This window comes from Doryrhamphus excisus, chromosome 4, assembly GCF_030265055.1.
Source record: "Doryrhamphus excisus isolate RoL2022-K1 chromosome 4, RoL_Dexc_1.0, whole genome shotgun sequence".
Classification (NCBI taxonomy): Eukaryota; Metazoa; Chordata; class Actinopteri; order Syngnathiformes; family Syngnathidae; genus Doryrhamphus; species Doryrhamphus excisus.
Genome location: NC_080469.1, coordinates 26,894,248 through 26,966,336, shown reverse-complemented (window position 1 = coordinate 26,966,336; position 72,089 = coordinate 26,894,248). Strand labels below are relative to the sequence as shown.

The window sequence follows — 72,089 nt, the reverse complement described above, 5'->3', positions numbered from 1 at the left end:
TAGCTTAAATGCTAACATGCTAACAGTCATCATGCTAGCACCTAGCAAGAGAGTCCCAAGTTTAGAAAGTGCCAAGGTTGTCCTATCACCTCCCTACATCATGCCATGTGTGTATTTGCCTTTAAACATGAGTAAATTAGCTTAAATGCTAACATGCTAACAATCATTATGCTAGCACCTAGCAAGAGAGCCTCAAGTTTAGAAAGTGCCAAGGTTGTCCTATAACCTCCCTACATCATGCCATGTGTGTATTTGCCTTTAGACATGATTAAATTAGCTTAAATGCTAACATGCTAACGGCTACCATGCTAGCACCTAGCAAGAGAGCATCAAGTTGAGAAAGTGCCAAGGTTGTCCTACAACCTCCCCACATCATGTCATGTGTGTATTTGCCTTTAAACATGAGTAAATTAGCTTAAATGCTAACATGCTAACAATCATTATGCTAGCACCTAGCAAGAGAGCCTCAAGTTTAGAAAGTGCCAAGGTTGTCCTATAACCTCCCTACACCATGCCATATGTGTATTTGCCTGAAGACATGAGTAAATTAGCTTCAATGCTAACATGCTAACGGCTACCATGCTAGCACCTAGCAAGAGAGCATCAAGTTGAGAAAGTGCCAAGGTTGTCCTATAACCTCCCTACATCATGCCATGTGTGTATTTGCCTTTAGACATGAGTAAATTAGTTAAAATGCTAACATGCTAACGGCTACCATGCTAGCACCTAGCAAGAGGGTTTCAAGTTTACAAAGTGCCAAGGTTGTCCTATAAGCTCCCTATATCATGCCATGTGTGCATTTGCCTTTAAACGTGAGTAAATTAGCTTAGATGCTAACATGCTAACAGTTATCATGCTAGCACCTAGCAAGAGAGCCTCAAGTTTAGAAAGCGCCAAGTTTGTCCTATAACCTCCCTACACCATGCCATGTGTGTATTTGCTTGAAGACATGAGTAAATTAGCTTAAATGCTAACATGCTAACGGCTACCATGCTAGCACCTAGCAAGAGAGCATCAAGTTTAGAAAGTGCCAAGGTTGTCCTATAACCTCCCTACATCATGCCATGTGTGTATTTGCCTTTAGACATGAGTAAATTACCTTAAATTCTAACATGCTAACGGCTACCATGCTAGCACCTAGCAAGAGGGCCTCAAGTTTAGAAAGTGCCAAGGTTGTCCTATAACCTCCCGACATCATGCCATGTGTGTATTTGCCTTTAGACATGAGTAAATTAGCTTAAATGCTAACATGCTAATGGCTAACATGCTAGCACCTAGCAAGACGGCCTCAAGTTTAGAAACTGCCAAGGTTGTCCTATAACCTCCCTACATCATGCCATGTGTGTATTTGCCTTTAGACCTGAGTAAATTAGCTTAAATGCTAACATGCTAACAGTTATCATGCTAGCACCTAGCAAGAGAGCCTCAAGTTTAGAAAGTGCCAAGGTTGTCCTATAACCTCCCTACATCATGCCATGTGTGTATTTGCCTTTAGACATGAGTAAATTAGCTTAAATGCTAACATGCTAACAGTCATCATGCTAGCACCTAGCAAGAGAGTCCCAAGTTTAGAAAGTGCCAAGGTTGTCCTATAACCTCCCGACATCATGCCATGTGTGTATTTGCCTTTAGACATGAGTAAATTAGCTTAAATGCTAACATGCTAACGGATAACATGCTAGCACCTAGCAAGACAGCCTCAAGTTTAGAAACTGCCAAGGTTGTCCTATAACCTCCCCACATCATGTCATGTGTGTATTTGCCTTTTAACGTGAGTAAATTAGCTTGAATGCTAACATGCTAACAATCATTATGCTAGCACCTAGCAAGAGAGCCTCAAGTTTAGAAAGTGCCAAGGTTGTCCTATAACCTCCCTACATCATGCCATGTGTGTATTTGCCTTTAGATGTGAGTAAATTAGCTTAAATGCTAACATGCTAACATGCTAGCAATTAGCATTTAGCCACAGAGAGACTTCAGAAGTTTATCTCAAAAATTAGCCATCAATCACGTTTCTACGTGGCCGTATGGCTGAGCTACAAGGCTGTGAAAAGTCTGTAAATTCTCATTCTTTTCACTGGCATGAGCTGTTCTAAAAATAGCCCAAATGTCCCTAATTTTTTGAACCATTGATTTTTGCGTTTTTCAAACGCGAATAGCGTCGCCATGGTTACACAAAACGTTCCAAAAAATAAATACCGCTGTAGTCCCGAGTGCCACGTTTCCGGCGGTGTAACATGTGTGGGGATCCTTCCTGCGGTTTTGGCCGCATTACGCGCACAAAAGTGGGAAGATTAAGATATAAGAATAATAATAATAGCTAAACAACAATAACAATATGGGCTGGCTCAGTAGCCAGCCCATAGACTGCTACTGCAAGTAGCAGTCTATGGGCTGGCTACTGGGCCAGTCCATAACTAAACACCACAAGCAATAACAATATGGGCTGGCTCAGTAGCCAGCCCATAGACTGCTACTTGCAGTAGCAGTCTATGGGCTGGCTACTGAGCCAGTCCATAACTAGAAAATTCCCGCGGAAATTTTGATGGACTGGCCACCTGTGCTGTGAACCTCGGGCCCGGTGGGCCAACGGCTACCGCGGTAGCACCTAGCAAGAAAGCCTCAAGTACGGAAAAAGTTGATGCAGTCCCATAGTGTCCCCACATCATGCCAAGTGTGTAATTGCCTTTAAACTTGAGTAAATTAGCTTAAATGCTAACATGCTAACAATCGTTATGCTAGCACCTAACAAGAGAGCCTCAAGTTTAGAAAGTGCCAAGGTTGTCCTATAACCTCCCTACATCATGCCATGTGTGTATTTGCCTTTAAATGTGAGTAAATTAGCTTAAATGCTAACATGCTAACAGTTATCATGCTAGCACCTAGCAAGAGAGCCTCAAGTTTAGAAAGTGCCAAGGTTGTCCTATAACATCCCTACATCATGCCATGTGTGTATTTGCCTTTAGACATGAATAAATTAGCTTAAATGCTAACGTGCTAACGGCTACCATGCTAGCACCTAGCAAGAGGGCCTCAAGTTTAGAAAGTGCCAAGGTTGTCCTATAACCTCCCTACATCATGCCATGTGTGTATTTGCCTTTAAATGTGAGTAAATTAGCTTAAATGCTAACATGCTAACAGTCGTCATGCTAGCACCTAGCAAGAGAGCCTCAAGTTTAGAAAGTGCCAAGGTTGTCCTATAACCTCCCTACATCATGCCATGTGTCTATTTGCCTGTAGACATGAGTAAATTACCTTAAATGCTAACATGCTAACGGCTAGCACCTAGCAAGAGAGCCTCAAGTTTAGAAAGTGCCAAGGATGTCCTATAACGTCCCTGCATCATGCATGTGTGTATTTGCCTTTAAACATGAGCAAATTAGCTTAAATGCTAACATGCTAACAGTCATTATGCTAGCACCTAGCAAGAGAGCCTCAAGTTTAGAAAGTGCCAAGGTTGTCCTATAACCTCCCTACATCATGCCATGTGTGTATTTGCCTTTAGACATGACTAAATTAGCTTAAATGCTAACATGCCAACGGCTACCATGCTAGCACCTAGCAAGAGGGTTTCAAGTTAAGAAAGTGCCAAGGTTGACCTATAACCTCCCTATATCATGCCATGTGTGTATTTGCCTTTAAACGTGAGTAAATTAGCTTAAATGCTAACATGCTAACAGTTATCATGCTAGCACCTAGCAAGAGAGCCTCAAGATTAGAAAGTGCCAAGGTTGTCCTATAACCTCCCGACATCATGCCATGTGTGTATTTGCCGTTAGACATGACTAAATTAGCTTAAATGCTAACATGCTAACGGCTACCATGCTAGCACCTAGCAAGAGGGCCTCAAGTTTAGAAAGTGCCAAGGTTGTCCTATAACCTCCCGACATCATGCCATGTGTGTATTTGCCTTTAGACATGAGTAAATTAGCTTAAATGCTAACATGCTAACGGCTAAAATGCTAGCACCTAGCAAGACGGCCTCAAGTTTAGAAACTGCCAAGGTTGTCCTATAACCTCCCTACATCATGCCATGTGTGTATTTGCCTTTAGACCTGAGTAAATTAGCTTAAATGCTAACATGCTAACAGTTATCATGCTAGCACCTAGCAAGAGAGCCTCAAGTTTAGAAAGTGCCAAGGTTGTCCTATAACCTCCCTACATCATGCCATGTGTGTATTTGCCTTTAGACATGAGTAAATTAGCTTAAATGCTAACATGCTAACAGTCATCATGCTAGCACCTAGCAAGAGAGTCCCAAGTTTAGAAAGTGCCAAGGTTGTCCTATAACCTCCCGACATCATGCCATGTGTGTATTTGCCTTTAGACATGAGTAAATTAGCTTAAATGCTAACATGCTAACGGATAACATGCTAGCACCTAGCAAGACAGCCTCAAGTTTACAAACTGCCAAGGTTGTCCTATAACCTCCCCATATCATGTCATGTGTGTATTTGCCTTTTAACGTGAGTAAATTAGCTTGAATGCTAACATGCTAGCACCTAGCAAGACAGCCTTAAGTTTAGAAACTGCCAAGGATGTCCTATGACGTCCCTGCATCATGCATGTGTGTATTTGCCTTTAAACGTGAGCAAATTAGCTTAAATGCTAACATGCTAACAGTCATCATGCTAGCACCTAGCAAGAGAGTCCCAAGTTTAGAAAGTGCCAAGGTTGTCCTATCACCTCCCTACATCATGCCATGTGTGTATTTGCCTTTAAACGTGAGTAAATTAGCTTAAATGCTAACATGCTAGCAATTATTATGCTAGCACCTAGCAAGAGAGCCTCAAGTTTAGAAAGTGCCAAGGTTGTCCTATAACCTCCCTACACCATGCCATATGTGTATTTGCCTGAAGACATGAGTAAATTAGCTTTAATGCTAACATGCTAACGGCTACCATGCTAGCACCTAGCAAGAGAGCATCAAGTTGAGAAAGTGCCAAGGTTGTCCTATAACCTCCCTACATCATGCCATGTGTGTATTTGCCTTTAGACATGAGTAAATTAGCTTAAATGCTAACATGCTAACGGCTACCATGCTAGCACCTAGCAAGAGGGTTTCAAGTTTACAAAGTGCCAAGGTTGTCCTATAACCTCCCTATATCATGCCATGTGTGTATTTGCCTTTAAACGTGAGTAAATTAGCTTAGATGCTAACATGCTAACAGTTATCATGCTAGCACCTAGCAAGAGAGCCTCAAGTTTAGAAAGCGCCAAGGTTGTCCTATAACCTCCCTACACCATGCCATGTGTGTATTAGCCTGAAGACATGAGTAAATTAGCTTAAATGCTAACATGCTAACGGCTACCATGCTAGCACCTAGCAAGAGAGCATCAAGTTTACAAAGTGCCAAGGTTGTCCTTTAACCTCCCTACATCATGCCATGTGTGTATTTGCCTTTAAACGTGAGTAAATTAGCTTAGATGCTAACATGCTAACAGTTATCATGCTAGCACCTAGCAAGAGAGCCTCAAGTTTAGAAAGTACCAAGGTTGTCCTATAACCTCCCCACATCATGACATGTGCTTAGTAGCCTTTAGGCATGAGTAAATTAGCTTAAATGCTAACATGCTAACAGTCATCATGCTAGCACTTAGCAAGAGATTCTTTCGTTAAAAAAGTGCCTGGGTTGTCCTGTAACCTCCCTAAATCACGCCATGTGTGTATTATCCTTTAGACATGAGTAAATTAGCTTAAATGCTAACATGCTAACGGCTACCCTGCTAGCACCTAGCGAGATGGCCTCAAGTTTAGAAACTACAAAGGTTGTCCTATAACCTCCCTATATCATGTCATGTGTGTATTTGCCATTAAACGTGAGTAAATTAGCTTAAATGCTAACATGCTAACAGTTATCATGCTAGCACCTAGCAAGAGTGCCTCAAGTTTAGAAAGTGCCAAGGTTGTCCGATAACCTCCCGACATCATGCCATGTGTGTATTTGCCTTTAGACATGAGTATATTAGCTTAAATGCTAACGTGCTAACGGCTACCATGCTAGCACCTAGCAAGAGGGCCTCAAGTTTAGAAAGTGCCAAGGGTGTCCTATAACCTCCCTACATCATGCCATGTGTGTATTTGCCTTTAGACATGAGTAAATTAGCTTAATTGCTAACATGCTAGCACCTAGCAAGACAGCCTTAAGTTTAGAAACTGCCAAGGTTGTCCTATAACCTCCCCACATCATATCATGTGTATATTTGCCTTTAAACGTGAGTAAATTAGCTTAAATGCTAACATGCTAACAGTCATTATGCTAGCACCTAGCAAGAGAGCCTCAAGTTTAGAAAGTGCCAAGGATGTCCTATAACGTCCCTGCATCATGCATGTGTGTATTTGCCTTTAAACATGAGCAAATTAGCTTAAATGTTAACATGCTAACAGTCATCATGCTAGCACCTAGCAAGAAAGTGCCAAGGTTGTCCTATAACCTCCCTACTTCATGCCATGTGTGTATTTGCCTTTAGACATGAGTAAATTAGCTTAAATGCTAACATGCTAACGGCGAACATGCTAGCACCTAGCAAGAGAGTCCCAAGTTTAGAAAGTGCCAAGGATGTCCTATAACCTCCCTACATCATGCCATGTGTGTATTTGCCTGTAGACATGAGCAAATTAGCTTAAATGCTAACATGCTAACAGTCATCATGCTAGCACCTAGCAAGAGAGTCCCAAGTTTAGAAAGTGCCAAGGTTGTCCTATAACCTCCCTACATCATGCCATGTGTGTATTTGCCTTTAGACATGAGTAAATTAGCTTAAATGCTAACATGCTAACGGCTAAAATGCTAGCACCTAATAAGACAGCCTCAAGTTTAGAAACTACCAAGGTTGTCCTATAGCCTCCCCACATCTAGTCATGTGTGTATTTGCCCTTAAACGTGAGTAAATTAGCTTAAATGCTAACATGCTAACAATCATTATGCTAGCACCTAGCAAGAGAGCCTCAAGTTTAGAAAGTGCCAAGGTTGTCCTACAACCTCCCTACACCATGCCATATGTGTATTTGCCTGAAGACATGAGTAAATTAGCTTTAATGCTAACATGCTAACGGCTACCATGCTAGCACCTAGCAAGAGAGCATCAAGTTGAGAAAGTGCCAAGGTTGTCCTACAACCTCCCTATATCATGCCATGTGTGTATTTGCCTTTAAATGTGAGTAAATTAGCTTAAATGTTAACATGCTAACTGTTATCATGCTAGCACCTAGCAAGAGAGCCTCAAGTTTAGAAAGTGCCAAGGTTGTCCTAAAACCTCCCTACATCATGTCATGTGTGCATTTGCCTGTAGACATGAGTAAATTAGCTTAAATGCTAACATGCTAACGGCTACCATGCTAGCACCTAGCAAGAGGGCCTGAAGTTTAGAAACTGCCAAGGTTGTCCTATAACCTCCCCACATCATGCCATGTGTGTATTTGCCTTTAAACGTGAGTAAATTAGCTTATATGCTAACACGCTAACAGTCATTATGCTAGCACCTAGCAAGAGAGCCTCAAGTTTAGAAAGTGCCAAGGATGTCCTATAACGTCCCTGCATCATGCATGTGTGTATTTGCCTTTAAACATGAGCAAATTAGCTTAAATGTTAACATGCTAACAGTCATCATGCTAGCACCTAGCAAGAGACCCTCAAGTTTAGAAAGTGCTAAGGTTGTCCTATAACCTCCCTACATCATGTCATGTGTGTATTTGCCTTTAGACATGAGTAAATTAGCTTAAATGCTAACATGCTAACGGCTAACATGCTAGCACCTAGCAAGAGAGTTTCAAGTTTACAAAGTGCCAAGGTTGTCCTTCAACCTCCCTATATCATGCCATGTGTGTATTTGCCTTTAAACGTGGGTAAATTAGCTTAAATGCTAACATGCTAACAGTTATCATGCTAGCACCTAGCAAGAGACCCTCAAGTTTAAAAAGTGCCAAGGTTGTCCTATAACCTCCCTATATCATGCCATGTGTGTATTTGCCTTTAGAAATGAGTAAATTAGCTTAAATGCTAACATGCAAACGGCTAACATGCTAGCACCTAGCAAGACAGCCTCAAGTTTAGAAACTGCCAAGGATGTCCTATAACGTCCCTGCATCATGCATGTGTGTATTTGCCTTTAAACATGAGCAAATTAGCTTAAATGCTAACATGCTAACAGTCATCATGCTAGCACCTAGCAAGAGAGTCCCAAGTTTAGAAAGTGCCAAGGTTGTCCTATAACATCCCTACATCATGCCATGTGTGTATTTGCCTTTAGACATGAGTAAATTACCTTAAATGCTAACATGCTAACGGCTAACATGCTAGCACCTAGCAAGACAGCCTTAAGTTTAGAAACTACCAAGGTTGTCCTATAACCTCCCCACATCATGCCATGTGTGTATTTGCCTTTAAACGTGAGTAAATTAGCTTATATGCTAACACGCTAACAGTCATTATGCTAGCACCTAGCAAGAGAGCCTCAAGATTAGAAAGTGCCAAGGATGTCCTATAACGTCCCTGCATCATGCATGTGTGTATTTGCCTTTAAACATGAGCAAATTAGCTTAAATGCTAACATGCTAACAGTCATCATGCTAGCACCTAGCAAGACAGCCTCAAGTTTAGAAACTGCCAAGGTTGTCCTATAACCTCCCTACATCATGCCATGTGTGTATTTGCCTTTAGACATGAGTAAATTAGCTTAAATGCTAACATGCTAACGGCTAACATGCTAGCACCGAGCAAGACAGCCTCAAGTTTAGAAACTGCCAAGGATGTCCTATAACGTCCCTGCATCATGTCATGTGTGTATTTGCCTTTAAACGTGAGTGAATTAGCTTAAATGCTAACATGCTAACAATCATTATGCTAGCACCTAGCACGAGAGCCTCAAGTTTAGAAAGTGCCAAGGTTGTCCTATAACCTCCCTACACCATGCCATATGTGTATTTGCCTTTAGACATGAGTAAATTAGCTTAAATGCTAACATGCTAACGGGTACCATGCTAGCACCTAGCAAGAGAGCCTCAAGTTTAGAAACTGCCAAGGATGTCCTATAACCTCCCTACATCATGTCATGTGTGCAATTGCCTTTAAACGTGAGTAAATTAGCTTAATTGCTAACATGCTAACGGGTCCATGCTAGCACCTAGCAAGAGAGCCTCAAGTTTAGAAACTGCCAAGGTTGTCCTAGAACCTCCCTGCATCATGCCATGGGTGTATTTGCCTTTAAACATGAGTAAATTAGCTTAAATGCTAACATGCTAACATGCTAGCAATTAGCATTTAGCCACAGAGAGAGTTCAGAAGTTTATCTAAAAAATGAGCCATCAATCACGTTTCTACGTGGCCGTATGGCTGAGCTACAAGGCTGTGAAAAGTCTGTAAATTCTCGTTTTCTCTGGAATGCGGCTGTTCTAAAAATAGAATGGTGTACCTAATCTAGTGGCCGATTTTTTTTTCTATCGCAAATAGCGTCGCCATGGTTACACGAAACGTTCCAAAAAATAAATACCGCTGTAGTCCCGAGCGTCACGATTCCGACGGTGTAACATGTGTGGGGGTCCTTCTTGCGGTTTTGGCCGCATTACGCGCACAAAAAGTGGAAGATTAAGATATAAGAATAACTAGAAAATTCCCGCGGAAATTTTGATGGACTGGCCACCTGTGCTGTGAACCTCGGGCCCGGTGGGCCAACGGCTACTGCGGTAGCACCTAGCAAGAACGTCTCAAGTACGGAAAAAGTTGATGCAGTCCCATAGTGTCCCCACATCATGCCAAGTGTGTAATTGCCTTTAAACTTGAGTAAATTAGCTTAAATGCTAACATGCTAACAATCATTATGCTAGCACCTAGCAAAAGAGCCTCAAGTTTAGAAAGTGCCAAGGTTGTCCTATAACCTCCCTACATCATGCCATGTGTGTATTTGCCTTTAGACATGAGTAAATTAGCTTAAATGCTAACATGCTAGCACCTAGCAAGACAGCCTTAAGTTTAGAAACTGCCAAGGATGTCCTATGACGTCCCTGCATCATGCATGTGTGTATTTGCCTTTAAACGTGAGCAAATTAGCTTAAATGCTAACATGCTAACAGTCATCATGCTAGCACCTAGCAAGAGAGTCCCAAGTTTAGAAAGTGTCAAGGTTGTCCTATCACCTCCCTACATCATACCATGTGTGTATTTGCCTTTAAACGTGAGTAAATTAGCTTAAATGCTAACATGCTAACAATCATTATGCTAGCACCTAGCAAGAGAGCCTCAAGTTTAGAAAGTGCCAAGGTTGTCCTATAACCTCCCTACATCATGCCATGTGTGTATTTGCCTTTAGACATGAGTAAATTAGCTTAAATGCTAACATGCTAACGGCTACCATGCTAGCACCTAGCAAGAGAGCATCAAGTTGAGAAAGTGCCAAGGTGGTCCTATAACCTCCCCACATCATGTCATGTGTGTATTTGCATTTAAACATGAGTAAATTAGCTTAAATGCTAACATGCTAACAGTCATTATGCTAGCACCTAGCAAGAGAGCCTCAAGTTTAGAAAGTGCCAAGGTTGTCCTATAACCTCCCTACACCATGCCATATGTGTATTTGCCTGAAGACATGAGTAAATTAGCTTAAATGCTAACATGCTAACGGCTACCATGCTAGCACCTAGCAAGAGAGCATCAAGTTGAGAAAGTGCCAAGGTTGTCCTATAACCTCCCTACATCATGCCATGTGTGTATTTGCCTTTAGACATGAGTAAATTAGCTTAAATCCTAACATGCTAACGGCTACCATGCTAGCACCGAGCAAGAGGGTTTCAAGTTTACAAAGTGCCAAGGTTGTCCTATAACCTCCCTACATCATGCCATGTGTGTATTTGCCTTTAAACGTGAGTAAATTAGCTTAGATGCTAACATGCTAACAGTTATCATGCTAGCACCTAGCAAGAGAGCCTCAAGTTTAGAAAGCGCCAAGGTTGTCCTATAACCTCCAGACATCATGCCATGTGTGTATTTGCCTTTAGACATGAGTAAATTAGCTTAAATGCTAACATGCTAACGGCTACCATGCTAGCACCTAGCAAGAGGGTTTCAAGTTCAGAAAGTGCCAATGTTGTCCTATAACCTCCCTATATCATGCCACGTGTGTATTTGCCTTTAAATGTGAGTAATTTAGCTGAAATGCTAACATGCTACCAGTTATCATGCTAGCACCTAGCAAGAGAGCCTCAAGTTTAGAAAGTGCCAAGGTTGTCCTATAACCTCCCTACATCATGCCATGTGTGTATTTGCCTATAGACATGAGTAAATTAGCGTAAATGCTAACATGCTAACGGATAACATGCTAGCACCTAGCAAGACAGCCTCAAGTTTAGAAACTGCCAAGGTTGTCCTACAACCTCCCCACATCATGTCATGTGTGTATTTGCCTTTTAACGTGAATAAATTAGCTTGAATGCTAACATGCTAACAATCATTATGCTAGCACCTAGCAAGATAGCCTCAAGTTTAGAAAGTGCCAAGGTTGTCCTATAACCTCCCTACATCATGCCATGTGTGTATTTGCCTTTAGATGTGAGTAAATTAGCTTAAATGCTAACATGCTAGCAATTAGCATTTAGCCACAGAGAGACTTCAGAAGTTTATCTCAAAAATTAGCCATCAATCACGTTTCTACGTGGCCGTATGGCTGAGCTACAAGGCTGTGAAAAGTCTGTAAATTCTCATTCTTTTCACTGGCATGAGCTGTTCTAAAAATAGCCCAAATGTCCCTAATTTTTTGAACCATTGATTTTTGCGTTTTTCAAACGCGAATAGCGTCGCCATGGTTACACAAAACGTTCCAAAAAATAAATACCGCTGTAGTCCCGAGTGCCACGTTTCCGGCGGTGTAACATGTGTGGGGATCCTTCCTGCGGTTTTGGCCGCATTACGCGCACAAAAGTGGGAAGATTAAGATATAAGAATAACTAGAAAATTCCCGCGGAAATTTTGATGGACTGGCCACCTGTGCTGTGAACCTCGGGCCCGGTGCGCCAACGGCTACCGCGGTAGCACCTAGCAAGAAAGCCTGAAGTACGGAAAAAGTTGATGCAGTCCCATAGTGTCCCCACATCATGCCAAGTGTGTAATTGCCTTTAAACTTGAGTAAATTAGCTTAAATGCTAACATGCTAACAATCATTATGATAGCACCTAGCAAGAGAGCCTCAAGTTTAGAAAGTGCCAAGGTTGTCCTATAACCTCCCTACATCATGCCATGTGTGTATTTGCCTTTAAACATGAGTAAATTAGCTTAAATGCTAACATGCTAACAGTTATCATGCTAGCACCTAGCAAGAGACCCTCAAGTTTAGAAACTACCAAGGTTGTCCTATAACATCCCTACATCATGCCATGTGTGTATTTGCCTTTAAACGTGAGTAAATTAGCTTAAATGCCAATATGCTAACAGTCGTCATGCTAGCACCTAGCAAGAGAGCCTCAAGTTTAGAAAGTGCCAAGGTTGTCCTATAACCTCCCTACACCATGCCATATGTGTATTTGCCTGAAGACATGAATAAATTAGCTTAAATGCTAACATGCTAACGGCTACCATGCTAGCACCTAGCAAGAGAGCATCAAGTTTAGAAAGTGCCAAGGTTGTCCTATAACCTCCCTACCTCATGCCATGTGTGTATTTGCCTTTAAACGTGAGTAAATTAGCTTAAATGCTAATATGCTAACAGTCGTCATGCTAGCACCTAGCAAGAGAGCCTCAAGTTTAGAAAGTGCCAAGGTTGTCCTATAACCTCCCTACATCATGCCATGTGTGTATTTGCCTTTAAACATGAGTAAATTAGCTTAAATGCTGACATGCTAACGGCTACCATGCTAGCACCTAGCAAGAAAGCCTCAAGTTTAGAATGTGCCAAGGTTGTCCTATAACCTCCCTACATCATGCCATGTGTGTATTTGCCTTTAAATGTGAGTAAATTAGCTTAAATGCTAACATGCTAACAGTCGTCATGCTAGCACCTAGCAAAAGAGCCTCAAGTTTAGAAAGTGCCAAGGTTGTCCTATAACCTCCCTACATCATGCGTTGTGTGTATTTGCCTTTAGACATGAGTAAATTAGCTTAAATGCTAACATGCTAACGGCTACCACGCTAGCACCTAGCAAGAGAGCTTCAAGTTGAGAAAGTGCCAAGGTTGTCCTATAACCTCCCCACATCATGTCATGTGTGTATTTGCCTTTAAACGTGAGTAAATTAGCTTAAATGCTAACATGCTAACAATCATTATGCTAGCACCTAGCAAGAGAGCCTCAAGTTTAGAAAGTGCCAAGGTTGTCCTATAACCTCCCTACACCATGCCATATGTGTATTTGCCTGAAGACATGAGTAAATTAGCTTAAATGCTAACATGCTAACGGCTACCATGCTAGCACCTAGCAAGAGAGCATCAAGTTGAGAAAGTGCCAAGGTTGTCCTATAACCTCCCTACATCATGCCATTTGTGTATTTGCCTTTAGACATGAGTAAATTAGCTTAATTGCTAACATGCTAGCACCTAGCAAGACAGCCTTAAGTTTAGAAACTGCCAAGGATGTTCTATGACGTCCCTGCATCATGCATGTGTGTATTTGCCTTTAAATGTGAATAAATTAGCTTAAATGCTAACATGCTAACAATCATTATGCTAGCACCTAGCAAGAGAGCCTCAAGTTTAGAAAGTGCCAAGGTTGTCCTATAACCTCCCTACATCATGCCATGTGTGTATTTGCCTTTAGACATGAGTAAATTAGCTTAAATGCTAACATGATAACGGCTACCATGCTAGCACCTAGCAAGAGAGCATCAAGTTGAGAAAGTGCCAAGGTTGTCCTATAACCTCCCCACATCATGTCATGTGTGTATTTGCATTTAAACATGAGTAAATTAGCTTAAAAGCTAACATGCTAACAATCATTATGCTAGCACCTAGCAAGAGAGCCTCAAGTTTAGAAAGTGCCAAGGTTGTCCTATAACCTCCCTACACCATGCCATATGTGTATTTGCCTGAAGACATGAGTAAATTAGCTTAAATGCTAACATGCTAACGGCTACCATGCTAGCACCTAGCAAGAGAGCATCAAGTTGAGAAAGTGCCAAGGTTGTCCTATAACCTCCCTACATCATGCCATGTGTGTATTTGCCTTTAGACATGAGTAAATTAGCTTAAATGCTAACATGCTAACGGCTACCATGCTAGCACCGAGCAAGAGGGTTTCAAGTTTACAAAGTGCCAAGGTTGTCCTATAACCTCCCTACATCATGCCATGTGTGTATTTGCATTTAAACGTGAGTAAATTAGCTTAGATGCTAACATGCTAACAGTTATCATGCTAGCACCTAGCAAGAGAGCCTCAAGTTTAGAAAGCGCCAAGGTTGTCCTATAACCTCCCTACACCATGCCATGTGTGTATTTGCCTGAAGACATGAGCAAATTAGCTTAAATGCTAACATGCTAACGGCTACCATGCTAGCACCTAGCAAGAGAGCATCAAGTTTAGAAAGTGCCAAGGTTGTCCTATAACCTCCCTACATCATGCCATGTGTGTATTTTCCTTTAGACATGAGTAAATTAGCTTAAATGCTAACATGCTAACGGCTAACATGCTAGCACCTAGCAAGACAGCCTCAAGTTTAGAAACTACCAAGGTTGTCCTATAACCTCCCCACATCATGTCATGTGTGTATTTGCCTTTAAACGTGAGTAAATTAGCTTAAATGCTAACATGCTAACAATCATTATGCTAGCACCTAGCAAGAGAGCCTCAAGTTTAGAAAGTGCCAAGGTTGTCCTATAACCTCCCTACACCATGCCATATGTGTATTTGCCTTTAGACATGACTAAATTAGCTTAAATGCTAACATGCTAACGGCTACCATGCTAGCACCTAGCAAGAGAGCCTCAAGTTTAGAAACTGCTAAGGTTGTCCTATAACCTCCCTACATCATGCCATGTGTGCAATTGCCTTTAAACGTGAGAAAATTAGCTTAAATGCTAACATGCTAACGGGTCCATGCTAGCACCTAGCAAGAGAGCCTCAAGTTTAGAAACTGCCAAGGTTGTCCTAGAACCTCCCTGCATCATGCCATGGGTGTATTTGCCTTTAAACATGAGTAAATTAGCTTAAATGCTAACATGCTAACATGCTAACAATTAGCATTTAGCCACAGAGAGAGTTCAGAAGTTTATCTAAAAAATGAGCCATCAACCACGTTTCTACGTGGCCGTATGGCTGAGCTACAAGGCTGTGAAATGTCTGTAAATTCTCGTTTTCTCTGGAATGTGGCTGTTCTAAAAATAGAATTCTGTACCTAATCAACTGGCCCATTTTTGAACGTTTCGGTTAATAGCGTCGCCATGGTTACACAAAACGTTCCAAAAAATAAATACCGCTGTAGTCCCGAGCGTCACGATTCCGACGGTGTAACATGTGTGGGGGTCCTTCTTGCGGTTTTGGCCGCATTACGCGCAAAAAAAGTGGAAGATTAAGATATAAGAATAATAACTAGAAAATTCCCGCGGAAATTTTGATGGACTGGCCACCTGTGCTGTGAACCTCGGGCCCGGTGCGCCAACGGCTACCGCGGTAGCACCTAGCAAGAAAGCCTCAAGTACGGAAAAGGTTGATGCAGTCCCCTAGTGTCCCCACATCATGCCAAGTGTGTATTTGCCTTTAAACTTGAGTAAATTAGCTAAAATGCTAACATGCTAACGGCTACCCTGCTAGCACCTAGCAAGATGGCCTCAAGTTTAGAAACTACAAAGGTTGTCCTATAACCTCCCTATATCATGCCATGTGTGTATTTGCCTGTAAACGTGAGTAAATTAGCTTAAATGTTAACATGCTAACAGTTTTCATGCTAGCACCTAGCAAGAGAGCCTCAAGTTTAGAAAGTGCCAAGGTTGTCCTATAACCTCCCTATATCATGCATTGTGTGTATTTGCCTTTAAATGTGAGTAAATTAGCTTAAATGCTAACATGCTAACAGTCGTCATGCTAGCACCTAGCAAGAGAGCCTCAAGTTTAGAAAGTGCCAAGGTTGTCCTATAACCTCCCTACATCATGCCATGTGTGTATTTGCCTTTAGACATGAGTAAATTAGCTTAAATGCTAACGTGCTAACGGCTACCATGCTAGCACCTAGCAAGAGGGCCTCAAGTTTAGAAAGTGCCAAGGTTGTCCTATAACCTCCCTACATCATGTCATGTGTGTATTTGCCTGTAGACATGAGTAAATTAGCTTAAATGCTAACATGCTAACGGCTACCATGCTAGCACCTAGCAAGAGGGCCTTATTTTAGAAACTGGCAAGGTTGTCCTATAACGTCCCTGCATCATGCATGTGGGTATTTGCCTTTAAACATGAGCAAATTAGCTTAAATGCTAACATGCTAACAGTCATCATGCTAGCACCTAGCAAGAGAGTCCCAAGTTTAGAAAGTGCCAAGGTTGTCCTATAACCTCCCTACATCATGCCATGTGTGTATTTGCCCTTAGACATGAGTAAATTAGCTTAAATGCTAACATGCTAACGGCTAACATGCTAGCACCTAGCAAGACAGCCTCAAGTTTAGAAACTACCAAGGTTGTCGTATAGCCTCCCCACATCATGTCATGTGTGTATTTGCCTTTAAACGTGAGTAAATTAGCTTAAATGCTAACATGCTAACAATCATTATGCTAGCACCTAGCAAGAGAGCCTCAAGTTTAGAAAGTGTCAAGGTTGTCCTATAACCTCCCTACACCATGCCATATGTGTATTTGCCTGAAGACATGAGTAAATTAGCTTAAATGCTAACATGCTAACGGCTACCATGCTAGCTAGTTTCAAGTTTAGAAACTGCCAAGGTTGTCCTATAACCTCCCTACATCATGCCATGTGTGTATATACCTTTAGACATGAGTAAATTAGCTTAAATGCTAACATGCTAACGGCTACCATGTTAGCACCTAGCAAGAGCGTTTCAAGTTTAGAAAGTGCCAAGGTTGTCCTATAACCTCTTTATATCATGCCATGTGTGTATTTGCCTTTAAACGTGAGTAAATTAGCTTAAATGCTGACATGCTAACAGTTATCATGCTAGCACCTAGCAAGAGAGCCTCAAGTTTAGAAAGTGCCAAGGTTGTCCTATAACCTCCCTACATCATGCCATGTGTGTATTTGCCTTTAGTCATGAGTAAATTAGCTAAAATGCTAACATGCTAACGGCTAACATGTTAGCACCTAGCAAGAGAGCCTCAAGTACGGAAAAAGTTGATGCAGTCCCATAGTGTCCCCACATCATGCCAAGTGTGTAATTGCCTTTAAACTTGAGTAAATTAGCTTAAATGCTAACATGCTAACAATCATTATGCTAGCACCTAGCAAGAGAGCCTCAAGTTTAGAAAGTGCCAAGGTTGTCCTATAACCTCCCTACACCATGCCATATGTGTATTTGCCTGAAGACATGAGTAAATTAGCTTAAATGCTAACATGCTAACGGCTACCATGCTAGCACCTAGCAAGAGGGTTTCAAGTTTAGAAAGTGCAAAGGTTGTCCTATAACCTCCCTATATCATGCCATGTGTGTATTTGCCTTTAAATGTGAGTAAATTAGCTTAAATGCTAACATGCTAACGGCTACCATGCTAGCACCTAGCAAGAGGGCCTGAAGTTTAGAAACTGCCAAGGTTGTCCTATAACCTCCCCACATCATGCCATGTGTGTATTTGCCTTTAAACGTGAGTAAATTGGCTTATATGCTAACACGCTAACAGTCATTATGCTAGCACCTAGCAAGAGAGCCTCAAGTTTAGAAAGTGCCAAGGATGTCCTATAACGTCCCTGCATCATGCATGTGTGTATTTACCTTTAAACATGAGCAAATTAGCTTAAATGCTAACATGCTAACAGTCATCATGCTAGCACCTAGCAAGAGACCCTCAGGTTTAGAAAGTGCCAAGGTTGTCCTATAACCTCCCTACATCATGTCATGTGTGTATTTGCCTTTAGACATGAGTAAATTAGCTTAAATGCTAACATGCTAACGGCTAACATGCTAGCACCTAGCAAGAGAGTTTCAAGTTTACAAAGTGCCAAGGTTGTCCTTCAACCTCCCTATATCATGCCATGTGTGTATTTGCCTTTAAACGTGGGTAAATTAGCTTAAATGCTAACATGCTAACAGTTATCATGCTAGCACCTAGCAAGAGACCCTCAAGTTTAAAAAGTGCCAAGGTTGTCCTATAACCTCCCTATATCATGCCATGTGTGTATTTGCCTTTAAACGTGTGTAAATTAGCTTAAATGCTAACACGCTAACAGTCATTATGCTAGCACCTAGCAAGACAGCCTCAAGTTTAGAAACTGCCAAGGATGTCCTATAACGTCCCTGCATCATGCATGTGTGTATTTGCCTTTAAACATGAGCAAATTAGCTTAAATGCTAACATGCTAACAGTCATCATGCTAGCACCTAGCAAGAGAGTCCCAAGTTTAGAAAGTGCCAAGGTTGTCCTATAACATCCCTACATCATGCCATGTGTGTATTTGCCTTTAGACATGAGTAAATTAGCTTAAATGCTAACATGCTAACGGCTAACATGCTAGCACCGAGCAAGACAGCCTCAAGTTTAATACTGCCAAGGATGTCCTATAACGTCCCTGCATCATGTCATGTGTGTATTTGCCTTTAAACATGAGCAAATTAGCTTAAATGCTAACATGCTAACAGTCATCATGCTAGCACTTAGCAAGAGAGTCCCAAGTTTAGAAAGTGCCAAGGTTGTCCTATAACCTCCCGACATCATGCCCTGTGTGTATTTGCCTTTAGACATGAGTAAATTAGCTTAAATGCTAACATGCTAACGGATAACATGCTAGCACCTAGCAAGACAGCCTCAAGTTTAGAAACTGCCAAGGTTGTCCTATAACCTCCCCACATCATGTCATGTGTGTATTTGCCTTTTAACGTGAGTAAATTAGCTTGAATGCTAACATGCTAACAATCATTATGCTAGCACCTAGCAAGAGAGCCTCAAGTTTAGAAAGTGCCAAGGTTGTCCTATAACCTCCCTACATCATGCCATGTGTGTATTTGCCTTTAGATGTGAGTAAATTAGCTTAAATGCTAACATGCTAACATGCTAGCAATTAGCATTTAGCCACAGAGAGACTTCAGAAGTTTATCTCAAAAATTAGCCATCAATCACGTTTCTACGTGGCCGTATGGCTGAGCTACAAGGCTGTGAAAAGTCTGTAAATTCTCATTCTTTTCACTGGCATGAGCTGTTCTAAAAATAGCCCAAATGTCCCTAATTTTTTGAACCATTGATTTTTGCGTTTTTCAAACGCGAATAGCGTCGCCATGGTTACACAAAACGTTCCAAAAAATAAATACCGCTGTAGTCCCGAGTGCCACGTTTCTGGCGGTGTAACATGTGTGGGGATCCTTCCTGCGGTTTTGGCCGCATTACGCGCACAAAAGTGGGAAGATTAAGATATAAGAATAATAATAATAGCTAAACAACAATAACAATATGGGCTGGCTCAGTAGCCAGCCCATAGACTGCTACTGCAAGTAGCAGTCTATGGGCTGGCTACTGAGCCAGTCCATAATAACTAGAAAATTCCCGCGGAAATTTTGATGGACTGGCCACCTGTGCTGTGAACCTCGGCTACCGCGGTAGCACCTAGCAAGAAAGCCTCAAGTACTGAAAAAGTTGATGCAGTCCCATAGTGTCCCCACATCATGCCAAGTGTGTAATTGCCTTTAAACTTGAGTAAATTAGCTTAATTGCGAACATGCTAACAATCATTATGCTAGCACCTAGCAAGAGAGCCTCAAGTTTAGAAAGTGCCAAGGTTGTCCTATAACCTCCCTACATCATGCCATGTGTGTATTTGCCTTTAAACGTGAGTAAATTAGCTTAAATGCTAACATGCTAACAGTTATCATGCTAGCACCTAGCAAGAGAGCCTCAAGTTTAGAAAGTGCCAAGGTTGTCCTATAACCTCCCTACATCATGCCATGTGTGTATTTGCCTTTAGACATGAGTAAATTAGCTTAAATGCTAACATGCTAGCACCTAGCAAGACAGCCTTAAGTTTAGAAACTGCCAAGGATGTCCCATGACGTCCCTGCATCATGCATGTGTGTATTTGCCTTTAAACGTGAGCAAATTAGCTTAAATGTTAACATGCTAACAGTCATCATGCTAGCACCTAGCAAGAGAGTCCCAAGTTTAGAAAGTGCCAAGGTTGTCCTATCACCTCCCTACGTCATGCCATGTGTGTATTTGCCTTTAAACGTGAGTAAATTAGCCTAAATGCTTAAATGCTAACAATCATTATGCTAGCACCTAGCAAGAGAGCCTCAAGTTTAGAAAGTGCCAAGGTTGTCCTATAACCTCCCTACACCATGCCATATGTGTATTTTGCCTGAAGACATGAGTAAATTAGTTTAAATGCTAACATGCTAACGGCTACCATGCTAGCACCTAGCAAGAGAGCATCAAGTTGAGAAAGTGCCAAGGTTGTCCTATAACCTCCCTACATCATGCCATGTGTGTATTTGCCTTTAGACATGAGTAAATTAGCTTAAATGCTAACATGCTAACGGCTACCATGCTAGCACCTAGCAAGAGAGCATCAAGTTTAGAAAGTGCCAAGGTTGTCCTATAACCTCCCTACATCATGCCATGTGTGTATTTGCCTTTAAACGTGAGTAAATTAGCTTAGATGCTAACATGCTAACAGTTATCATGCTAGCACCTAGCAAGAGAGCCTCAAGTTTAGAAAGCGCCAAGGTTGTCCTATAACCTCCCGATATCATGCCATGTGTGTATTTGCCTTTAGACATGAGTAAATTAGCTTAATTGCTAACATGCTAACGGCTACCATGCTAGCACCTAGCAAGAGAGCATCAAGTTTAGAAAGTGCCAAGGTTGTCCTATAACCTCCCTACACCATGCCATATGTGTATTTGCCTGAAGACATGAGTAAATTAGCTTAAATGCTAACATGCTAACGGCTACCATGCTGGCACCTAGCAAGAGAGCATCAAGTTGAGAAAGTGCCAAGGTTGTCCTATAACCTCCCTACATCATGCCATGTGTGTATTTGCCTTTAGACATGAGTAAATTAGCTTAAATGCTAACATGCTAACATGCTAGCAATTAGCATTTAGCCACAGAGAGAGTTCAGACGTTTATCTCAAAAATGAGCCATCAATCACGTTTCTACGTGGCCGTATGGCTGAGCTACAAGGCTGTGAAAAGTCTGTAAATTCTCGTTTCCTATGTGCTGTTCTAAAAATAGAACAAGAAATTCCCTAATCAAGTGGCCCATTTTTTAACGTTTTCGTTAATAGCGTCACCATGGTTACACAAAACTTTCCAAAAATTAAATACCGCTGTAGTCCCGAGCGCCACGTTTCCGGCGGTGTAACATGTGTTGGGGTCCTTCTTGCGGTTTTGGCCGCATTACGCGCGCAAAAAGTGGAAGATTAAGATATAAGAATAAAAAAAATAACTAGAAAATTCCCGCGGAAATTTTGATGGACTGGCCACCTGTGCTGTGAACCTCGGGCCCGGTGGGCCAACGGCTACCGCGGTAGCACCTAGCAAGAAAGCCTCAAGTACGGAAAAAGTTGATGCAGTCCCATAGTGTCCCCACATCATGCCAAGTGTGTAATTGCCTTTAAACTTGAGTAAATTAGCTTAAATGCTAACATGCTAACAATCATTATGCTAGCACCTAGCAAGAGAGCCTCAAGTTTAGAAAGTGCCAAGGTTGTCCTATAACCTCCCTACATCATGCCATGTGTGTATTTGCCTTTAAACGTGAGTAAATTGGCTTAAATGCTAACATGCTAACGGCTACCATGCTAGCACCTAGCAAGAGGGCCTGAAGTTTAGAAACTGCCAAGGTTGTCCTATAACCTCCCCACATCATGCCATGTGTGTATTTGCCTTTAAACGTGAGTAAATTAGCTTATATGCTAACACGCTAACAGTCATTATGCTAGCACCTAGCAAGAGAGCCTCAAGTTTAGAAAGTGCCAAGGATGTCCTATAACGTCCCTGCATCATGCATGTGTGTATTTGCCTTTAAACATGAGCAAATTAGCTTAAATGCTAACATGCTAACAGTCATCATGCTAGCACCTAGCAAGAGACCCTCAAGTTTAGAAAGTGCCAAGGTTGTCCTATAACCTCCCTACATCATGTCATGTGTGTATTTGCATTTAGACATGAGTAAATTAGCTTAAATGCTAACACGCTAACGGCTAACATGCTAGCACCTAGCAAGAGAGTTTCAAGTTTACAAAGTGCCAAGGTTGTCCTTCAACCTCCCTATATCATGCCATGTGTGTATTTGCCTTTAAACGTGAGTAAATTAGCTTAAATGCTAACATGCTAACAGTTATCATGCTAGCACCTAGCAAGAGACCCTCAAGTTTAGAAAGTGCCAAGGTTGTCCTATAACCTCCCTACATCATGCCAAGTGTGTATTTGCCTTTAGACGTGAGTAAATTAGCTTAAATGCTAACATGCTAACGGCTAACATGCTAGCACCTAGCAAGACAGCCTCAAGTTTAGAAACTACCAAGGTTGTCCTATAACCTCCCCACATCATGTCATGTGTATATTTGCCTTTAAACGTGAGTAAATTAGCTTAAATGCTAACATGCTAACAATCATTATGCTAGCACCTAGCAAGACAGCCTCAAGTTTAGAAAGTGCCAAGGTTGTCCTATAACCTCCCTACATCATGCCATGTGTGTATTTGCCTTTAAACGTGAGTAAATTAGCTTAAATGCTAACATGCTAACAGTCATCATGCTAGCACCTAACAAGAGAGCCTCAAGTTTAGAAAGTGCCAAGGTTATCCTATAACCTCCCTACATCATGCCATGTGTGTATTTGCCTTTAGACATGAGTAAATTAGCTTAAATGCTAACATGCTAACGGGTCCATGCTAGCACCTAGCAAGAGAGCGTCAAGTTTAGAAACTGCCAAGGTTGTCCTAGAACCTCCCTGCATCATGCCATGGGTGTATTTGCCTTTAAACATGAGTAAATTAGCTTAAATGCTAACATGCTAACATGCTAGCAATTAGCATTTAGCCACAGAGAGAGTTCAGAAGTTTATCTAAAAAATGAGCTATCAACCACGTTTCTACGTGGTCGTATGGCTGAGCTACAAGGCTGTGAAAAGTCTGTAAATTCTCGTTTTCTCTGGAATGCGGCTGTTCTAAAAATAGAATGGTGTACCTAATCTAGTGGCCGATTTTTTTTTCTATCGCGAATAGCGTCGCCATGGTTACACGAAACGTTCCAAAAAATAAATACCGCTGTAGTCCCGAGCGTCACGATTCCGACGGTGTAACATGTGTGGGGGTCCTTCTTGCGGTTTTGGCCGCATTACGCGCACAAAAAGTGGAAGATTAAGATATAAGAATAATAAAAATTGGTAAACACCACAAGGAATAACAATATGGGCTGGCTCAGTAGCCAGCCCATAGACTGCTACTGCAAGTAGCAGTCTATGGGCTGGCTACTGAGCCAGTCCATAACTAGAAAATTCCCGCGGAAATTTTGATGGACTGGCCACCTGTGCTGTGAACCTCGGGCCCGGTGGGCCAACGGCTACCGCGGTAGCACCTAGCAAGAAAGCCTCAAGTACGGAAAAAGTTGATGCAGTCCCATAGTGTCCCCACATCATGCCAAGTGTGTAATTGCCTTTAAACTTGAGTAAATTAGCTTAAATGCTAACATGCTAACAATCATTATGCTAGCACCTAGCAAGAGAGCCTCAAGTTTAGAAAGTGCCAAGGTTGTCCTATAACCTCCCTACATCATGCCATGTGTGTATTTGCCTTTAAACGTGAGTAAATTGGCTTAAATGCTAACATGCTAACGGCTACCATGCTAGCACCTAGCAAGAGGGCCTGAAGTTTAGAAACTGCCAAGGTTGTCCTATAACCTCCCCACATCATGCCATGTGTGTATTTGCCTTTAAACGTGAGTAAATTAGCTTATATGCTAACACGCTAACAGTCATTATGCTAGCACCTAGCAAGAGAGCCTCAAGTTTAGAAAGTGCCAAGGATGTCCTATAACGTCCCTGCATCATGCATGTGTGTATTTGCCTTTAAACATGAGCAAATTAGCTTAAATGCTAACATGCTAACAGTCATCATGCTAGCACCTAGCAAGAGACCCTCAAGTTTAGAAAGTGCCAAGGTTGTCCTATAACCTCCCTACATCATGTCATGTGTGTATTTGCATTTAGACATGAGTAAATTAGCTTAAATGCTAACACGCTAACGGCTAACATGCTAGCACCTAGCAAGAGAGTTTCAAGTTTACAAAGTGCCAAGGTTGTCCTTCAACCTCCCTATATCATGCCATGTGTGTATTTGCCTTTAAACGTGAGTAAATTAGCTTAAATGCTAACATGCTAACAGTTATCATGCTAGCACCTAGCAAGAGACCCTCAAGTTTAGAAAGTGCCAAGGTTGTCCTATAACCTCCCTACATCATGCCAAGTGTGTATTTGCCTTTAGACGTGAGTAAATTAGCTTAAATGCTAACATGCTAACGGCTAACATGCTAGCACCTAGCAAGACAGCCTCAAGTTTAGAAACTACCAAGGTTGTCCTATAACCTCCCCACATCATGTCATGTGTATATTTGCCTTTAAACGTGAGTAAATTAGCTTAAATGCTAACATGCTAACAATCATTATGCTAGCACCTAGCAAGACAGCCTCAAGTTTAGAAAGTGCCAAGGTTGTCCTATAACCTCCCTACATCATGCCATGTGTGTATTTGCCTTTAAACGTGAGTAAATTAGCTTAAATGCTAACATGCTAACAGTCATCATGCTAGCACCTAACAAGAGAGCCTCAAGTTTAGAAAGTGCCAAGGTTATCCTATAACCTCCCTACATCATGCCATGTGTGTATTTGCCTTTAGACATGAGTAAATTAGCTTAAATGCTAACATGCTAACGGGTCCATGCTAGCACCTAGCAAGAGAGCGTCAAGTTTAGAAACTGCCAAGGTTGTCCTAGAACCTCCCTGCATCATGCCATGGGTGTATTTGCCTTTAAACATGAGTAAATTAGCTTAAATGCTAACATGCTAACATGCTAGCAATTAGCATTTAGCCACAGAGAGAGTTCAGAAGTTTATCTAAAAAATGAGCTATCAACCACGTTTCTACGTGGTCGTATGGCTGAGCTACAAGGCTGTGAAAAGTCTGTAAATTCTCGTTTTCTCTGGAATGCGGCTGTTCTAAAAATAGAATGGTGTACCTAATCTAGTGGCCGATTTTTTTTTCTATCGCGAATAGCGTCGCCATGGTTACACGAAACGTTCCAAAAAATAAATACCGCTGTAGTCCCGAGCGTCACGATTCCGACGGTGTAACATGTGTGGGGGTCCTTCTTGCGGTTTTGGCCGCATTACGCGCACAAAAAGTGGAAGATTAAGATATAAGAATAATAAAAATTGGTAAACACCACAAGGAATAACAATATGGGCTGGCTCAGTAGCCAGCCCATAGACTGCTACTGCAAGTAGCAGTCTATGGGCTGGCTACTGAGCCAGTCCATAATAATAACTAAACAGCAATAACAATATGGGCTGGCTCAGTAGCCAGCCCATAGACTGCTACTGCAAGTAGCAGTCTATGGGCTGGCTACTGGGCCAGTCCATAATAAAAATTGGTAAACACCACAAGGAATAACAATATGGGCTGGCTCAGTAGCCAGCCCATAGACTGCTACTGCAAGTAGCAGTCTATGGGCTGGCTACTGAGCCAGTCCATAATAATTATAACTAAACAGCAATAACAATATGGGCTGGCTCAGTAGCCAGCCCATAGACTGCTACTTGCAGTAGCAGTCTATGGGCTGGCTACTGGGCCAGTCCATAACTAGAAAATTCCCGCGGAAATTTTGATGGACTGGCCACCTGTGCTGTGAACCTCGGGCCCATTGTGCCAACGGCTACCGCGGTAGCACCTAGCAAGAAAGCCTCAAGTACGGAAAAGGTTGATGCAGTCCCATAGTGTCCCCACATCATGCCAAGTGTGTATTTGCCTTGAAACTTTAGTAAATTAGCTAAAATGCTAACATGGTAACATGATAACGGCTACCGTGCTAACACGTAGCAAAACAGCCTCAGGTCCTGAAAAGTTTGGGGCAGTCCTACAGTGTCCCCACATCATGCTGTGTGTATTTTCCTTTAGACATGAGTAAATTAGGTAAAATGCTAACATGCTAACAGTCGTCATGCTAGCAACTAGCAAGAGAGCATCAAGTTTAGAAAGTGCCAAAGTTGTCCTATAACCTCCCTACATCATGCCATGTGTGTATTTGCCTTTAAATGTAATTAAATTAGCTTGAATGCTAACATGCTAACAGTTATCATGCTAGAACCTAGCAAGAGACCCTCAAGTTTAGAAAGTGCCAAGGTTGTCCGATAACCTCCCGACATCATGCCATGTGTGTATTTGCCTTTAGACATGAGTAAACTAGCTTAAATGCTAACGTGCTAACGGCTACCAAGCTAGCACCTAGCAAGAGTGCCTCAAGTTTAGAAAGTGCCAAGGTTGTCCTATAACCTCCCTACATCATGTCATGTGTGTATTTGCCTTTAGACATGAGTAAATTAGCTTAAATGCTAACATGCTAACGGCTAACATGCTAGCACCTAACAAGACAGCCTCAAGTTTAGAAACTGCCAAGGATGTCCTATGACGTCCCTGCATCATGCATGTGTGTATTTGCCGTTAAACATGAGCAAATTAGCTTAAATGCTAACGTGCTAACAGTCATCATGCTAGCACCTAGCAAGAGAGTCCCAAGTTTAGAAAGTGCCAAGGTTGTCCGATAACATCCCTACATCATGCCATGTGTGTATTTGCCTTTAGACATGAGTAAATTAGCTTAAATGCTAACATGCTAACGGCTAACATGCTAGCACCTAGCAAGACAGCCTCAAGTTTAGAAACTACCAAGGTTGTCCTATAACCTCCCCACATCATGTCATGTGTATATTTGCCTTTAAACGTGAGTAAATTAGCTTAAATGCTAACATGCTAACAATCATTATGCTAGCACCTAGCAAGACAGCCTCAAGTTTAGAAATTGCCAAGGTTGTCCTATAACCTCCCTACACCGTGCCATATGTGTATTTGCCTGAAGACATGAGTAAATTAGCTTAAATGCTAACATGCTAACGGCTACCATGCTAGCACCTAGCAAGAGAGCATCAAGTTGAGAAAGTGCCAAGGTTGTCCTATAACCTCCCTACATCATGCCATGTGTGTATTTGCCTTTAGACATGAGTAAATTAGCTTAAATGCTAACATGCTAACAGTCATCATGCTAGCACCTAGCAAGAGAGCATCAAGTTGAGAAAGTGCCAAGGTTTTCCTATAACCTCCCTACATCCTGCCATGTGAGTATTTGCCTTTAGACATGAGTAAATTAGCTTAAATGCTAACATGCTAACGGCTACCATGCTAGTTCCTAGCAAGAGGGTTTCAAGTTTACAAAGGGCCAAGGTTGTCCTATAACCTCCCTATATCATGCCATGTGTTTATTTGCCTTTAAACGTGAGTAAATTAGCTTAGATGCTAACATGCTAACAGTTATCATGCTAGCACCTAGCAAGAGAGCCTCAAGTTTAGAAAGCGCCAAGGTTGTCCTATAACCTCCCTACACCATGCCATGTGTGTATTTGCCTGAAGACATGAGTAAATTAGCTTAAATGCTAACATGCTAACGGCTACCATGCTAGCACCTAGCAAGAGAGCATCAAGTTTAGAAATTGCCAAGGTTGTCCTATAACCTCCCTACATCCTGCCCTGTGTGTATTTGCCTTTAGACTTGAGTAAATTAGCTTAAATGCTAACGTGCTAACGGCTACCATGCTAGCACCTAGCAAGAGGGTTTCAAGTTTACAAATTGCCAAGGTTGTCCTATAACCTCCCTATGTCATGCCATGTGTGTATTTGCCTTTAAACGTGAGTAAATTAGCTTAGATGCTAACATGCTAACAGTTATCATGCTAGCACCTAGCAAGAGACCCTCAAGTTTAGAAAGTGCCAAGGTTGTCCGATAACCTCCCGACATCATGCCATGTGTGTATTTGCCTTTACACATGAGTAAATTAGCTTAAATGCTAACATGCTAACGGCTACCATGCTAGCACCTAGCAAGAGAGCATCAAGTTTAGAAAGTGCCAAGGTTGTCCTATAACCTCCCTGCATCATGCCAAGTGTGTATTGCCTTAAGACATGAGTAAATTAGCTTAAATGCTAACATGCTAACGGCTAACATGCTAGCACCTAGAAAGACAGACTCAAGTTTAGAAACTGCCAAGGATGTCCTATAACGTCCCTGCATCATGCATGTGTGTATTTGCCTTTAAACATGAGCAAATTAGCTTAAATGCTAACATGCTAACAGTCATTATGCTAGCACCTAGCAAGAGAGCCTCAAGTTTAGAAAGTGCCAAGGTTGTCCTATAACCTCCCTACATCATGCTATGTGTGTATTTGCCGTTAGACATGACTAAATTAGCTTAAATGCTAACATGCTAACGGCTACCATGCTAGCACCTAGCAAGAGGGCCTCAAGTTTAGAAAGTGCCAAGGTTGTCCTATAACCTCCCTACATCATGCCATGTGTGTATTTGCCTTTAGACATGAGTAAATTAGCTTAAATGCTAACATGCTAACATGCTAGCACCTAGCAAGACAGCCTTAAGTTTAGAAACTGCCAAGGATGTCCTATGACGTCCCTGCATCATGCATGTGTGTATTTGCCTTTAAACGTGAGCAAATTAGCTTAAATGCTAACATGCTAACAGTCATCATGCTAGCACCTAGCAAGAGAGTCCCAAGTTTAGAAAGTGCCAAGGTTGTCCTATAACCTCCCTACATCATGCGTTGTGTGTATTTGCCTTTAGACATGAGTAAATTAGCTTAAATGCTAACATGCTAACGGCTACCACGCTAGCACCTAGCAAGAGAGCATCAAGTTGAGAAAGTGCCAAGGTTGTCCTATAACCTCCCCACATCATGTCATGTGTGTATTTGCCTTTAAACGTGAGTAAATTAGCTTAAATGCTAACATGCTTACAATCATTATGCTAGCACCTAGCAAGAGAGCCTCAAGTTTAGAAAGTGCCAAGGTTGTCCTATAACCTCCCTACACCATGCCATATGTGTATTTGACTGAAGACATGAGTAAATTAGCTTAAATGCTAACATGCTAACGGCTACCATGCTAACACCTAGCAAAACAACCTCAGGTCCTGAAAAGTTTGGGGCAATCCTACAGTGTCCCCACATCATGCCAAGTGTGTATTTGCCTTTAAATGTGATTAAATTAGCTAACATGCCAACGGCTACCATGCTAACACCTAGCAAAACAGCCTCAGGTCCTGAAAAGTTTGGGGCAGTCCTACAGTGTCCCCACATCATGCCAAGTGTGTATTTGCCTTTAAACTTTAGAAAATTAGCGAAAATGCTAACATGCTAACGGCTACCATGCTAACACCTAGCAAAACAGCCTCAGGTCCTGAAAAGTTTGGGGCAGTCCTACAGTGTCCCCACATCATGCCATGTGTGTATTTGCCATTAGACATAAGTAAATTAGCTAAAATGCTAACATGCTAACAGTCATCATGCTAGCACCTAGCAAGAGAGCCTCAAGTTTAGAAAGTGCGAAGGTTGTCCTATAACCTCCCTACATCATGCCATGTGTGTATTTGCCTTTAGACATGAGTAAATTAGCTTAAATGCTAACATGCTAGCACCTAGCGAGACAGCCTTAAGTTTAGAAACTGCCAAGGATGTCCTATGACGTCCCTGCATCATGCATGTGTGTATTTGCCTTTAAACGTGAGCAAATTAGCTTAAATGCTAACATGCTAACAGTCATCATGCTAGCACCTAGCAAGAGAGTCCCAAGTTTAGAAAGTGCCAAGGTTGTCCTATCACCTCCCTACATCATGCCATGTGTGTATTTGCCTTTAAACGTGAGCAAATTAGCTTAAATGCTAACATGCTAACAGTCATCATGCTAGCACCTAGCAAGAGGGTTTCAAGTTTACAAAGTGCCAAGGTTGTCCTATAACCTCCCTACATCATGTCATGTGTATATTTTCCTTTAGACGTGAGTAAATTAGCTTAAATGCTAACATGCTAACGGCTACCATGCTAGCACCTAGCAAGAGGACCTGAAGTTTAGAAAGTGCCAAGGTTGTCCTATAACCTCCCGACATCATGCCATGTGTGTATTTGCCTTTAAATGTGAGTAAATTAGCTTAAATGCTAACATGCTAACAGTCATCATGCTAGCACCTAGCAAGAGAGCCTCAAGTTTAGAAAGTGCCAAGGTTGTCCTATAACCTCCCTATATCATGCCATGTGTGTATTTGCCTTCAAATGTGAGTAAATTAGCTTAAATGCTAACATGCTAACAGTAGTCATGCTAGCACCTAGCAAGAGAGCCTCAAGTTTAGAAAGTGCCAAGGTTGTCCTATAACCTCCCTACATCATGTCATATGTGTATTTGCCTTTAGACATGAGTAAATTAGCTTAAATGCTAACGTGCTAACGGCTACCATGCTAGCACCTAGCATGAGGGCCTCAAGTTTAGAAAGTGCCAAGGTTGTCCTATAACCTCCCTACATCATGTCATGTGTGCATTTGCCTGTTGACATGAGTAAATTAGCTTAAATGCTAACATGCTAACGGCTACCATGCTAGCACCTAGCAAGAGGGCCTTAAGTTTAGAAACTGCCAAGGTTGTCCTATAACCTCCCCACATCATGTCATGTGTGTATTTGCCTTTAAACGTGAGTAAATTAGCTTAAATGCTAACATGCTAACAGCCATTATGCTAGCACCTAGCAAGAGAGCCTCAAGTTTAGAAAGTGCCAAGGTTGTCCTATAACCTCCCTACATCATGCCATGTGTGTATTTGCCTTTAGACATGAGTAAATTAGCTTAAATGTTAACATGCTAACGGCTAACATGCTAGCACCTAACAAGAGAGTCCCAAGTTTATAAAGTGCCAAGGATGTCCTATAACGTCCCTGCATCATGCATGTGTGTATTTGCCTTTAAACATGAGCAAATTAGCTTAAATGCTAACATGCTAACAGTCATCATGCTAGCACCTAGCAAGAGAGTCCCAAGTTTAGAAAGTGCCAAGGTTGTCCTATAACATCCCTACATCATGCCATGTGTGTATTTGCCTTCAGACATGAGTATATTAGCTTAAATGCTAACATGCTAACGGCTAACATGCTAGCACCTAGCAAGACAGCCTCAAGTTTAGAAGCTACCAAGGTTGTCCTATAACCTCCCCACATCATGTCATGTGTATATTTGCCTTTAAACGTGAGTAAATTAGCTTAAATGCTAACATGCTAACAATCATTATGCTAGCACCTAGCAAGCCAGCCTCAAGTTTAGAAAGTGCCAAGGTTGTCCTATAACCTCCCTACACCATACCATATGTGTATTTGCCTGAAGACATGAGTAAATTAGCTTAAATACTAACATGCTAACGGCTACCATGCTAGCACCTAGCAAGAGAGCATAAAGTTGAGAAAGTGCCAAGGTTGTCCTATAACCTCCTTACATCATGCCATGTGTGTATTTGCCTTTAGACATGAGTAAATTAGCTTAAATGCTAACATGCTAACGGCTACCATGTTAGCACCTAGCAAGAGGGTTTCAAGTTTAGAAAGTGCCAAGGTTGTCCTATAACCTCCCTATATCATGCCATGTGTGTATTTGCCTTTAAACGTGAGTAAATTAGCTTAAAGGCTAACATGCTAACAGTTATCATGCTAGCACCTAGCAAGAGAGCCTCAAGTTTAGAAAGTGCCAAGGTTGTCCTATAACCTCCCTACATCATGCCATGTGTGTATTTGCCTTTAGACATGCGTAAATTAGCTTAAATGCTAACATGCTAACATGCTAGCAATTAGCATTTAGCCACAGAGAGAGTTCAGACGTTTATCTCAAAAATGAGCCATCAATCACGTTTCTACGTGGCCGTATGGCTGAGCTAAAAGGCTGTGAAATGTCTGTAAATTCTCGTTTTCTATGTGCTGTTCTAAAAATAGAACAGCGATTCCCTAATCAAGTGGCCCATTTTTTAACGTTTTCGTTAATAGCGTCGCCATGGTTACACAAAACTTTCCAAAAATTAAATACCGCTGTAGTCCCGAGCGCCACGTTTCCGGCGGTGTAACATGTGTGGGGGTCCTTCTTGCGGTTTTGGCCGCATTACGCGCGCAAAAAGTGGAAGATTAAGATATAAGAATAAAAAAAATAATAATAACTAAACAGCAATAACAATATGGGCTGGCTCAGTAGCCAGCCCATAGACTGCTACTGCAAGTAGCAGTCTATGGGCTGGCTACTGGGCCAGTCCATAATAACTAGAAAATTCCCGCGGAAATTTTGATGGACTGGCCACCTGTGCTGTGAACCTCGGGCCCGGTGCGCCAACGGCTACCGCGGTAGCACCTAGCAAGAAAGCCTCAAGTACGGAAAAAGTTGATGCAGTCCCATAGTGTCCCCACATCATGCCAAGTGTGTAATTGCCTTTAAACTTGAGTAAATTAGCTTAAATGCTAACATGCTAACAATCATTATGCTAGCACCTAGCAAGAGAGCCTCAAGTTTAGAAAGTGCCAAGGTTGTCCTATAACCTCCCTACATTATGCCATGTGTGTATTTGCCTTTAAACATGAGTAAATTAGCTTAAATGCTAACATGCTAACAGTTATCATGCTAGCACCTAGCAAGAGAGCCTCAAGTTTAGAAAGTGCCAAGGTTGTCCTATAACCTCCCTACATCATGCCATTTGTGTATTTGCCTTTAGACATGAGTAAATTAGCTTAATTGCTAACATGCTAGCACCTAGCAAGACAGCCTTAAGTTTAGAAACTGCCAAGGATGTCCTATGACGTCCCTGCATCATGCATGTGTGTATTTGCCTTTAAACGTGAATAAATTAGCTTAAATGCTAACATGCTAACAATCATTATGCTAGCACCTAGCAAGAGAGCCTCAAGTTTAGAAAGTGCAAAGGTTGTCCTATAACCTCCCTACATCATGCCATGTGTGTATTTGCCTTTAGACATGAGTAAATTAGCTTAAATGCTAACGTGCTAACGGCTACCATGCTAGCACCTAGCAAGAGGGCCTCAAGTTTAGAAAGTGCCAAGGTTGTCCTATAACCTCCCTACATCATGTCATGTGTGCATTTGCCTGTAGACATGAGTAAAGTAGCTTAAATGCTAACATGCTAACGGCTACCATGCTAGCACCTAGCAAGAGGGCCTTAAGTTTAGAAACTGCCAAGGTTGTCCTATAACCTCCCCACATCATGCCATGTGTGTATTTGCCTTTAAACGTGAGTAAATTAGCTTATATGCTAACACGCTAACAGTCATTATGCTAGCACCTAGCAAGAGAGCCTCAAGTTTAGAAAGTGCCAAGGATGTCCTATAACGTCCCTGCATCATGCATGTGTGTATTTGCCTTTAAACATGAGCAAATTAGCTTAAATGCTAACATGCTAACAGTCATCATGCTAGCACCTAGCAAGAGAGTCCCAAGTTTAGAAAGTGCCAAGGGTGTCCTATAACCTCCCTACATCATGCCATGTGTGTATTTGCCTTTAGACATGAGTAAATTAGCTTAAATGCTAACATGCTAACGGCTAACATGCTATCACCTAGCAAGAGAGTTTCAAGTTTACAAAGTGCCAAGGTTGTCTTTCAACCTCCCTATATCATGCCATGTGTGTATATGCCTTTAAACGTGAGTAAATTAGCTTAAATGCTAACATGCTAACAGTTATCATGCTAGCACCTAGCAAGAGACCCTCAAGTTTAGAAAGTGCCAAGGTTGTCCTATAACCTCCCTACATCATGCCATGTGTGTATTTGCCTTTAGACATGAGTAAATTAGCTTAAATGCTAACATGCTAACGGCTAACATGCTAGCACCTAGCAAGACAGCCTCAATTTTAGAAACTGCCAAGGATGTCCTATAACGTCCCTGCATCATGCATATGTGTATTTGCCTTTAAACATGAGCAAATTAGCTTAAATGCTAACATGCTAACAGTCATCATGCTAGAACCTAGCAAGAGAGTCCCAAGTTTAGAAAGTGCCAAGGTTGTCCTATAACATCCCTACATCATGCCATGTGTGTATTTGCCTTTAGACATGAGTAAATTAGCTTAAATGCTAACATGCTAACGGCTAACATGCTAGCACCTAGCAAGACAGCCTCAAGTTTAGAAACTACCAAGGTTGTCCTATAACCTCCCCACATCATGTCATGTGTATATTTGCCTTTAAACGTGAGTAAATTAGCTTAAATGCTAACATGCTAACAATCATTATGCTAGCACCTAGCAAGACAGCCTCAAGTTTAGAAATTGCCAAGGTTGTCCTATAACCTCCCTACACCGTGCCATATGTGTATTTGCCTGAAGACATGAGTAAATTAGCTTAAATGCTAACATGCTAACGGCTACCATGATAGCACCTAGCAAGAGAGCATCAAGTTGAGAAAGTGCCAAGGTTGTCCTATAACCTCCCTACATCATGCCATGTGTGTATTTGCCTTTAGACATGAGTAAATTAGCTTAAATGCTAACATGCTAACGGCTACCATGTTATCACCTAGCAAGAGGGTTTCAAGTTTAGAAAGTGCCAAGGTTGTCCTGTAACCTCCCTATATCACGCCATGTGTGTATTTGCCTTTAAACGTGAGTAAATTAGCTTAAATGCTAAAATGCTAACAGTTATCATGCTAGCACCTAGCAAGAGAGCCTCAAGTTTAGAAAGTGCCAAGGTTGTCCTATAACCTCCCTACATCATGCCATGTGTGTATTTGCCTTTAGACATGAGTAAATTAGCTTAAATGCTAACATGCTAACGGCTAACATGCTAGCACCTAGCAAGAGAACCTCAAGTTTAGAAAGTGCCAAGGTTGTCCTATAACCTCCCTACATCATGCCATGTGTGTATTTGCCTTTAGACATGAGTAAATTAGCTTAAATGCTAACATGCTAACAGTCATCATGCTAGCACCTAGCAAGAGAGCATCAAGTTGAGAAAGTGCCAAGGTTTTCCTATAACCTCCCTACATCCTGCCATGTGAGTATTTGCCTTTAGACATGAGTAAATTAGCTTAAATGCTAACATGCTAACGGCTAACATGCTAGCACCTAGCAAGACAGCCTCAAGTTTAGAAACTACCAAGGTTGTCCTATAACCTCCCCACATCATGTCATGTGTATATTTGCCTTTAAACGTGAGTAAATTAGCTTAAATGCTAACATGCTAACAATCATTATGCTAGCACCTAGCAAGACAGCCTCAAGTTTAGAAAGTGCCAAGGTTGTCCTATAACCTCCCTACACCGTGCCATATGTGTATTTGCCTGAAGACATGAGTAAATTAGCTTAAATGCTAACATGCTAACGGCTACCATGCTAGCACCTAGCAAGGGAGCATCAAGTTGAGAAAGTGCCAAGGTTGTCCTATAACCTCCTTACATCATGCCATGTGTGTATTTGCCTTTAGACATGAGTAAATTAGCTTAAATGCTAACATGCTAACGGCTACCATGTTAGCACCTAGCAAGAGGGTTTCAAGTTTAGAAAGTGCCAAGGTTGTCCTATAACCTCCCTATATCACGCCATGTGTGTATTTACCTTTAAACGTGAGTAAATTAGCTTAAAGGCTAACATGCTAACAGTTATCATGGTAGCACCTAGCAAGAGAGCCTCAAGTTTAGAAAGTGCCAAGGTTGTCCTATAACCTCCCTACATCATGCCATGTGTGTATTTGCCTTTAGACATGAGTAAATTAGCTTAAATGTTAACATGCTAGCACCTAGCAAGACAGCCTTAAGTTTAGAAACTGCCAAGGATGTCCTATGACGTCCCTGCATCATGCATGTGTGTATTTGCCTTTAAACGTGAGCAAAATAGCTTAAATGCTAACATGCTAACAGTCATCATGCTAGCACCTAGCAAGAGAGTCCCAAGTTTAGAAAGTGCCAAGGTTGTCCTAACACCTCCCTACATCATGCCATGTGTGTATTTGCCTTTAAACGTGAGTAAATTAGCTTAAATGCTAACATGCTAACAGTCATCATGCTAGCACCTAGCAAGAGAGTCCCAAGTTTAGAAAGTGCCAAGGTTGTCCTATAACCTCCCTACATCATGCCATGTGTGTATTTGCCTTTAGACGTGAGTAAATTAGCTTAAATGCTAACATGCTAACGGATAACATGCTAGCACCTTGCAAGACAGCCCCAAGTTTATAAACTACCAAGGTTGTCCTATAACCTCCCCACATCATGTCATGTGTGTATTTGCCTTTAAACATGAATAAATTAGCTTAAATGCTAACATGCTAACAGTCGTCATTCTAGCACCTAGCAAGAGAGCCTCAAGTTTAGAAAGTGCCAAGGTTGTCCAATAACCTCCCTACATCATGCCATGTGTGTATTTGCCTTTAAATGTGAGTAAATTAGCTTACATGCTAACATGCTAACAAATATCATGCTAGCACCTAGCAAGAGGGCCTCAAGTTCAGAAACTGCCAAGGTTGTCCTATAACCTCCCTACATCATGCCATGTGTGCATTTGCCTGTAGACATGAGTAAATTAGCTTAAATGCTAACATGCTAACGGCTACCATGCTAGCACCTAGCAAGAGGGCCTTAAGTTTAGAAACTGCCAAGGTTGTCCTATAACCTCCCCACATCATGCCATGTGTGTATTTGCCTTTAAACGTGAGTAAATTAGCTTATATGCTAACACGCTAACAGTCATTATGCTAGCAGCTAGCAAGAGAGCCTCAAGTTTAGAAAGTGCCAAGGATATCCTATAACGTCCCTGCGTCATGCATGTGTGTATTTGCCTTTAAACATGACCAAATTAGCTTAAATGCTAACATGCTAACAGTCATCATGCTAGCACCTAGCAAGAGAGCCTCAAGTTTAGAAACTGCCAAGGTTGTCCTATGACCTCCCTACATCATGCCATGTGTGTATTTGCCTTTAGACATGAGTAAATTAGCTTAAATGCTAACATGCTAACATGCTAGCAATTAGCATTTAGCCACAGAGAGAGTTCAGACGTTTATCTCAAAAATGAGCCATCAATCACGTTTCTACGTGGCCGTATGGCTGAGCTAAAAGGCTGTGAAAAGTCTGTAAATTCTCGTTTTCTATGTGCTGTTCTAAAAATAGAACAGCGATTCCCTAATCAAGTGGCCCATTTTTTAACGTTTTCGTTAATAGCGTCGCCATGGTTACACAAAACTTTCCAAAAATTAAATACCGCTGTAGTCCCGAGCGCCACGTTTCCGGCGGTGTAACATGTGTGGGGGTCCTTCTTGCGGTTTTGGCCGCATTACGCGCGCAAAAAGTGGAAGATTAAGATATACGGAATAATAACTAAACAGCAATAACAATATGGGCTGGCTCAGTAGCCAGCCCATAGACTGCTACTGCAAGTAGCAGTCTATGGGCTGGCTACTGGGCCAGTCCATAACTAGAAAATTCCCGCAGAAATTTTGATGGACTGGCCACCTGTGCTGTGAACCTCGGGCCCGGTGTCTGCCGTGCCGCCGAACATTATGCATTGCCTATTGCAGGAATTATTTTGTCCAAACTATTTGTAAAGGCATCTAGTGGCATCACATTGGAAGTGAAAGCTTAAATGTGTTCATTCATGTGACCTAACATCAGCAGTTGTTTCCAAAGTTGGGGTTTCTCAACTTACTGTCATAAGCCTCATAAGCCAAAATAGAACCAAACAGTAGATTTCAAGGCATGTGCAGCTGGATGAAGGAGCCAGGAGACTGAAGTCGGGGTTTCCCTGCTGAGGCTGCTGCCCTTGACCCAACCTCGGAAAAGCAGATGGGTGGAATGCAGCGGAATATTAGCACTTTTTTCAGTTTAAAAAGACCATGGAAGCAAAACCTGTACTTAAGTTCATATATAAAACCAGACAATTTCTGAATAAATCATTTGACAGTTTATTTAAAAAGGAACCACAAGATGCAACAAAGCCTTAAATTCTTGAAGTCAAAATGTCAACAATTACACCAGTTATGAACAGTATTGTGATGTATAATATTCTGTAATATAGAAAGATAAAATCAATGACAAACACTTCATGTAGCAAGGCAACATGTCCCGTATGTAACTCAACAGTTTAGGTCAGCGGCCCAAGGCACATCAAATATTTCAGAAAAAAAAACAGCAGTAATTAAAAGAAGCGTTCAATGACATATCGCACCAACTCACAACAAAACAAGTGATCTCGAGGCACTTTGGTTCACATTATTATTATCATCATCATCATTAGTTTGGTCTATCAAGTTTATCATAAATGAACAACAGAAACCCACATGAGCAAGCACCTGGCAACGGAGGCAAGGAAAAACTCCCACTTGGGAAGAAACCTTGGACAGAACCCAGGCTCAGTGGGGCAGCCGTCTGTCTCGACCGTTCAGGTTACAATAGAAAAATGTTTGGTACAGCATGATTATGCATAATAATGGTCTTTATACATAAAGGTGCAAACGCTTGAGAACAAAAAGGCATAGTGAACATATGTATGTGGTAGGTAACTACGTATTAAAACAGGAACAGGAAGTATTAACACGTCCGGGAAATGTTTGTGTAAAGGATTGTCCTTTCCCTAAACAGACACACACACAAAAACCCAGTAAAAATTGTATCAAGACTGAATTATTAATTGTCAATTCATAAAACAAACTGTCAACACACCTTTTCTGTCATGTCCTGCAGTTGGTATCAGAATGCGAGTTGAACCTGTTCTCCTCTGTAGCTGTAAAACACACAAATCACAAATCTGACACTATCAGCTTTTTATCCACACAGGAAGTCAGCTGGGATATTCATATGCTGAGCATCCCCAATATACTGTATAGACTCCACGTGACATATTGCGGAAAAGTACTGCGACTACTACAAATCTATGAGCTTTGCTTTTCACGCAGCAGCGCCTACTACAGGGGAGAGAAAGACAGACAAGTTAGTCAAATGTTATCAGTAACTGTCATATACATATACACTTTATACATGTTATATATTGTGTAAAATGTACTGCCACTAATACAAATCTTTGAGCTTTGCTGTTCTCAGCTCTTTGTGCAGCAGTGCCTACTACAGGGGAGAGAAAGAGAGACAAGTTAGTCAAATAAATTAGTAACTGTCATATAGATACTGTATATACACACACACACCCAAACAGTATATACTTTTATATTATATATTGCGGAAAAAAAAGCGGTCCGATGACTACATATCAGCAACGCTGATACCAATAACTGTTCTCATGTCTTCAATGCAGCAGTGCCTACTACAGGGGAGAGAGAAAGAGAGACAAGTTAGTAACAAGTCAGTACAGTAATTGAAAAAGCTGAAAGTAATACTATGACCGAGTAGAACATAACAGCCTCAAACAGGCTATTCATGCAATAGTGCCTACTACAGGGGAGAGAGAGAGAGAGAGAGAGACAAGTTATTAGAATGTTCCATCATAAGTGACATGAAGTTTCAGGAATAGGGAGAACATTGAGAACATGGAGAACATGACTATGCCAACACTGCCCGTTCAGAGATAATACAGTAATTCTGACTAGCGTATGTATCTACTACATATAATAAAGCAACATCTTCCGGTTGGGGCTAAAGCGTGTGCAGCAGCATTTCTGAAAGGCAGCCCATGAGCAGACGTACAGCATACCTAGCCTTCAGGACACAAGCACGGAGTACTTACGTATGTGAGATGGCGTGGATGGATGGAGGGGAAGAAATGGCCACATGGTCATTGCAAGCAAATGTTCATTGGGGACAAGACAGCATGTGTAGACCAGACCAGGATCTACAAAGATGTTAAGATACAGTACACCGGACTGTGGTAACTGTAGTAAGAATGCAGAACACCTGACTGAATGCAAGACTGTGGTTGAGAAATGTAAATGTGATCAATCAGTGTCTGCTTGCCAGTTGTTGCCTTGCCGATGAGCTGAGTATAGCCTCTGGACTCAAACAACTCCAGTATAGGCTTCTTGCGTTTTGAAAGCAGGTCCTCGTTGAAGTCGCCACAAACAACAATGGGGTGGCTTTCCATCATTGCCAAGGTGTCCAAGAGGCTTGTCAAATTAGGTAGAAATGTGCCCAGACTCAAGTTCGGTGGTCGATAAACAGTAGCCACCACAGCCGGGATCGGCACCGTGACTTTAACCACCAAGAATTCAAGGTCTGGCACATTCTGGACAAACCGAAGGGGCTGGCCTTGAAGTTCCCTCCGACAGTAGGCTGCAACTCCGCCTCCCTCTTTCGCAGCCGTGTCTGGCCTGTTTAAACAGGAAACACGTCTGTTCCGTACAAAAACAGCGTAGCCCTCCAGCTGCAAGTGCGGCGAGATGGAACCAGACAAATGCGTTTCCGTCAAACAAAGCACATCAGCCAGTCTCAGCTCATGATGAGATTTGATGTCCTCCATGTGACACGCGAGGCCCTCTGTGTTATGGTGGACAATCTTCAAAGTCGGAGAAGGCCCTTGTGCAAAGTGCAACAGCGGTCTGACAGACAAGAAAGAAGCGTGCAACATGCTGTCCATTGCCAAAGCAATGGTGGGATCAGCATATATTTTCTTCTCATCCAAGTCCATGATCTTCAGTCCCTGGAGCGAGGTCGTGCGACTTAGAGCGACGTAGGCCATTCCAGGTTCAAACACGCGCTTCAGAGATACGACCGCAGAAGATAGCGTCATGCCTTGCACTTTGTGCGCCGTGCATCCAAAGGCCAGTTTTGCCGGGAATTGCCGCCTCACCAGTCCTTTGATGCTTAAACTTTCCTCTGACTTTTCTATGTAGGCCAAATCATCCCCGGGTCCCTGAAGTTTCTTCCGAAATTTCAGGCCTGCTCCAGGATTGTCCAAAGAAATGCCAAGAAAAGTAACAGCGCCCTGTGGTCCACGGACAATGTTCATGATGGTCCCGAAGGTGCCGTTCACGAGACCATCCTCAATGTCCAAGTTCCGGATGATCATGACTCGTGCTCCTACAGCGGCTTGCAGGTTGTCGGGCAGATCTCTTTTCCTCCCGGTTATCATGTTGGACACGATGACCAATTGTCCGGTCCGGGGGTCTTTTCTGTAGTTTTCTGCCGGAATGTCGACCACATTCAGTTTCAAAGCTGCCACAGTTGCACGGTTGTGTTCGTCAACCTCCTTATTGGTTGCAAAAATGTGGAGCGTACTGGTGTGACACTGATGTTTCGACAGTAGCCTGCTGCAGTAAAGCCCGGTCACTTTCATACAAGGGCTCCTCCTTCCTCTTTTCCCTTACCCTGTTCAAAAGCTGGGCAAAGGTCAGGTCCTCCTTCTGTCGCATGATCTCCGTAAGTCGGACCAACTGAAAGTTGGTCCAGAGGTCAAGGACATTATCCTCATACACACAGAGGGGTTTGGCCCTTCCAAGAGGTGGCAGCTGGTAAAAGTCCCCAACTACAAGCACAGAGATCCCTCCAAAGGTCTTCCGGTTGCCCTTGACTTGCTGGAACCGCCAGTGGACATACGCAAAAAGATCCTTGGAGACCATTGATATTTCATCAATGATTAAAATCTGCACGTTGGAAAGACTCGCCCGCAAGGTGTCCAGCGCGTTGCCGAGTCCTTGATATGGAGGCCTCAAACTTCTTGGGAGCTTCAAGACCGAGTGCAAGGTTTTCCCAGAAATGTTGAGCGCAGCTGTGCCGGTAAATGACGTCAACAGAACCGTGGGTTGAGACAAATCCGCATCGGTACGAATGCCAGGAAGCTGCCGAAAAATCTTGGTGGCCTCCTGGTAAATGCACTTGATGACATGTGACTTGCCACATCCAGCTCCCCCTGAGATGAAATAATGAAAGGGCTCAAGGTCGCGATCAGAAACGCGCTGCAAACACCAGTCGCGTACGGCATAGAAGACGGAAGCCTGCATGATGTTAAGACTGCGGTACATCCTCCTCACAAAGTCCGGACTCAACTGGGGTGCTTCAAAGGCCGGCAGTGCTGGGGCGCCGGAAAGGTCAGCCTGATAGGCAGGAACATCATCCTGCTCATCCCGCTCGTCCGCTGCGTTTGGCATCATGGCCTTCAGCGCAGCAAGACATTCCAGGCGCTCTGCTTCCACCTCTGGCGCAAAAGAGTTCCACGCATTAACAGCTGGACCTTCCTGTTGGAGTCGCTCCAAAGCCTTGTCCAGTTTCTTCGCTTGGCCCTCAAACCGCTTCATTTTCTCATCAACGATGGCCTTTGCAGGACCTAGCCTTGACCATCCGTCCAGGTAGAATGACTCATAGGTTGGGTGGGAGTCGCTGGTCAACTCACGGTCCGTCCTGTGGGGCAAGTAGAGTTTGAGAAGGGCCCTGAAATATTTTTCAGGAACCTTTGTCATGGAAAACCGCGTGTATCTTATGACGGCAGGTTTTCCCCTGGTCCTCTTCTGAATGCAACCCATGTCGTTCAAAAGGGGAATGACATTTGGCCCTTCTCTCTCGTAACCGTAGACCACCCTGTAATCAGACGCAAACTCTGCCAGACACATAGACTCAAACGCCTGCGTACGTGGTCTGTTGGCGTACTTTTCCGGCAAACTTGACATCCACACTTCAGCTGAATCTGGGTGCATGGTCATAAGCCGACTCATGGGCAGACTCATTCGGAAACCGTCCTCGTCGGTTTGGAGGAACACCACATTGCGTGAGGACTTCTTCAGGGGCAAACTGCATGTTCGTGCCACTGCTTCCTGAGCACTTACCTCTCTGTGCTTTGAATACGCCTGCATGATCTTTTGCATCTCCTCCTTCTGGTTGGCGTCAGACTTTTGCACGTCCTTGATGACAGATTTGAGGAACTCTGTCATCTCGTGCTCCGGCTTGGAGATGTAAGACATCATGTACATGATGCAGCTGATATCATCCAGAATATACTGGATGTCCATGTTGGCGTTCCACGCACGCAGCAGATGGGGGTTGTAGGCATTAGTCCAACTTTCTTGCGGTGTACGCTTCAAGTGGACAGCCATCCCAGTACTGAGGTTCTCAACATAGTGCTTATACCGACCCAGGGTCAGCTGGCACGAATTGAGCAGGTCCGTCAAGTCCTCCGGAACCTGTGTGTCCATAAGACGCTCTCTTAGCTGTTTCAGCTTTTCCTTGGACTCCCTCTGTTTCTTCGCCAACTTGGTCCTTTTGGCACGGGCGTCTTCCTCCTTCCGTCTCTTCTTCTTGGGGTCATCGTTTTCCTCTTCGTCATCACTGGTCGGGTCCTCAAAGGGAAAGGTAATTGTGGTGACATCCATGGGCAGTTTAGGGAATCCAAAGCGACAGGAGACATTTCCTTTTCGGCAAGATTTGGTGTGACTGCGGCTGTGAGTTTGAACACTCGTAACCACTTCATGGAGTTCCGGATCCTTGGTTTGATCGGGGATGTGGCAGGTGATATAACGGTCGATGAATTCGACCACTTCGCCACAGTAGATGGGATCTGGTTCCTCGATCACCGGTGCGTCCTTTATCCACACCACCATGTGTATATGAGGACTTCCTCGTGCTTGAAACTCAACACGATAAAAGTAGTCCTCGACTGGGCCGATGGGCTGCGCAGGAGACAGAATAAGCTCTAAGAGAGCATCTACCCTTTTCTCAAACATGCGCATGACCGTGACTGGATTGCTGCGGAGAATCTCGCATTTAGCGTTCCAGTCCAGATCTGAAAAGTGATCCTCCTGTTGGCCTTGCTGCGCTTTTATCACAGCAGTGACTTCAGGCCATCTCATTTCCGCCGCAGAAAAGGTAAGAAAAAATGTTGGCTTCCCCAACTGCCTGGCCATTGCGTGGAGCTCCCGGTGAGCTTTCTCCCAGTATGCTGGTGTTCCTCGGAGTGGCTGCATAAATCTGGTCGCTTCCCTGTTCTGTATGAGCCGCTCCAACGCCTCCTTGTCCTGGATCATCCGGTTCAGAATTTTCCTCCCATCCGCAGTGTGAGGTTTTCCTTTCCGCGACTGAATCGACATGCTGTTATTGGCCATGTACGTTTCAATGACAAATTGGGCAAAGAAAAGGTAGCCCTGATCTTCAGCAAAGCGTGGATCAACTGAAAACAATCTGGTGTTGAAGTAAGAACTCGGTGATACTTTAACGATCCTCTCCTCATCCATTGTGTTCTTTCCCGTTGGGAACAGAACAGGAAAGGCCATGGCCTCCAGCTGCGGCACAGCAAAAAATCCAACAGGCTTGTTTTGTTGGGCAGGAGCAATGCTGAATATCCCATCCCCAAATGAAAGACTTTCCTGTGAAATGTCAAGCGGCTGCATGCATGTATCGAACATGAGGCCCGGCCGAAGTTCCTCCTGATCACGTTCAACATGCTGTGCCTGCGTAACTTGGGCGTTGCTGGCCTCTTGCTGCAAGGATGATGACGGCAGGGCGGATGGCTCCTCTTCCCCTTCAAGGACACTTTCAGCTGCTGCACTCTCATTGATGCACACATCCCTGTACTGTGGATGAGTGTCTATCAGCGTCCTGAGCCCGGCTATAACATTCGCCATATTTACTGTATAAAAATGCTGATGTCCTTTATACCGAAGGCGTCTCTTCAGCTTTACCTGCAGCAGTTGAGCTTCGCTACGTGGCCGAGGTAGTGAGTTCACTGCTGCTTCCATTTCCGACGGTACGCACACTACTGAGCCATGAACAGCTCGTTGCCGTCCTTTGGGCAATGCTACAATTTTTGCAAAAGGTATAATTTTTGCTATCAGCTGTCTCTCGAGTACATTTAAATCGGACAGCTCTTGGGGAATGGGTGCCAGATCCAACTTATTTGCAACTGCCAGAGGTGGCATTGCACATCTCCTGAGGTGGGAGTCACAGGAGTGACATATCCATTCCTGCTTTCTCTCTTGCGGGGCAGTGCATGGGGCAGAACAACTGTTGTTGCAGACGTGAACATATATACCTGTCAAGCTGGCGGCCACTATGTCATGGTTGTCGCTATATTTTCCTCGATTGCATTTCTGTACCTGATTTAGGAAAAGAGCACGGTGGCATACAGTACAAACATATGTGGGCCCATGTGCGACTCTTTCGCGGAACGACGATATTGCTGCTTTCATTACAGCGCTTGCTGGATCCTGCACATTGTTGGCTGAATGTTGAGTTCTAGTCATGTATTTAGTCTTTATTTGAAGCGCGCATTGTAATTTGTGCCGAATACGCTGCCTGGTAAGACGGTTCTTTTCACAATGCTGAACATGTAGCCTTACATTAGAATGTCTATTACTATCTCGCACATATTTGTTATTTTGAAAATAAGGATTGTTTCTATACTTCTGCATCCATGTTTTCATGAAAACAGCCCACCTTTGCTTAAAACCTGGATGGTTGCGATATTTATCTCTTAGATACACCCTATATCTCGCCTGAAAAGCTGGATCCCGATGATACCGCTCCCTCAGATATAACCTTTGTCTCGCCTGAAAAGCTGGATCCCTGTGATACCTCTCTCTCACATATAACTTTTGTCTCGCCTGAAAAGCTGGATCCCGTTGATACCGCTCCCTCAGATATAACTTTTGTCTCGCCTGAAAAGCTGGATCCCTGTGATACCTCTGTCTCACATATAACTTTTGTCTCGCCTGAAAAGCTGGATCCCGTTGATACCGCTCCCTCTGATATAACTTTTTTCTCACCTGAATATCTGAATCCAGGTGATACCCTTCCCTGAAATTCAGCTTCTGTCGTTCAACAAAAGCCAGATCAGATTGATACCTTCTCCTAACATATGCTGACATTAAAGTCTTTTTGGTCGTCGGACTTCTGTGGTATTTTTCAGCTACGTGCGTCTTCTGTTTATTCTTAAAGGCACTATCACACCTGTATCGCGTGGTAAAGCCGTTTAATTTTTGTTGGCGGTAATTAGTGTCTGTTACATACTTGACCTTCATTTGTAGACGTTTTTTTTGACGGGGATCGGGTTTGTTTGAAGCTTCAAACGGTCTACATTGTTGGCACTTTAGTGCCCTTTTCATAGCGGTCCGTCGCCTCGTTTTACTCACTTTGGAAAAATCTATTTGAACATGGACGCATGGTGGTACTATCAGCTCCTCCTGATCTGTCTCAACACATTCTCTTATTGCTGCGTCTGTTTCTTTGGTGGGCTCTGAAGTGATTACGACATCCAACTGTACCTGTCTGTCACTTGCTATCTGTTCTAATCCAAAGGAAACCGGTACCAACTCGTAGTTCGCATCGGGGCTGCGATCCGAAAGGAGCTCATGCACATGGTCGACTAAGTCATCTAAGTGTGAAAATGTCATCATAATCGCAGTTCCGTTTGGGACTGGCAAACCTACTGAAGATCGACTGTGCGAATCAAAAAAACCATAGCATCCTGACCTATCACGAAAAACCGCAAAGCACTCTGGAGCCACAATCAGAAAAGCATGAGTGACATCTTGTGAGAGGCACTCAAGTTGTCTGGCAAGTGGCAACAAATAAGGATCTATTAGGGAATTGCTGCGATCCCTCACCAAACCAAATTTCGGCTCCAACTGTGTAACTGTGTATGCATTGTTGTCGGTGTGAACTATCTTTGGCATTTCCTCTTTGGTTAAATGATTGCTGATTAAACGTAGTCCTAGCCCACATATTGTCCACGCATAGAGTGAGTCTCCATTTTCAAGAACTCTGTCAAGAACGTCTGAATCAAAATGAAACCCCTCAGCATGGTAGGCCAAGAACGTCAGTGCCATACACGTGCACTGATTATTGCGAGTGCAATCGTCATACCTCAAATCCATCTGGGAGTGAGTGGCCCGGACGGTACGAATGCGTCGACCAGCTTCTGTGCCACAATCCTGAAATGTAGTATTTGTCGTGTTAACATACATTTGTGTAATCAGGTTAGTTTTTACCATAGAAAAGCTTACATTAGCCTTGTTTTATCAATGCAACTTTACAGTAGATCTAGTAGGCGTATTCATTTCCTGTGTTAAAATTACCTGGCTGGTTTCATCCAGGACAATGTGCAGTAGTGGCATTGAGGACTTTGCACAAATGTCTCTCTGAACCACTGTCTCTGGACTACAAGGCGGTGATGGTGTTGACGGCAGCTCTACAGTATGCAGTGTCGCCTTCGCCTCAGTCTAAATGAGAAACACAAAACTAACTTAAAAATGGCACACAAATCCAACAGAATACCACCTTTAATATAGTAACAAATATAGCGTGTGTATATGATAAACATAGAAAATGTTTGTTTTACCCAGCTGGTCCCATCCATGACAATGTGCTGTGGTGGTGTGGAGGATGGCGCACACGTCTCCTCTGTGACGACCACTGGCCCGGGACTGCAAGGTGGCGTTGGGGTGGAAGGCAGCTCCACACGATGTGGTGTTTCCTCCATCTACACACACACACACACATTTCTGTCATGCCATTTTTCTACACCAACAAATGTAGGCTGCATATACTATAAAAAGAAAAAAGTGCATTTTACCCAGCTGGCCTCATCCTGTACAATGTGCTGCAGTGGCGTGGAGGAAGGTGGCGATGTTGCCTCCATCTAAAAATGTACACACACCACTTTACTAACAATGCACACACACACTTTTACAACCAGAACAACATTTTATTTTCCTCCTATGACATATTTTGTTCATTCATTCGTTTTCTATCACTTGTCTTCATGAGGATCGTGGAGGTGCTGGAGCCTATCCCAGCTGTCTTCGGGCGAGAGGCGGGGTAAACCCTGGACTGGTGGCCAGCCAATCACAGGGCACATATAGACAAACAACCATTCACACTCACATTCATACCTAGGGACAATTTGGAGTGGCCAATTAACCCAGCATGTTTTTGGAAGGGGGAAGGAAGAAAAAACCCACACATCCATGGGAAGAACATGCAAACTCCACACAGAGACACACTCACCCATCGTGCAGCCACTATGACATAGTTAAATATGCATATGCATAGTTGCATATGCATAGTTGCATAGCATATGCATATTTGCATATGCATAGTTGCATAGCATATGCATAGTTGCATATGCATAGTTGCATAGCATATGCATACTTCTTGCCAAGTTATATTTTCCTAAACAATCTTTGCAGAAAGTTGCTTATCGTGGTCCTGTGTGGAACCATTGAACCAAGATGAAAAAGGGATGACTGTACATGGACTACAAACCTGCAGCTCTCCCACTCTCCTCTTGGAGGCTGGACGACGCGGTTGGCACTCTGCAGTCACCGCCTGACGTGGCACAGGAAAAAAGGAAATATTTCACATGCATAGCTTTTACAAAATAGAAAGTGCTGTACTTACAAGATTTAGATGTATTTGTGAATGACATACTTTCTATGAAGCGGCTAAAGTACCTTCTTGCCCTTGGGGATAACTGTGGAGGTCTCAGGGCTTGGAAGATGCGATGGAGCCAGCTTGTCCATTGCAACCAGCATGGGCGGGCTGAACCACACAGGGTTCACAGGGATGTTGCACTGCAACAGGTCCTCCTGTCAAAAAGTACCAAAATACATATACTGAGACTTGAAACTATCACCATCCTAACATCCATGCTCGTCTCCATCAACTGTGACAAACAAACCTGCTGCTTGCACATCCCTTTGCTGGAGTCACGGGGCACCTTGGACTTGACACGTCGACTCCTCTGTTGCGATAAGTCACATTATGGCTACATACATATTCTTGTCCATTTTTCCATTTTTTTTTTACCCCCTCTGCGCTGCCAATGAGTGTCCAGTCAAAAGGGTTGGAAGGATGCTGCACGGTGACCTCACCCTTCACGACCACTTTTGGCAGGAACACTCGCATCGGTGGGGACGTCTGAAGAGAAGGTGCTGGTGGTGCAGTCGTCTCCAGCTGATGGGGCACAGAAAAGGCAATCATAACGTGGCATCCATTACACAATGAGATGCCTTTTTGAAAGTACCTTCTGGAACAGGGATGACCAAAGACGATGGGGCTGATGGGGAACACAGGCAAAAATTATTTGTGACACATAGGTTGGATAAACCAACACAATGAGTCACATGCATGTGTTTTAGGGCTGGGACAACGCGTCAACATCAATGACGTCGACACAAAATATAAAAATCATAAATAATAGTTTAAGTAGAACTTTAATCCACGTCTGGTGCGATTTACAATTTAAATGTGCAGTTGTTAAACTATAGGAATAGGCCTCTACGCGGAGGCGTTGAGACTTAAAAAAAATAAGAGCCGATTCTCAAACAAAATAGCCTACAGTTTGCCTCTTTTAAACAAAATAAATCATATTATTAACTAATAGTATTTAATCAAAGAACAAAGACTTGTAGCTGACCTTTTGTTCCTTTTTGCCAAAAGGCACGGATGAGAGGGGGAGATCCCACATAACAACAACACAAAAGCTTATAGGTTTATATCAAGGCTACGGTGGTAACTGTCCTGGGCTATAGCTTAACCTTATGGTTTTTGTTGAGAAAAATGAGCATGTTGACATGCTCAGGGGTGAATGCAGCCGAGTGACTGCTTTCTCGAAGCATTGCTACATGAACATGTTTAACACTGTCGAAAAAAAATTATCAATAATCGATCATCTATTAATTGTGCCCATCCCTAATTCAGATTGTGTTAAAAACAATAGTTTTATTTATTTAAAGAAAGTTTATTACTTTTGTTGTTTTCGGATTCCATTGTGCACTTTGTTGTATTGTTCAAAACAATTCATTTTTGAACTTGTTAATAAAAATATATTTGTTTGATTCATGATAAATTTGCTTTAATTGCTATATATGTCAAATTATTAAACGATAGTCTAATCAAAATCGAATCAAATCGGTTTTAAAAATGAATTGTTAGATTAATCGATGCATCGAAAAACTATTTTCTAAATTACATAATTACAAAAATAATCATTTAACCCAGCCCTAATGTGTTTGTGATTAAAATGTAGTGTGAATGAAGGTGCAACCCAAAAGTACCTCGCCCGGCGGTGACATAGGAGGAGCTGGTGGCGGAGGTGGAGGGGGTGGGGTGGGTGCGGTACTCTCCAGCTGACGGCGGGCAGCAACCCACAACAACCTGGCAAGCACAGGCATCCCATCGCTGTCACTGAGGTGTACCTGCCACACATAACCCAAAAAGATTAGTAAACCTGGAAATATTCTACTTGTACATATCCTTGCTATAGGATGTCATCTACTTACGCCATCCCTACACCACATCTCAAGGTGTGACAGCGGGAAGTGGTCAGCTGAGGATAGGTAGGGAATACCTGCGGTACAGAAAGGAAAAAACAAATCCCTTATTAGTTTCTATAAACTTTTGTTTACCAGGTCAAGTCAATGAAATGACACTGGCATTTCACATCGTTGAGGTTTCCTACTTATGTTAAGCGTTGATAACAGTATGCCTTTATTTCAATTTGCATACCCATGCTAGCTGCCACCCGACGGTACTCCCGGCGCAGACGATCCTGCTGGGCCACCACGACGTTCAGACGTGGAGGAAAGTCCACGACGACGACCTGAATAAATGAACATATCATCATAACAATATAAATTCCACTTCATGTAAATCATTATTTGTAACAAGAATATAGATCACAAGGTATTTACGTTAGGCCAGCGGCTGCAGGTGGCGGTCAGGAGCTGCCCGAAGTCAGTGGCTGCCTCGCCAACGGGACGACCCAAGTTGTTGCTGGGTGCCAAAACACAGACCACCTCAGGAGAACGAGACAGAACCGCATTCTGCACCTCAGCCCACAACTGGGCCGCCGTGGCACCCGGTGTGGACATCACACCAAAAGACAAGGGTCCCTCCGGCATCTTCACAAATCCATCTGCAATGGCTCGCAGATGGGAGTCTCCAACGATCAGGACAAACTACAAACATACAAATAAATACGTGAGCGCATATTCTTCATTGGTCTTCATGTACTCTTGTATTCAGACGTTCTACATACCCGCTTGCCCTGAGCCACGGCTGGAATGACCAGCTTGTGGTTCTTCCCAGTCACTGCAGAAACTGGCCATTTCCGCACGGTGTGGCGCCGCCCAGTGCCTCGGACTAATCACAATTACAGACACAATTAAAAAGGTAAATCCTCCAACCTTAAACAAATTAGATACCGTGGCAATGTTTTGCACAGTACGAGACTATAGATAATACATTTGACACAGTGAAAGAAAATAGACATTAAAACGATAAAAAAATGTGTATTCAAGTCACAGGAGGGCTGACCGTGTCTCGGAGGCTGGTGTCTGGCCAGAGACTCCTAAGGAAGTAGCACAAACATTTAAAAAACGTGAGTACGAGTAAAACCAACCAGTACCAATATATCTTTGGCAAAATCAGTCAGCAACTACAGTATGTCTATACAGTAACATACATGTCTTACATGTAAACACCAGCAATTTATCTGTTATATTCACATTTCTCATCAAACAGTCACCAGACCAGTCAGTGAATATCTACAAAACTTTAGGTGCAGCACGAATCACAATTATCCCATACATTTTCCAAAAGGCTGACGAAATTCTTACCTGGGCAACCACAGAAGAAGTGGCGGAGCAGGCATCCACCACACGGGGCTGGTCGGCCAGAGGGGAGGTCTGGAACCTGGCTCTCTGATTACACATTAGAGGATGTTAAGCTTATGACAATGAAGACAAATTCATATTCAAAATGAAAAGTGAAACCAATACCTTCTTCGTGGGAGACTGCAGGGTGGTCCCATCGCTGGTCGTCGAGGGTGGGGACCCAGGCTGTGAACAATGTCAATGTAGTACATATTGGTCCCAAAGGAATATTCTCTTTAATCATTTAGTACAGCTACAACACTGTAGTAAGTAATCAGTCATAAGAGGAAAAGTACCTGCTGGGGTGCGCTGGTCTGGCCCGTCTGTGGATCAGCAAGGTCCAGCTTCCTCCATCGGCGCTTCGCTGCTTCGGAACGCTTCCCCTTCCGTGGCATCCTGTTCACAGCAAAGACAAAAGCACAAAAACACTTCCCAACACTTGAATGTTGAAAATACAGCAGTAGTACACTGCAAAGTACTAGGATAGTACTTTTTCCCAGTGTGTGTGTGCGTGGATGGATGTGTGGATGGATGGATGGATGGATGGTGTGTAGTGTTTTCAGTGACTCTAGTTTAGCAATATATGGTGTGTGTTGTTTATGCACTGGTGTCTTCTCTGGTGTATAGATATGAATGTAGTGATTAGCTAATGGTGGTAGGGCTGATGATGATGATGATGCTTTCAGTCGCCTTCAGCTGCCAACAGATTTCCAAATCTCGCAATGTGCAATGCTCAAGGAGATGCTGGAAAGAACAGAAAATATTTTAATTCATTAAACAAATCAGGATTAATATTTGCTAAACAACCCTGAGACCTCTGCTGATTAGAACAATAGCAAATTTGAAATGAGCTAATTTCCCCACTGAGGGATGAATAATTGCATATCTTATCAATATAGCATCAATGTGTTGCGATACAATTGTAAATAGTTCTCAGAACGTCAATTCCACTTTGAACAAACACATCAGTCTGAGCACATGGGACCACAGCACCTGCAGCTAGCATGCTCCATACTCAACCCACACTACATACACATGCAAAGAACCCCTCTCTTTAGTATACGTTTTCTCATTTTTACCTTTAAAAGGCAACAAAAGCAAGCAGTGTGAGCACATGGTACCACCGAGCACATGCACATAACTTATTTTGCATCCATAAGCAATCCAAAATACAAAAACATGTTAGAAAAAACATATTTTAAACATGTTGTATTATAGTAACGTTTAAAGGTAAAGAGAGCATTATTGCTGTCAAAAAGCATCAATCGTCACATTAATCATGCACACATAGGACCATGGACCAAGCTAGCTTAAACATACACATAGCTTATTTTGCATCCATAAGCAATCCACACTATTAAAACATGCTAGAAAAACATCTTTTAAATATGTTGTATTATTTTAATGTTTAAAGGTAAAGAGAGCATTATTGCTGTTAAAAAGCATCAATCGTCACATTAATCATGCACACATAGGACCATGGACCAAGCTAGCTTAAACATGCACATAGCTTATTTTGCATCCATAAGCAATCCACACTATTAAAACATGCTAGAAAAACATCTTTTAAATATGTTGTATTATTTTAATGTTTAAAAGGTAAAGAGAGCATTATTGCTGGCAAAAAGCATCAATTATCACATTAATCATGTACACATAGGACCGCATGGACCAAACTAGCTTAAAACATGCAGACAACAGCTATCAAACAACAGCTAAAAGAACTTTTAAAACATGATAGAAATATTCTTAAAGTAAATGTATGCACTTTTGTACTTTCACCAAGCGTGTATTTTAGCTGTACAACCAACAGGTCCAATCAACCAATTGCAAGTTGGGTGTGGCACTGAACTTTAGCAAAAGAGATCACCAAGGCAAACAAACATACTTTCTACATCTATCAACGTTCATATCTAACTTCATATTTGTCCATAAACTACAATTGACAAGTAACAAAAACAACAGTACTCTTAATATAAAGGAGCATAATTGGATGCGTCTACTTACCTCAGTCGCAAGGAAGGAGTGAACTCGCTGATTGATCTGGTTGCGCATGCGTTGGTTGATCAGCCAACCAGGAGATCCAGATGGCGATATTGTATATGATGATATTTTATGGATCGATACCAAGTCGAAATTGATATCAGATACTGCTAAGGTATAGGTCCAATTACCGGGATCGGCGCTGTTCATACTGGATCGGCAAAATCCACCCCTCCCCCTTGTCTTTGAAAGCCATTAACACCACACACTCAACCTCAACGAAACGTTCTGTGATAAATGAATTAAAAATAATATACAACCTGTAAAATGATTGTTAGTTTTATTTTTTTAAACGAGATTGAATTTGTGTTAAATAAAAACAACTACAAATACAATAAATACAACAGAGGCAGTTCTGCTTCAATGATGCATTAAGCAACCCACGCTGTGGCCCCTCCCCCACCCCACCGTCATTTCATTACATAGATTTTCACTATTTAAACTACCAATACTATCAGTGATGTGGTATATGTGATCAGATAATGTACTCATAATAATAATAATAATAGTCCAACACAATTAAATCCAAAACAAATAGAGAAATGACAAAAGTATATTTTATTTTAAAATCTTATTTTAATATTATTTACTAGTATATTATTATTTTAATATTAATTTGAAATATATATATTTAAATATATTTTATATTCAGTGTACAACTCCCACCCCCACAACTGTTGTATTTATATCCCTGTTAATACAATTTCAACTGTAAGTCAAGAAAATACGGCAGCGAGTGGTTAGCGCACAGGCCTCACAGCAAGAAGACCCGAGTTCAATTCCACCCTTGGCCATCTCTGTGCATGCGTGCGTGCATGCACGCATGCATTCCGGGTATTCCGGTGTCATCCCACATTTCCCAAAACATGCGTGGTAGCTTCATAGGCTACTCCAAATTGCCCATAGGTATGAATGTGAGTGTGAATGGTTGTTTGTCTATATGTGCCCTGGGATTGGCTGGCCACCAGTCCAGGGTGGACCCCGCCTCTTGCCCTAGACACAACGAGACACAGCATACCCCCATCCGAGTGAAGATAAGCTGCATAGAAAAAGGATGAATGGACGAACAGTTAGCATAGTAGCACCTATAGCATGAACTACCCAATGTGCCAGGGCAGTTCAATAGTAATTTTTTTTACTATTATACTAGTATATACCATGCCATGGGTTTATTTACATTTAAACATGAATCAGCATGCTAGCACCGAATAACATAGCATGAAGTGGTGAAAGTGCCAAGTCACTCCTGTAATGTCTGTACATGATGTCATGCGTGGTTTTACAATTATCCATGCAGTAATGACAGGTGTTGATATGATAGGTGTTGATAATGGGAATACGTATTTCATACTCCAGTCATATGAAGTGACTGCAGTCACTGTGCTTACTTTTAAAGAGACAACTTTTAAAATCTACCAGATACATGAGATATCTAAGATCATGTAAGGAGTTAGCATTGTCGCATCTAGCAAGTAAACACCAAGTCCATAAAGTAGTCAGGCATTCCCATAGTGTCCCTACATCATGCCACATTTGTAATTATATTTAGACATGAGTAAATAACCTAAATGCTAACATATTAACGGCTACCATGCTAGCACCCAGCAACATAGCATCAAGTCTTGAAAGTTGCCAGGCACTGCTGTGGTGTCTCTACATGTCATGTGTTGTTTTCCAATTGAAAGCAGCACTTGCATTGCCATGGAGTACTAAAGAGCAGAGAGTGTGTGACATGCGGGTCGATACTCAACTATCGATTCCTGACATGATGATAACACTTGATAAGTGATGATAAGTTTATTGCTGTATCATGGATTCTATAAAAATGTTGATATTTTGATACTCTGGTCTTTGAGGTGCCTGGAGTCACTGTGCTTAATTAGAAAAATCTAACTTTTAAAATCTACACACATACAATACATGAGCTGTATGGTATCAGCTGGGAAGGAAATCATTGTAATCACACATGTCAACAGAAGGTGGTTTTTGAAGGGAGGGGCTGTGAGGAGGAGGAGGTGGCGGCCATGACAGTAAATCGAGGGTCAGGGCTTTGCATAGATCTGCTCGTTTTGCATATCGGTTGAGAAACGACCGCAAGATGACGAGTTGAAAACACAGAAAATTAAAGATTTGGAGAAAGAAAAGACGGCGTCTTTAACATGGGAGTGAATGGGAGTGAATGGGAGACATGTCGGCGCTCTTCTCGCTTCTGAGGGCCCAGAAGGCAATCCGTCCTCAGACGTAAGAGTGACATTTTTGGAAAGGGGACAAGATTTCCTACGTTTTCACCAAATTAAATCGAGCTGGCTAAAACGGTGTGGCCAGGAAGATGAGTTGTTTGCAAATCCAAAAAGTTTTCTCTTCGTCTCCCCTGCCACAGTGGAGTCAGAGTGGGAGACGCTGGAACTGCGCACACCTCCTTCTGACGAAGATAGAGGGAAAACTAAACATCCTACGATCATGATGTCCCCACATCATACCATGTGTGTATTATCCTTTAAACATGAGTAAATTAGCTAAAATGCTAACATGTTAACGGCGACCACGCTAGCACCTAGCAAGACGGCCTCAAGTTTAGAAACTGCCAAGGTTGTCCTATAACCTCCCTGCATCATGACATATGTGTATTTGCCTTTAAACATGAGTAAATTAGCATAAATGCTAACTTGCTAACGGCTACCATGCTAACACCTAGCAAAACAGCCTCAGGTCCTGAAAAGTTTGGGGCAGTTCTACAGTGTCACCACAACATGCCATGTGTGTATTTGCCCTTAGACATGAGTAAATTAGCTTAAATGCTAACATGCTAACAGTCATCATGCTAGCACCTAGCAAGAGAACCTCAAGTTTAGAAAGTGCCAAGGTTGTCCTATAACCTCCCTACATCATGCCATGTGTGTATTTGCCTTTAGGCATGAGTAAATTAGCTTAAATGCTAACATGCTAGCACCTAGCAAGACAGCCTTAAGTTTAGAAACTGCCAAGGATGTCCTATGACGTCCCTGCATCATGCATGTGTGTATTTGCCTTTAAACGTGAGCAAATTTGCTTAAATGCTAACATGCTAACAGTCATCATGCTAGCACCTAGCAAGAGAGTCTCAAGTTTAGAAAGTGCCAAGGTTGTCCTATCACCTCCCTACATCATGCCATGTGTGTATTTGCCTTTAAACGTGAGTAAATTAGCTTAAATGCTAACATGCTAACAATTATTATGCTAGCACCTAGCAAGAGAGCCTCATGTTTAGAAAGTGCCAAGGTTGTCCTATAACCTCCCTACATCATGCCATGTGTGTATTTGCCTGAAGACATGAGTAAATTAGCTTAAATGCTAACATGCTAACGGCTACCATGCTAGCACCTAGCAAGAGAGCATCAAGTTGAGAAAGTGCCAAGGTTCTCCTATAACCTCCCTACATCATGCCATGTGTGTATTTGCCTTGAGACATGAGTAAATTAGCTAAAATGCTAACATGCTAACGGCTACCATGCTAGCACCTAGCAAGAGGGTTTCAAGTTAACAAAGTGCCAAGGTTGTCCTATAACCTCCCTATATTATGCCATGTGTGTATTTGCCTTTAAACGTGAATAAATTAGCTTAGATGCTAACATGCTAACAGTTATCATGCTAGCACCTAGCAAGAGAGCCTCAAGTTTAGAAAGCGCCAAGGTTGTCCTATAACCTCCCTACACCATGCCATATGTGTATTTGCCTGAAGACATGAGTAAATTAGCTTAAATGCTAACATGCTAACGGCTACCATGCTAGCACCTACCAAGAGAGCATCAAGTTGAGAAAGTGCCAAGGTTGTCCTATAACCTCCCTACATCATGCCATGTGTGTATATACCTTTAGACATGAGTAAATTAGCTTAAATGCTAACATGCTAACGGCTACCATGTTAGCACCTAGCAAGAGGGTTTCAAGTTTACAAAGTGCCAAGGTTGTCTTATAACCTCCCTATATCATGCCATGTGTATATTTGCCTTTAAACGTGAGTAAACTAGCTTAGATGCTAACATGCTAACAGTTATCATGCTAGCACCTAGCAAGAGAGCCTCAAGTTTAGAAAGTGCCAAGGTTGTCCTATAATCTCCTTACATCATGCCATGTGTGTATTTGCCTTTAGTCATGAGTAAATTAGCTTAAATGCTAACATGCTAACGGGTCCATGCTAGCACCTACCAAGAGAGCCTCAAGTTTAGAAACTGCCAAGGTTGTCCTAGAACCTCCCTGCATCATGCCATTGGTGTATTTGCCTTTAAACATGAGTAAATTAGCTTAAATGCTAACATGCTAACAGTCATCATGCTAGCACCTAGCAAGAGGGCCTCAAGTTTAGAAAGTACCAAGGTTGTCCTAAACCCTCCCCACATCATGACATGTGCTTAGTAGCCTTTAGGCATGAGTAAATTGGCTTTAATGCTAACATGCTAACAGTTATCATGCTAGCACCTAGCAAGAGAACCTCAACTTTAGGAAGTGCCAAGGTTGTCCTGTAACATTCCTACACCATGCCATGTGTGTATTTGCCTGTAGACATGAGTAAATTAGCCTAAATGCTAACATGCTAACGGCTACCATGCTAGCACCTAGCAAGAGGGCCTCAAGTTTAGAAACTGCCAAGGTTGTCCTATAACCTCCCCACATCATGCCATGTTTGTATTTGCCTTTAAACGTGAGCAAATTAGCTTAAATGCTAACATGCTAACGGCTAACATGCTAGCAACTAGCAAGAGAGTTTCAAGTTTACAAAGTGCCAAGGTTGTCCTTCAACCTCCCTATATCATGCCATGTGTGTATTTGCCTTTAAACATGAGCAAATTAGCTTAAATGCTAACATGCTAACAGTCATCATGCTAGCACCTAGCAAGAGAGTCCCAAGTTTAGAAAGTGCCAAGGTTGTCCTATAACCTCCCTACATCATGCCATGTGTGTATTTGCCTTTAGACATGAGTAAATTAGCTTAAATGCTAACATGCTAACGGCTAACATGCTAGCACCTAGCAAGACAGCCTCAAGTTTAGAAACTACCAAGGTTGTCCTATAGCCTCCCCACATCATGTCATGTGTGTATTTGCCTTTAAACGTGAGTAAATTAGCTTAAATGCTAACATGCTAACAATCATTATGCTAGCACCTAGCAAGAGAGCCTCAAGTTTAGAAAGTGCCAAGGTTGTCCTATAACCTCCCTACACCATGCCATATGCGTATTTGCCTGAAGACATGAGTAAATTAGCTTAAATGCTAACATGCTAACGGCTACCACGCTAGCACCTAGCAAGAGAGCATCAAGTTGAGAAAGTGCCAAGGTTGTCCTATAACCTCCCTACATCATGCCATGTGTGTATTTGCCTTTAGACATGAGTAAATTAGCTTAAATGCTAACATGCTAACAGCCATCATGCTAGCACCTAGCAAGAGAGTCCCAAGTTTAGAAAGTGCCAAGGTTGTCCTATAACCTCCCTACATCATGCCATGTGTGTATTTGCCTTTAAACATAAGCAAATTAGCTTAAATGCTAACATGCTAACAGTCATCATGCTAGCACCTAGCAAGAGAGTCCCAAGTTTAGAGAGTGCCAAGGTTGTCCTATAACCTCCCTACATCATGCCATGTGTGTATTTGCCTTTAGACATTAGTAAATTAACTTAAATGCTAACATGCTAACGGCTAACATGCTAGCACCTAGCAAGACAGCCTCAAGTTTAGAAACTGCCAAGGTTGTCCTATAACCTCCCTACATCATGCCATGTGTGTATTTGCCTTTAGACATGAGTAAATTAGCTTAAATGATAATATGCTAACGGCTACCATGCTAGCACCTAGCAAGAGAGCCTCAAGTTTAGAAAGTGCCAAGGTTGTCCTATAACCTCCGTACATCATGCCATGTGTGTATTTGCCTTTAAATGTGAGTAAATTAGCTTAAATGCTAACATGCTAACAGTCATCATGCTAGCACCTAGCAAGAGAGCCTCAAGTTTAGAAAGTGCCAAGGTTGTCCTATAACCTCCCTATATCATGCCATGTGTGTATTTGCCTTCAATGTGAGTAAATTAGCTTAAATGCTAACATGCTAACAGTCGTCATGCTAGCACCTAGCAAGAGAGCCTCAAGTTTAGAAAGTGCCAAGGTTGTCCTATAACCTCTCTACATCATGCCATGTGTGTATTTGCCTTTAGACATGAGTAAATTAGCTTAAATGCTAACATGCTAACGGCTAACATGCTAGCACCTAGCAAGACAGCCTCAAGTTTAGAAACTGCCAAGGATGCCCTATAACGTCCCAGCATCATGCATGTGTGTATTTGCCTTTAAACATGAGAAAAGTAGCTTAAATGCTAACATGCTAACAGTCATCATGCTAGCACCTAGCAAGAGAGTCCCAAGTTTAGAAAGTGCCAAGGTTGTCCTATAACATCCCTACATCATGCCATGTGTGTATTTGCCTTTAGACATGAGTAAATTAGCTTAAATGTTAACATGCTAACGACTAACATGCTAGCACCTAGCAAGACAGCCTCAAGTTTAGAAACTACCAAGGTTGTCCTATAACCTCCCCACATCATGTCATGTGTATATTTGCCTTTAAACGTGAGTAAATTAGCTTAAATGCTAACATGCTAACAATCATTATGCTAGCACCTAGCAAGACAGCCTCAAGTTTAGAAAGTGCCAAGGTTGTCCTATAACCTCCCTACACCATGCCATATGTGTATTTGCCTTTAGACATGAGTAAATTAGCTTAAATGCTAATATGCTAACAATCATTTTGCTAGCACCTAGCAAGAGAGCCTCAAGTTTAGAAAGTGCCAAGGTTGTCCTATAACCTCCCTACATCATGCCATGTGTGTATTTGCCTTTAAACATGAGTAAATTAGCTTAAATGCTAACATGCTAACAGTTGCAATTCTAGCACATAGCAAGAGAACGTCAACTTTAGAAAGTGCCAAGGTTGTCCTGTAACATCCCTACACCATGCCATGTGTGTATTTGCCTGTAGACATGAGTAAATTAGCTTAAATGTTGACATGCTAACGGCTACCATGCTAGCACCTAGCAAGAGAGCCTCAAGTTTAGAAAGTGCCAAGGATGTCCTATAATGTCCCCACATCATGCATGTGTATATTTGCCTTTAAACATGAGCAAAGTAGCTTAAATGCTAACATGCTAACAGTCATCATGCTAGCACCTAGCAAGAGAGCCTCAAGTTCAGAAAGTGCCAAGGTTGTCCTATAACCTCCCTACATCATGCCATGTGTGAATTTGCCTGTGGACATAAGTAAATTAACTTAAATGCTAACATGCTAACAGCTACCATGCTAGCAACTAGCAAGAGGCCCTCAAGTTTAGAAAGTGCCAAGGTTGTCCTATAACCTCCCTACATCATGCCATTTGTGTATTTGCCTTTAAACGTGAGCAAATTAGCTTAAATGCTAACATGCTAACAGTCATCATGCTAGCACCTAGCAAGAGAGTCCCAAGTTTAGAAAGTGCCAAGGTTGTCCTATAACCTCCCTACATCATGCGTTGTGTGTATTTGCCTTTAGACATGAGTAAATTAGCTTAAATGCTAACATGCTAACGGCTACCACGCTAGCACCTAGCAAGAGAGCATCAAGTTGAGAAAGTGCCAAGGTTGTCCTATAACCTCCCCACATCATGTCATGTGTGTATTTGCCTTTAAACGTGAGTAAATTAGCTTAAATGCTAACATGCTTACAATCATTATGCTAGCACCTAGCAAGAGAGCCTCAAGTTTAGAAAGTGCCAAGGTTGTCCTATAACCTCCCTACACCATGCCATATGTGTATTTGACTGAAGACATGAGTAAATTAGCTTAAATGCTAACATGCTAACGGCTACCATGCTAACACCTAGCAAAACAACCTCAGGTCCTGAAAAGTTTGGGGCAGTCCTACAGTGTCCCCACATCATGCCATGTGTGTATTTGCCCTTAGACATGAGTAAATTAGCTAAAATGCTAACATGCTAACAGTCATCATGCTAGCACCTAGCAAGAGAGCCTCAAGTTTAGAAAGTGCCAAGGTTGTCCTATAACCTCCCTACATCATGCCATGTGTGTATTTGCCTTTAGACATGAGTAAATTAGCTTAAATGCTAACATGCTAGCACCTAGCGAGACAGCCTTAAGTTTAGAAACTGCCAAGGATGTCCTATGACGTCCCTGCATCATGCATGTGTGTATTTGCCTTTAAACGTGAGCAAATTAGCTTAAATGCTAACATGCTAACAGTCATCATGCTAGCACCTAGCAAGAGAGTCCCAAGTTTAGAAAGTGCCAAGGTTGTCCTATCACCTCCCTACATCATGCCATGTGTGTATTTGCCTTTAAACGTGAGCAAATTAGCTTAAATGCTAACATGCTAACAGTCATCATGCTAGCACCTAGCAAGAGGGTTTCAAGTTTACAAAGTGCCAAGGTTGTCCTATAACCTCCCTACATCATGTCATGTGTATATTTTCCTTTAGACATGAGTAAATTAGCTTAAATGCTAACATGCTAACGGCTACCATGCTAGCACCTAGCAAGAGGGCCTTAAGTTTAGAAACTGCCAAGGTTGTCCTATAACCTCCCCACATCATGCCGTTTGTTTATTTGCCTTTAAACGTGAGTAAATTAGCTTATATGCTAACATGCTAACAGTCATTATGCTAGCACCTAGCAAGAGAGCCTCAAGTTTAGAAAGTGCCAAGGATGTCCTATAACGTCCCTGCATCATGCATGTGTGTATTTGCCTTTAAACATGAGCAAATTAGCTTAAATGCTAACATGCTAAAAGTCATCATGCTAGCACCTAGCAAGAGACCCTCAAGTTTAGAAAGTGCCAAGGTTGTCCTATAACCTCCCTACATCATGTCATGTGTGTATTTGCATTTAGACATGAGTAAATTAGCTTAAATGCTAACACGCTAACGGCTAACAAGCTAGCACCTAGCAAGAGAGTTTCAAGTTTACAAAGTGCCAAGGTTGTCCTTCAACCTCCCTATATCATGCCATGTGTGTATTTGCCTTTAAACGTGAGTAAATTAGCTTAAATGCTAACATGCTAACAGTTATCATGCTAGCACCTAGCAAGAGAGCCTCAAGTTTAGAAAGTGCCAAGGTTGTCCTATAACCTCCCTACATCATGCCATGTGTGTATTTGCCTTTAGACATGAGTAAATTAGCTTAAATGCTAACATGCTAACGGCTAACATGCTAGCACCTAGCAAGACAGCCTCAAGTTTAGAAACTACCAAGGTTGTCCTATAACCTCCCCACATCATGTCATGTGTGTATTTGCCTTTAAACGTGAGTAAATTAGCTTAAATGCTAACATGCTAACAATCATTATGCTAGCACCTAGCAAGAGAGCCTCAAGTTTAGAAACTGCCAAGGTTGTCCTAGAACCTCCCTGCATCATGCCATGGGTGTATTTGCCTTTAAACATGAGTAAATTAGCTTAAATGCTAACATGCTAACATGCTAACAATTAGCATTTAGCCACAGAGAGAGTTCAGAAGTTTATCTAAAAAATGAGCCATCAACCACGTTTCTACGTGGCCGTATGGCTGAGCTACAAGGCTGTGAAATGTCTGTAAATTCTCGTTTTCTCTGGAATGCGGCTGTTCTAAAAATAGAATTCTGTACCTAATCAACTGGCCCATTTTTGAACGTTTCCGTTAATAGCGTCGCCATGGTTACACAAAACGTTCCAAAAAATAAATACCGCTGTAGTCCCGAGCGTCACGATTCCGACGGTGTAACATGTGTGGGGGTCCTTCTTGCGGTTTTGGCCGCATTACGCGCGCAAAAAAGGGAAGATTAAGATATAATAATAACTAGAAAATTCCCGCGGAAATTTTGATGGACTGGCCACCTGTGCTGTGAACCTCGGGCCCGGTGCGCCAACGGCTACCGCGGTAGCACCTAGCAAGAAAGCCTCAAGTACGGAAAAGGTTGATGCAGTCCCATAGTGTCCCCACATCATGCCAAGTGTGTATTTGCCTTTAAACGTGAGTAAATTAGCTTAAATGCTAACATGCTAACAATCATTATGCTAGCACCTAGCAAGACAGCCTCAAGTTTAGAAAGTGCCAAGGTTGTCCTATAACCTCCCTACACCATGCCATATGTGTATTTGCCTTAAGACATGAGTAAATTAGCTTAAATGCTAACATGCTAACGGCTAACATTTTAGCACCTAGCAAGAGAGCATCAAGTTGAGAAAGTGCCAAGGTTGTCCTATAACCTCCCTACATCATGCCATGTGTGTATTTGCCTTTAAACGTGAGTAAATTAGCTTAAATGCTAACATGCTAACAGTCATCATGCTAGCACCTAGCAAGAGACCCTCAAGTTTAGAAAGTGCCAAGGTTGTCCTATAACCTCCCTACATCATGCCATGTGTGTATTTGCCTTTAGACATGAGTAAATTAGCTTAAATGCTAACATGCTAACGGCTAACATACTAGCACCTAGCAAGACAGCCTCAAGTTTAGAAACTGCCAAGGATGTCCTATAACGTCCCTGCATCATGCATGTGTTAATTTGCCTTTAAACATGAGCAAATTAGCTTAAATGCTAACATGCTAACAGTCATCATGCTAGCACCTAGCAACAGAGCCTCAAGTTTAGAAAGTGCCAAGGTTGTCCTCTAACCTCCCTACACCATGCCATATGTGTTTTTGCCTGAAGACATGAGTAAATTAGCTAAAATGCTAACATGCTAACGGCTACCATGCTAGCACCTAGCAAGAGAGCATCAAGTTGAGAAAGTGCCAAGGTTGTCCTATAACCTCCCTACATCATGCCATGTGTGTATTTGCCTTTAGACATGAGTAAATTAGCTTAAATGCTAACATGCTAACGGCTACCATGTTAGCACCTAGCAAGAGGGTTTCAAGTTTAGAAAGTGCCAAGGTTGTCCTATAACCTCCCCATATCATGCCATGTGTGTATTTGCCTTTAAACGTGAGTAAATTAGCTTAAATGCTAACATGCTAACAGTCATCATGCTAGCACCTAGCAAGAGAGTCCCAAGTTTAGAAAGTGCCAAGGTTGTCCTATAACATCCCTACATCATGCCATGTGTGTATTTGCCTTTAGACATGAGTAAATTAGCTTAAATGCTAACATGCTAACGGCTAACATGCTAGCACCTAGCAAGACAGCCTCAAGTTTAGAAACTACCAAGGTTGTCCTATAACCTCCCCACATCATGTCATGTGTATATTTGCCTTTAAACGTGAGTAAATTAGCTTAAATGCTAACATGCTAACAATCATTATGCTAGCACCTAGCAAGACAGCCTCAAGTTTAGAAAGTGCCAAGGTTGTCCTATAACCTCCCTACACCATGCCATATGTGTATTTGCCTGAAGACATGAGTAAATTAGCTTAAATGCTAACATGCTAACGGCTACCATGTTAGCACCTAGCAAGAGGGTTTCAAGTTTAGAAAGTGCCAAGGTTGTCCTATAACCTCCCTATATCATGCCATGTGTGTATTTGCCTTTAAACGTGAGTAAATTAGCTTAAAGGCTAACATGCTAACAGTTATCATGCTAGCACCTAGCAAGAGAGCCTCAAGTTTAGAAAGTGCCAAGGTTGTCCTATAACCTCCCTACATCATGCCATGTGTGTATTTGCCTTTAGACATGAGTAAATTAGCTTAAATGCTAACATGCTAACATGCTAGCAATTAGCATTTAGCCACAGAGAGAGTTCAGACATTTATCTCAAAAATGAGCCATCAATCACGTTTCTACGTGGCCGTATGGCTGAGCTAAAAGGCTGTGAAAAGTCTGTAAATTCTCGTTTTCTATGTGCTGTTCTAAAAATAGAACAGCGATTCCCTAATCAAGTGGCCCATTTTTTAACGTTTTCGTTAATAGCGTCGCCATGGTTACACAAAACTTTCCAAAAATTAAATACCGCTGTAGTCCCGAGTGCCACGTTTCCGGCGGTGTAACATGTGTGGGGGTCCTTCTTGCGGTTTTGGCCGCATTACGCGCGCAAAAAGTGGAAGATTAAGATATACGGAATAATAACTAAACAGCAATAACAATATGGGCTGGCTCAGTAGCCAGCCCATAGACTGCTACTGCAAGTAGCAGTCTATGGGCTGGCTACTGAGCCAGTCCATAACTAGAAAATTCCCGCGGAAATTTTGATGGACTGGCCACCTGTGCTGTGAACCTCGGGCCCGGTGCGCCAACGGCTACCGCGGTAGCACCTAGCAAGAAAGCCTCAAGTACGGAAAAAGTTGATGCAGTCCCATAGTGTCCCCACATCATGCCAAGTGTGTAATTGCCTTTAAACTTGAGTAAATTAGCTTAAATGCTAACATGCTAACAATCATTATGCTAGCACCTAGCAAGAGAGCCTCAAGTTTAGAAAGTGCCAAGGTTGTCCTATAACCTCCCTACATTATGCCATGTGTGTATTTGCCTTTAAACATGAGTAAATTAGCTTAAATGCTAACATGCTAACAGTTATCATGCTAGCACCTAGCAAGAGAGCCTCAAGTTTAGAAAGTGCCAAGGTTGTCCTATAACCTCCCTACATCATGCCATTTGTGTATTTGCCTTTAGACATGAGTAAATTAGCTTAATTGCTAACATGCTAGCACCTAGCAAGACAGCCTTAAGTTTAGAAACTGCCAAGGATGTCCTATGACGTCCCTGCATCATGCATGTGTGTATTTGCCTTTAAACGTGAATAAATTAGCTTAAATGCTAACATGCTAACAATCATTATGCTAGCACCTAGCAAGAGAGCCTCAAGTTTAGAAAGTGCAAAGGTTGTCCTATAACCTCCCTACATCATGCCATGTGTGTATTTGCCTTTAGACATGAGTAAATTAGCTTAAATGCTAACGTGCTAACGGCTACCATGCTAGCACCTAGCAAGAGGGCCTCAAGTTTAGAAAGTGCCAAGGTTGTCCTATAACCTCCCTACATCATGTCATGTGTGCATTTGCCTGTAGACATGAGTAAAGTAGCTTAAATGCTAACATGCTAACGGCTACCATGCTAGCACCTAGCAAGAGGGCCTTAAGTTTAGAAACTGCCAAGGTTGTCCTATAACCTCCCCACATCATGCCATGTGTGTATTTGCCTTTAAACGTGAGTAAATTAGCTTATATGCTAACACGCTAACAGTCATTATGCTAGCACCTAGCAAGAGAGCCTCAAGTTTAGAAAGTGCCAAGGATGTCCTATAACGTCCCTGCATCATGCATGTGTGTATTTGCCTTTAAACATGAGCAAATTAGCTTAAATGCTAACATGCTAACAGTCATCATGCTAGCACCTAGCAAGAGAGTCCCAAGTTTAGAAAGTGCCAAGGGTGTCCTATAACCTCCCTACATCATGCCATGTGTGTATTTGCCTTTAGACATGAGTAAATTAGCTTAAATGCTAACATGCTAACGGCTAACATGCTATCACCTAGCAAGAGAGTTTCAAGTTTACAAAGTGCCAAGGTTGTCTTTCAACCTCCCTATATCATGCCATGTGTGTATATGCCTTTAAACGTGAGTAAATTAGCTTAAATGCTAACATGCTAACAGTTATCATGCTAGCACCTAGCAAGAGACCCTCAAGTTTAGAAAGTGCCAAGGTTGTCCTATAACCTCCCTACATCATGCCATGTGTGTATTTGCCTTTAGACATGAGTAAATTAGCTTAAATGCTAACATGCTAACGGCTAACATGCTAGCACCTAGCAAGACAGCCTCAATTTTAGAAACTGCCAAGGATGTCCTATAACGTCCCTGCATCATGCATATGTGTATTTGCCTTTAAACATGAGCAAATTAGCTTAAATGCTAACATGCTAACAGTCATCATGCTAGAACCTAGCAAGAGAGTCCCAAGTTTAGAAAGTGCCAAGGTTGTCCTATAACATCCCTACATCATGCCATGTGTGTATTTGCCTTTAGACATGAGTAAATTAGCTTAAATGCTAACATGCTAACGGCTAACATGCTAGCACCTAGCAAGACAGCCTCAAGTTTAGAAACTACCAAGGTTGTCCTATAACCTCCCCACATCATGTCATGTGTATATTTGCCTTTAAACGTGAGTAAATTAGCTTAAATGCTAACATGCTAACAATCATTATGCTAGCACCTAGCAAGACAGCCTCAAGTTTAGAAATTGCCAAGGTTGTCCTATAACCTCCCTACACCGTGCCATATGTGTATTTGCCTGAAGACATGAGTAAATTAGCTTAAATGCTAACATGCTAACGGCTACCATGATAGCACCTAGCAAGAGAGCATCAAGTTGAGAAAGTGCCAAGGTTGTCCTATAACCTCCCTACATCATGCCATGTGTGTATTTGCCTTTAGACATGAGTAAATTAGCTTAAATGCTAACATGCTAACGGCTACCATGTTATCACCTAGCAAGAGGGTTTCAAGTTTAGAAAGTGCCAAGGTTGTCCTATAACCTCCCTATATCATGCCATGTGTGTATTTGCCTTTAAACGTGAGTAAATTAGCTTAAATGCTAAAATGCTAACAGTTATCATGCTAGCACCTAGCAAGAGAGCCTCAAGTTTAGAAAGTGCCAAGGTTGTCCTATAACCTCCCTACATCATGCCATGTGTGTATTTGCCTTTAGACATGAGTAAATTAGCTTAAATGCTAACATGCTAACGGCTAACATGCTAGCACCTAGCAAGAGAACCTCAAGTTTAGAAAGTGCCAAGGTTGTCCTATAACCTCCCTACATCATGCCATGTGTGTATTTGCCTTTAGACATGAGTAAATTAGCTTAAATGCTAACATGCTAACAGTCATCATGCTAGCACCTAGCAAGAGAGCATCAAGTTGAGAAAGTGCCAAGGTTTTCCTATAACCTCCCTACATCCTGCCATGTGAGTATTTGCCTTTAGACATGAGTAAATTAGCTTAAATGCTAACATGCTAACGGCTAACATGCTAGCACCTAGCAAGACAGCCTCAAGTTTAGAAACTACCAAGGTTGTCCTATAACCTCCCCACATCATGTCATGTGTATATTTGCCTTTAAACGTGAGTAAATTAGCTTAAATGCTAACATGCTAACAATCATTATGCTAGCACCTAGCAAGACAGCCTCAAGTTTAGAAAGTGCCAAGGTTGTCCTATAACCTCCCTACACCGTGCCATATGTGTATTTGCCTGAAGACATGAGTAAATTAGCTTAAATGCTAACATGCTAACGGCTACCATGTTAGCACCTAGCAAGAGGGTTTCAAGTTTAGAAAGTGCCAAGGTTGTCCTATAACCTCCCTATATCACGCCATGTGTGTATTTGCCTTTAAACGTGAGTAAATTAGCTTAAAGGCTAACATGCTAACAGTTATCATGGTAGCACCTAGCAAGAGAGCCTCAAGTTTAGAAAGTGCCAAGGTTGTCCTATAACCTCCCTACATCATGCCATGTGTGTATTTGCCTTTAGACATGAGTAAATTAGCTTAAATGTTAACATGCTAGCACCTAGCAAGACAGCCTTAAGTTTAGAAACTGCCAAGGATGTCCTATGACGTCCCTGCATCATGCATGTGTGTATTTGCCTTTAAACGTGAGCAAAATAGCTTAAATGCTAACATGCTAACAGTCATCATGCTAGCACCTAGCAAGAGAGTCCCAAGTTTAGAAAGTGCCAAGGTTGTCCTAACACCTCCCTACATCATGCCATGTGTGTATTTGCCTTTAAACGTGAGTAAATTAGCTTAAATGCTAACATGCTAACAGTCATCATGCTAGCACCTAGCAAGAGAGTCCCAAGTTTAGAAAGTGCCAAGGTTGTCCTATAACCTCCCTACATCATGCCATGTGTGTATTTGCCTTTAGACGTGAGTAAATTAGCTTAAATGCTAACATGCTAACGGATAACATGCTAGCACCTAGCAAGACAGCCCCAAGTTTATAAACAACCAAGGTTGTCCTATAACCTCCCCACATCATGTCATGTGTGTATTTGCCTTTAAACATGAATAAATTAGCTTAAATGCTAACATGCTAACAGTCGTCATTCTAGCACCTAGCAAGAGAGCCTCAAGTTTAGAAAGTGCCAAGGTTGTCCAATAACCTCCCTACATCATGCCATGTGTGTATTTGCCTTTAAATGTGAGTAAATTAGCTTACATGCTAACATGCTAACAAATATCATGCTAGCACCTAGCAAGAGGGCCTCAAGTTCAGAAACTGCCAAGGTTGTCCTATAACCTCCCTACATCATGCCATGTGTGCATTTGCCTGTAGACATGAGTAAATTAGCTTAAATGCTAACATGCTAACGGCTACCATGCTAGCACCTAGCAAGAGGGCCTTAAGTTTAGAAACTGCCAAGGTTGTCCTATAACCTCCCCACATCATGCCATGTGTGTATTTGCCTTTAAACGTGAGTAAATTAGCTTATATGCTAACACGCTAACAGTCATTATGCTAGCAGCTAGCAAGAGAGCCTCAAGTTTAGAAAGTGCCAAGGATATCCTATAACGTCCCTGCGTCATGCATGTGTGTATTTGCCTTTAAACATGACCAAATTAGCTTAAATGCTAACATGCTAACAGTCATCATGCTAGCACCTAGCAAGAGAGCCTCAAGTTTAGAAACTGCCAAGGTTGTCCTATGACCTCCCTACATCATGCCATGTGTGTATTTGCCTTTAGACATGAGTAAATTAGCTTAAATGCTAACATGCTAACATGCTAGCAATTAGCATTTAGCCACAGAGAGAGTTCAGACGTTTATCTCAAAAATGAGCCATCAATCACGTTTCTACGTGGCCGTATGGCTGAGCTAAAAGGCTGTGAAAAGTCTGTAAATTCTCGTTTTCTATGTGCTGTTCTAAAAATAGAACAGCGATTCCCTAATCAAGTGGCCCATTTTTTAACGTTTTCGTTAATAGCGTCGCCATGGTTACACAAAACTTTCCAAAAATTAAATACCGCTGTAGTCCCGAGCGCCACGTTTCCGGCGGTGTAACATGTGTGGGGGTCCTTCTTGCGGTTTTGGCCGCATTACGCGCGCAAAAAGTGGAAGATTAAGATATACGGAATAATAACTAAACAGCAATAACAATATGGGCTGGCTCAGTAGCCAGCCCATAGACTGCTACTGCAAGTAGCAGTCTATGGGCTGGCTACTGAGCCAGTCCATAACTAGAAAATTCCCGCGGAAATTTTGATGGACTGGCCACCTGTGCTGTGAACCTCGGGCCCGGTGCGCCAACGGCTACCGCGGTAGCACCTAGCAAGAAAGCCTCAAGTACGGAAAAAGTTGATGCAGTCCCATAGTGTCCCCACATCATGCCAAGTGTGTAATTGCCTTTAAACTTGAGTAAATTAGCTTAAATGCTAACATGCTAACAATCATTATGCTAGCACCTAGCAAGAGAGCCTCAAGTTTAGAAAGTGCCAAGGTTGTCCTATAACCTCCCTACATTATGCCATGTGTGTATTTGCCTTTAAACATGAGTAAATTAGCTTAAATGCTAACATGCTAACAGTTATCATGCTAGCACCTAGCAAGAGAGCCTCAAGTTTAGAAAGTGCCAAGGTTGTCCTATAACCTCCCTACATCATGCCATTTGTGTATTTGCCTTTAGACATGAGTAAATTAGCTTAATTGCTAACATGCTAGCACCTAGCAAGACAGCCTTAAGTTTAGAAACTGCCAAGGATGTCCTATGACGTCCCTGCATCATGCATGTGTGTATTTGCCTTTAAACGTGAATAAATTAGCTTAAATGCTAACATGCTAACAATCATTATGCTAGCACCTAGCAAGAGAGCCTCAAGTTTAGAAAGTGCAAAGGTTGTCCTATAACCTCCCTACATCATGCCATGTGTGTATTTGCCTTTAGACATGAGTAAATTAGCTTAAATGCTAACGTGCTAACGGCTACCATGCTAGCACCTAGCAAGAGGGCCTCAAGTTTAGAAAGTGCCAAGGTTGTCCTATAACCTCCCTACATCATGTCATGTGTGCATTTGCCTGTAGACATGAGTAAAGTAGCTTAAATGCTAACATGCTAACGGCTACCATGCTAGCACCTAGCAAGAGGGCCTTAAGTTTAAAAACTGCCAAGGTTGTCCTATAACCTCCCCACATCATGCCATGTGTGTATTTGCCTTTAAACGTGAGTAAATTAGCTTATATGCTAACACGCTAACAGTCATTATACTAGCACCTAGCAAGAGAGCCTCAAGTTTAGAAAGTGCCAAGGATGTCCTATAACGTCCCTGCATCATGCATGTGTGTATTTGCCTTTAAACATGAGCAAATTAGCTTAAATGCTAACATGCTAACAGTCATCATG

General features: G+C 42.3%; 1 protein-coding gene across 3 annotated transcripts; it reads right to left on the bottom strand.

The window, feature by feature from the left end:
• Positions 1 to 38,092: 38,092 nt before the first annotated feature.
• Positions 38,093 to 53,839, bottom strand: LOC131128582 (uncharacterized). 3 transcript variants are annotated; one of them, XM_058071551.1, is made up of 21 exons: positions 53,728 to 53,839; positions 52,017 to 52,464; positions 51,847 to 51,906; positions 51,685 to 51,768; positions 51,383 to 51,416; positions 51,105 to 51,208; positions 50,758 to 51,024; positions 50,573 to 50,666; positions 50,347 to 50,414; positions 50,122 to 50,262; positions 49,089 to 49,121; positions 48,872 to 49,018; positions 48,744 to 48,806; positions 48,517 to 48,651; positions 48,329 to 48,391; positions 47,637 to 47,702; positions 47,403 to 47,543; positions 47,140 to 47,283; positions 46,928 to 46,995; positions 38,855 to 38,915; positions 38,093 to 38,765 (listed from the first exon to the last, which is right to left on the bottom strand). In XM_058071551.1, exons 2-20 carry the CDS (start codon positions 52,113 to 52,115, stop codon positions 38,882 to 38,884), a joined length of 1,845 nt encoding a protein of 614 aa, XP_057927534.1. In that variant the 5' UTR covers positions 52,116 to 52,464; positions 53,728 to 53,839; the 3' UTR covers positions 38,093 to 38,765; positions 38,855 to 38,881. The 3 variants fall into 3 exon arrangements, 2 of the variants coding, with proteins under 2 accessions (XP_057927534.1, XP_057927535.1); XM_058071552.1 differs by lacking the exon at positions 53,728 to 53,839 and adding an exon at positions 53,489 to 53,512; XR_009129673.1 differs by lacking the exons at positions 46,928 to 46,995; positions 47,140 to 47,283; positions 47,403 to 47,543; ... (14 more) ...; positions 52,017 to 52,464; positions 53,728 to 53,839 and having other exon boundaries at positions 38,855 to 46,921.
• Positions 53,840 to 72,089: the final 18,250 nt, after the last annotated feature.

What these genes read in the sequence shown, in the direction of transcription:
- LOC131128582 (XM_058071551.1), bottom strand. Translation starts at nt 52,115, where the DNA reads ATGCCACGGAAGGGGAAGCGTTCCGAAGCAGCGAAGCGCCGATGGAGG. An exon ending in ACACCAGCCTCCGAGACACG is followed by an intron (nt 51,209 to 51,382) that starts GTCAGCCCTCCT and finishes AATTGTGATTAG; the next exon opens with TCCGAGGCACTGGGCGGCGC. An exon ending in TCATGGATGGGACCAGCTGG is followed by an intron (nt 47,284 to 47,402) that starts GTAAAACAAACA and finishes TTTCTCATTTAG; the next exon opens with ACTGAGGCGAAGGCGACACT.